Here is a 72,089-nt window from a genome sequence, read left to right on the forward strand (position 1 = left end):
CCATTGTAGTGTGTGGCTATGATTGTTTAGTTACTTAAATAAATAAATTGCAAGTCCCTAAACAAATTTACATTTAGATTGTCCCCTCTTGAAAAACAATAAAATATAAGAAAATAAATGTGAAGATAACTATGTGATGGCACACATGTCACTCGAAAAGGAGGTGATCATGATCGATGTGGTAAATGATTGAGATTATGTATCAACTATATTTGTTTCATGAAATGAAAAAAGTGGTAGTCATCCTCAAAATTGATTTCAAATTCGAATAGTATCTCGTTTTACTTACATATATTTATGATATTTTGATTTAATTCATAATAAAGGAAGAATATGCAAATCATTTATATTTTTGTTTTGTAGATATTGAGAGAGCAAACATTATATCTTAAATGGAATAACAAACTTATCAAAAACCTCTTTAAGTACTTATCTTTAATTTAATTTATTGATGATAAATCTTTTCAAGTATTTCCTCGTGATTTATGAATAATAAATGGAGTAAATTATCAACCCTAATTATAGAGCCTAATCAAAGAATCAAATTAATCACCTCCCCAATTTTAAACAACAAATCTTATGTTTAACTAATCACTTAATCCCACCCTTAAAATAAAATACAATTTTTTAAAAGGTATTAATAATTTGTAAATTCTTAAAATAAAATACATTTTTAAAATTTTTAAGACACAATAACTTGATCATAACTAATTCAATATCCCACCAAATTCTGAGTAAGATATGAAGTCATAAATAAAAATATTAGACATTTAAATACATAAATATAAATATAAATATCTTTACACTAAATTCATAAAGTTTTCTATCCCACCCAATTCTAAAATATGAAGTCTAACTAATTCAATATCCCACCAAATTCTGAATAAAATATAAAATCATAAATAAAAATATTAGACATTTAAATACATAAATATCTTTACACTAATTTCATAAAGTTTTCACTCTATATATAAACTAGTTAATGAAAAAGCCAACACCAATACTTTTAAGATTATTAACAAAATAAACTTCATTGTACATCTAAATAAAATCATAAACCTCTTTACACACGATTTCCATTTAACATTGTCTCTCTTAAGTAAAAGAAAGAAAAATCCATTTAGCATTGTGTTAATTATAATCCTGCATAACTTTAAGTGGTTTCAACAAAACCTTCTTACCATTTAACATTGTCTCTCTCAATTAAAAGGAAAAAAAAATCCATTTAGCATTGTGTTAATTATAATCCTGCATAACTTTAAGTGGTTTCAACAAAACCTTCTTACCATTTAACATTGTCTCTCTTAATTAAAAGAAAGGAAAATCCATTTAGCATTGTGTTAATTATAATCCTGCACAACAACTTTAAGTGGTTTCAACAAAACCTTCACACCAGTTTAAACTCTGGAGACACTGGTCGCCTTGGGAGATTCAAACTCATGGACGTGATAAACAAATGTAAAAATGCGTCGCCTGAGAGATTCGAACTCTCGCGGGGAAACCCCATGTACTTAGCAGGCACACGCCTTAACCACTCGGCCAAAGCGACAGATGTCTTTTCTACATCTACGTAAAATAATATATTCCCTTCTTGACCTAGTAAATAAATATTCAAACTTGCCATATTCGTCTGACTGCTATTGTCTGTTTACGCTATGTTTGGCTACGTAGCGGAAGCGGAAGATAGGATTTTCTAGTATTTTGGGGTTTGTTTCTGTATTTCCTCGTAGATTTCGCATCATCCTTTACAATACATTGATTTTCTATAGCATAATGGAAAATGCAAATATCAAAGCATGTGACCATCTCTATGTTTGGTGTTTGTTGGTAGTAATATTTTTTTCCATTTTAAAAGTTGCGTTATTGTTTTATATATATATATATATATATATTTTCAAATAGTGGGAAAATCGATAATAATTTAGTTGTCAAATCAACAATTGGGACATTTATCATTGGTTGCTATTTACTAATGTAAATTAATTATCGCTTTTATTTAATGAAAATCACACCATTTGTAATTACACATTGGTGGTCCATAAGGGGGCAGGTTTCGCTCTAGCTAGATGCCTCTGACTCTTGGGTCGTTAAATATTTTGTTACATCCGAGGCAGACAAACTCTTACTCACACACATGCAAAAACAATTTTAGGACATACTCCATACTTCGGTCACAAACTTTCTTGAAATTCACATGTATTTTTTGTGAGTGATAATATTTTTTCAATAAATATTCTCCCATCTTTTATATACATATAAATAATTTTTTTTTTTAAATCATCTAGAAAAAGTATTATAAATATTAAAAAAATGCATTAATATATCATCAAACATTGTAGGTTTCAAATCTTGTTTTATGAAAGTTAATCAAATTATTTTTTTCGAACTAATACAAGAGATTTCCATTAATATAAAAGATTGTACATTGATATCCAATATACAAGCCTTGCAAGAGATAGCAATTTCAAGCCTGCAGTGATCATCAACATGCAAGGCATCAAGCGTTGGCTCTTCCACAAACTAGAACATAATAACTTGAGTGTCGAACAAAACATAAGGCATACGTGTAAGTGAGAACCAAAAAGACCAACACCCCAAGTTAGTAATGCCAAAATTGAAACAACAAACTTGTAGACGAGAGCACCATGAATCCATCCACCAGACTTTACTTGAAACCAACAAAAATAATGGACAAAGCAATTTGTCAAAGTCGTTTCCCGTAACCAGCGAGTGTCGCGCAGTAGCCATGAATCTAAACCATTGTGAGGAGAGAGGTGATGAGAACCAATCAACTAAATCCATGAGCGAGAGTCATAATGGCCAAGGAGATATTGAAGACCAACCAAGTACTATCTCACAGTACCATCACTATATTTCTTGACCAGAAACATGAAGAATAATTGATACTATAGATACTCCTGGAGAGAAGACAAAAAAATTCAAAAGCATTCATCATCGTTAATATGAAGAGATAACTGTGAAATTTTTAGGATTATCAATAAGAGGATCAATAGTGCCTCCAGGAGGGTTCGACAGGTCCCATGAAGTTGAGTCTGACACCACATAACTTTCCACCCTACTTAGACGAACATCAATATCACCAAGTCAATAACAAATATTCCTTAGATGTCGTTTAATATCCTTCTCCCCGACAAATATTTTATAATTGTCCACTTGTTTGTCTCTTAAAAGCATGCGAAGAAGAACATCCAATTGCTGGTGAACCAAGAGAGAATGTAGAAAATACAATCTCCTCTTCCCGAACCTTCCTAAGTCTAGGAGCCATTGTAAACCATTGCCTCCAATTTCTGAAACGAAAAAGTAAGGGTTTTCTTCAAACTACTGCGATTCCAGTTGGAAAATTTCGTTTCGTATTTCCGGATGGACAAAATCAAAATATGATGCAATAGATTCCCAAGCGAAGAGTCTTTGATGTTGAGGACCAAAATGGATAGCTCCCCCTCTTCGACTTGCCTACCTTTGACGAGGAGGCATGGTACTTGAAGCTAGAGGGTAATTCCAACCACCCAAAATAGGGCCCAAGCCAACTAAAAAACATATAGATTACATACTAAATCAGGACTGACAAGGTAGAATACTAACAAGTCACCCCCCCAACACCCCTAACAAATTTAAATATCAAATGAAATGGAGACTTCACTACACAATAAGGGCATAACCCTGGTGACACTTTTAAAACCATACTCACAGTGCACCATGCTTAAAGTCCACTAACTGCACCTATCCAGTAACCAACACTCAAAGAAAATAACCAACAGAGGCGTTGAATCAGTATATCGAAATGAAGAAAAACAGAAGGAAATACCAATTGAGAGTGCAAAATCCCAATTCCCCAAAACAATAAATAACCTAGAATTGTAGAAGGGGACATAGCCTAATACATATAACTGATTGAACACCTCTATGTATAACTATAAACCGTCACACTAGTACCAAGATAGAGAAATTATGAGGATACCAACAACCACATACCAATACGAGACATGGAAATGAGATACCTGCAGAATCACGAACCTAGAGAGTTGAGCTGGAAAGAATCACCACCAGTTCAAAGAACGACTTGCATTCTGTAGTGTGGACGAATAAAACAAAGAAAATTGATTGAGCACAGTCAATAACATAACTAAAATTCTTGAAGAGGATACCCTTATAACACCAAAGCGTGAAATGCGACCATCAACCACAAAGCAAAGGTCAGTCACTCCCAATCCCTCGAGATTTACTCCACCAAAATCCCTGAAGCAACAATGACTTCTACCAACTATTAGCTTTACTATGCAGCGCTGAATTTCTAAGGTTAGAAGGAAGCACGACCGTTTGGCTGTGTCTAAAGGGGGCTCACATTTGGTCATTTTTTCCTTTCTTCCTTCACCTCGTTCACCTCTAAAACTTTCCCATTCCCTAAATAAACCATAAAACCCTACCCATATGCCCTCATGCGCTCATAAAACCCTCATCGCTTTCCCGCCGTTGATCATTCCCCAAAGATCTAACGGCCCACATCGCACTCGATAAAGTGACCCGTTCGACCATTTTCCACCGTCAGATGAATCTTCGCCCAATCTGATGGTCTTCACATCCATTGCGTCGTCAACTTGACTAAGTGATAGCACACGACGAGAGTGGTTTTTCTCTCTCATCCACCGCTACATGTCGATTATTGAATGGAATCGCTTGGCCCCGGGCATTTACCACTTAGCGTCTGAAAGAAGTGCGAAGAAAACCTTTACCGCCCTCGCCCGTTAAATGCCCATGCAACTCGTTTCACGATGACCGTCTGATCTGTCTGCTAAAGATCCAACGGCCCTAACACACCCCGCTCCCACCTTGGCCAATAACCTCCGTCAAGCCATCTCCACTGTTCATTTCCCCGATCTAACAGTCATACTTCTCCCTCATCCCAACTGTTTGTGTACTCATGCATCCCATGTCCTCGACCATTCTGTTGCTCGAAGAAGGAGATGACCAACTCTGCCAGGATCGGTTACAATAATATCCTCAACAACCATATTTAACATAAAGCATGGCCAAAGGAGAAAAGGACACAACATGACTCTGTAACTGAATTTATTGGTCATGGATTCCACCGGTACGAGCACTCCCACTGCTTAAAGGACAACACAACACCTGAACAGATCGGATTCACCCACCGAAACAAGCAACCTTGTTCAGAGACTCCATCGGGTGGTTAAATGCAGTTGGTGGTCAATTATGACCCTTCCATACCTAAACGGCCAAGTGCCATAGCATTGTAATCTTATAAATATCCAGAAGTAAGATGTAATCAGGGTTGGCATTTGATGTAAGGTTCAACTTCTGGAGACTGTAGACATTTTGTCACTTGCAGTGTCTCATCTTCATTTTCAGCAAATACAAACTTCTTTTGTTGTTAATTGCTCACTATCCATTTTCCTCTGTTTTAAGCTTGTGTCTGATATGTTCTGTTCTTGACCTCTTGAAGTTTAACACTAGATAGATGTCATCTTATGTCTGTGTTAGAATCTTGAATGCATCACTGAATAAGTTGCTCAGGTTTCTTTCTATCTAATGCAGGGGAGCTATCATCCTGTCTTTGCATTAATAGATTAGATTTACAGGTTTATTACTAGTTGCAGTCGGCCATCACATGGACTTCTGTATTTGTTGGTGTGGTTAGTATTTTCCATATTCACCTAATATCTAAAACTGTGAGCATTGGTGGTCTAAAGCCTTGTAGTCTGAGGGTGTTCATGCATGTCTGGAGTGAAACAAAGTAGAAGTGGTTATCTGGCTTGAACCAAACCATCATTCCTTCCATTAAACCTGCAACAATAGTTGAATTTATATGTTACCAGGCATCTTCGAGCTACAACCTAGGAGAGTTTCTTGGAATCCTAACATAATTGGCGCTGTTGCCAGGGAGAGGAGATTGAAGCTCAGCTTCCCTGGGAGAACGACACAGATCCAGCTTTGATGATAGACAAAGCTTGGACACATTTTTGGTTGTAATCATCTATCTGGCGACTCTACTAGAGGACTAACCTTTTGGTGACTCCACATCACAGTTCTGGCTCAGTTTGTGAGACATACTCAGAGAAATCCTCAGAAATCACCAGCTGACCCAGTACCTGACCCTGAGAAGATTGTCAAGTAGAGAAAGACATCACAAAAAGGAGCATCAAGATCAGGTAAGCCTAAACAATCTTATGTATCTCTGCAAGAAAGGCTTGTAACTGAGCATGCACATGTTGAAAATATAGAGCTTAGCACTATCAGTGAAGAAATACTCTCAGAGATTCATAAAGATCCTTGTTCAATAAGTTCCCCTTTGGATCTCAGTCCAAAGGAAACCACCCTTCCATCCACCCTAGTCATGGCAGGCCCACAAGCACCCACCAAAATGGAAAGAATCATAGCTACTAGGTATGGACCCCTGGTTTTGCCTATTCCTTTAAATGCCATGTCTGCAGGAGAATATCAGAAATACGTGCCAAAGTTCACTGGTACAGAGGGAGTAACAGCTGAAGAACACCTTGAGTCTTTTTATAGTTACGCTGATAACATAGATATCAGTGAAGATGATGTGTGGATGAGAGGATTTGTCCAAAGCCTTGATGGAGAGGCTAGAAAGTGGTTCAAAGAGCTAACCCCTAGGTCTATAGTAGACATTGAGGCCTTAGATGATGTGCTCCTAAAGCTTTGGGGGGATAAGAAAGATCTGCTTTACTATCATACTGAGTTTGGGAACTTACAGAGGGAAAATGGTGAGTTGTTGTCTGATTTCAATAAGAGATTTAACCACATGTACAGCAAGACACCAGCTGAAGTGAAACCCACCCCTAACTCTGCTAAGCTCACCTATGCCAATGCCTTTAATTCTTATTTCTGTCTGCTATTGAGGGAGAGAATATGTGCTTCTTTGGCTGATATGCAAGATGCAGCTCCAGAAGTAGAATAAAACATCATGGCTACAGAAAAGCTCAAAGGTAATGCTGATAGAAGAAGATAGAGGGGTGAGCCCTCATCATCTTCAGATCCCAAGATCAATAAAATGGCCAAGATGATAGAGTCATTAGCCTCTAAAGTTTTCAAATTAAAGATTGAGCAGCATTCTGGGAAAGCAAGGGTTCCTAATACCTTTGCTCTTCCAAATCCAAATCCATATAGAAGAGCAAATGAGCAGTTGCAGATTTTGCAAAGAAACAAAGATGCCAATGAAGACCAAAGGGCGAAGACCTCGTTCCAAAATGCAGTCATGGAAGAAGAGCATTTTGAGGAAGATGATGAGATCCATTGTATGGAAGACAAAGGTAGCGCCACCTTTTTAACCAATCTACCGATGATAAGTCATTATTCAATGACCAGATTAGCTAAGAATGGGATGGTGCAGCTGTTCTACAAATGGTAGATCAACACCAATATAATCTGAGGTCTATGATGAATAATGTCAAAGAAACTCATGTTCATAAAGCTATTGTTCCTATAGAACATCAAGCCAATAAGCAGAAGCAGCCAACAATTGATCCTATCATCCTCAAAGCTCCAGCCATAGAGGTAAGATGCCTTGACAAGTCCCCTTCTTCTTTCAGTTTTCAATTAGAAATTTATAAGCCAAGAATACCTATGCCTCTGATTGAACCAGTGAAGAATAAGTCCCTTAAGAAATCTATCCTTGAAGATCTTGAGCCTAAAACCATCCAAGCTTCCACTGACTATGTGAATTTGCAAAATGACCAACCAGCTGTTATTCTCAGCCCAGTGATAAAAAAATGTGAAGTCAGCTCCCCATCATCTTATGTTCCTCTGTCTGTTCAAGATAAAGTCCCTCATAATTTCTCCCTAGGCATTGAAGCCAGCCATAATTCAATGCCCAAGGTTGACATGGATAAGCTTAGTCTTGATATTATGAAGCCTGCCCAGTTGACCTCTACACAGCCTGAAAAGGTAGTTTGCCAGATCACAGAGGAAGAAGGCCCACAAATTTGGGACACCTTCTTGGATGGGGCTTGTTCTAAGAAAGCTACAAGATCAGGTGAAGTCTTTGTGTCCCCCACAATACATTGATTCATCATTTATATTAATTGTTCAGGCCACAAATGACACAACCGAGTACACAACAACCCTTATTATTCAGCAGGTGTACAAATTCTTCCATGAAAAACATCCAAGGATGAGAGCATACAGAGAGGGGGTGAAATATAAACCATCTCTACCTGATAAGGTCAAATGCCCCAAACTTTTTGAAGTAGGTGATCAAATCAACAGGCTTTTGCAAGACTTTGATGAATTGGCTGATGTGCACATTAACCAAGAGAAAGAAACCTTTCATAGAAAGGTAAAAAGGGTAAATTCTCAGTATGGTGACTTTTTCTCAAATGGGGTGCACTGAAGGAAAAGAAAGGTAGGGAAATCCTACAAAATTCGATGCTCTATAGACAGAATCATCTGTCATATCTCAGGTCCAGGAGAACAATACTTTCATGCTGCAAAGTCTGGAAGGAGAGATAGTTTTTGGTGGCCCAATCAATGGGTGATTTTTGAAAGTTTATTTTGTTTAAGGCTTTTAGGCCTTAGCATTGTAAATATGTTCTTTTTACAAGTTTTAGTGTAGGCTTAATTAGACTCCATGCCCAATGGAACACTAGGAAATACTGTTGATCTTATTTTTGTATGAAAGGCAGTGGCCTACGGTTCTTGAAACCTCACAGGGAGGCTTTCATCCCCAGAAGGAGCAAATGTTAGCTCTGCTATGCAGTGCTAACTTTCTAAGGTCAGAAGGAAGCACGGTCCGTTTGGTTGTGTCCAAAGGGGGCTCACATTTGGTCATTTTTCCCTTTCTTCCTTCACCCCGTTCACCTCTAAACCTTTCCCATTCCCTAAATAAACCATAAAACCCTACCCATATGCCCTCATGTGCTCATAAAACCCTCATCGCTTTCCCACTGTTGATCATTCCCCAAAGATCTAACGGCCCATATTGCACCCGATAAAGTGACCCATTCGACCATTTTCCACCGTCAGATGCATCTCCGCTCAATCCGACAACCTTCACATCCATTGTGCCGTCAACTTGACTAAGCGATAGCACACAATGAGAGTGGTTTTTCTCTCTCATCCGCCGCTACATGTCGATTATTGAATGGAATCACTTGGCCCCGGGCATTTACCACTTAGCGCCCGAAAGCAGTGTGAAGAAAACCTTTACTGCCCTCGCCCGTTAAATGCCCATGCAACTCCATTTCACGATGACTGTCCGATCTGTTTGCTAAAGATCCAACGGCCCTAACACACCCCGCTCCCACCTCGGCTGATAACCTCCGTCGAGCCATCTTCGCTGTTCATTTCCCCGATCCGACGGTCATCCTTCTCCCTGATCCCAACTGTTTTTGTACCCATGCATCCCACGCCCTTGACCATTATGTTGCCCAAAGAAGGAGATGACTAGCTCTGCAAGGGTCGGTTACAGTAATATCCCCAACAACCATATTTAACATAAAGCATGGCCAAAGGAGAAAAGAACATAGCACGGATCTGTAATTGAATTTATCGGTCATGGACTTCACCAGTACGATCACTCCCACTGCTTAAAGGACAACATAGCACCTGAACAGATCGGATTCACCCACTGAAACAAGCAACCTCGTTCAGAGACTCCATAGGGTGGTTAAATGCAGTTGGTGGTCAATTATGACCCTTCCATACCTAAACAGTCAAGTGTCATAGCATTGTAAACTTATAAATATCCATAAGTAAGATGTAATCAGGGTTGGCAATTGATGTAAGGTTCAACTTCTGGAGACTATAGACATTTTGTCACTTGCAGCGTCTCATCTTCATTTTCAACAAATACAAACTTCTTTTGTTGTTAACTGCTCATTGTCCATTTTCCTTTGTTCTAAGCTTGTGCCTGATATGATGTGTTCTTGATCTCTTGATGTTTAGCACTAGATAACTGTCATCTTATCTTTGTGTTAGAATCTCGAATGCGTCACTAAATAAGTTGCTTAGGTTTATTTCTATTTAATGTAGGAGAGTTGTCATCCTATTTTTGCATTAATAGATTAGATTTACAAGTTTCTTACTAGTTGCAGCCGACCATCACATGGTCTTGTGTATCTGCTGGTGTGGTTAGTATTCTCCATATTCACCTAATATCTAAAACTGTGAGCATTGGTGGTCTAAAGCCTTGTAGTCAGAGGGTGTTCATGCATGTCTGGAGTGAAACAAAGTAGAAGTGGTTATCTGGCTTGAACCAAACCATCATTACTTCCATTAAACCTGCAACAATAGTTGAATTTATATGTTACCAGGCACTTCTGAGCTACAACCTGGGAGAGTTTCTTGGAATCCTAACACCAACAATAAACATAAGAAGGGTTTTCACACCCAATCCCACTACACTCTCTACATCAAGAAACCAAAGGTAGCAAGGTGAGGAGGATTCGTCACCTCCACTGTGCTTCACCACGAAATTCCACCACCCTAGCTATGTTGCATTCATGTTTTTAAAGCAATAGGATGTAAGTTGATGAACCCGAGACTGTTTACCATTTTGTGCCACGCCATGTCCGGAAACAAACAAGTGGGAGCCCGTAAAGTTGTTCGTCATTGATGGCCATCAAAGATTACACCCCCATTGGGGTTAAGAAATGAGATAACATTTAAAATGAAATGATAAAACTATCAACAAATACAAAAAGTAGAAATAGACATTAACTATCATGTTTGCCTTTATGTGTTTGTCAAGGGCGGGGCAAACACATATATGTGCTGTTGTGAAATATGTGAAGTAAAGATTTTATTGTTGGGTTATTATGACGATAATTAACATCTATAAATATTAATTTTGGTTTATAGAATTTAAAATTAAAAAAGAAAAAAGAAAAATATATTGCTTTATTTTAATATTTTATTTTTATGTTCTAAAAGATTCGAGAAACGTTTTCTTACATTTCTATAGTTTTGATTAGTTAATGTGTTAGGAAGGTTGGTAGTGTTACAAGTATTTGAAATCGAGATTCATTGTAGGTATACACAACATTTTAAGAAATCATTTTTGATATTCCACCTTTTAGTATACAAAGATGTTAATTTTTTCACTTCAATGTGTTTTAGGAATTGTTTAACATCGTATTTCATTATGGAACTCATAAGAGTTCATTCTTTATTTAGCAATATTGATTTCATTTTTTAAGCTAGTTATACAGATATTGCCAATATTTATATTGGAGTTGATGATCTATTTGTAAGACCTTAATTATCTTGTCCTTGTGATTCATAAACTGTCATGGATATTCCACTGCAGAATTCATCACAACAGATATGATAATATTATATTAAATATCTGAGATTTACACTATTACAGTTTTATTAAACTTTAATATTTGTAGATTTAACTGTAATTATTGCATGCATGTGAATGGAAATTATGCAGAAAAGTATAGAATGAAAAAATAAGCTCTCACACACACATAAGACACAAGATATGCTCTCTGGGAAACCCTTTCGAGAGAAAACACAACTGGAAGGTGAGGTTGCTTCGCTATCTTTCTTTATCTGGAAATATAGCTGTAGGTACAAAGAAGTGATGTATGTGTCCTATGGGATGCTGCAATGCACATATCATCTCCGTGTGATCTACCTTCTATCTCTCCTGGCTACATAAACTCTTAACTAGAGTTAAATATATACTCTTATAAATTTGTTTACATCATAATCACGTGGCTAGCCCATTTTCCATGAATAATGGGGTTGGCGTGACATCCTCTCGAACTATAGGTGTGAAAACAGGAAGGTTAATTTTGAGTGGCATAACTTTTGCATACAAACTCCGATTGACACACTTCTTGTGCCGTTTGAAATATCTATGTGTGTATAATAATATGAAATGGTGCCACAATAAAGCGACAATTTTTTACCCCCAGAAAATGTCGTTTGATGCCTCAAAATGCTCCTGGAAGGTTTTAGACCCTAATTTGCCAAACTGGGTCCCATTGGTAAAAATGGTCCCATGAGCTAATTCCTCCACGTTTTGCACTCCAAATGCATCGAAATGGATTCCAAACAATATAATGATCTAATACATATCACACCTCCCCATTTTGGGAGGTTTTTGGTCCCCAGAATCTTCTACTGAATGAGGTGAGGAAATTTTTCCTCCACCTTCTCTCTAGTGTACCATTCAGATTTGCCTAGAAGTTTTCACTTCAACCCAACCTACCAAAGGCTATGCTACCCCTGTCTTGTACATCTGGACCTCTTCTATAAAACTATATCTTCTATCAACTCTATCCGAGCATTTGGTGCCAAATCCTCCACAGAAGGTAGAACTTGTTCCTCTTCCTGATCTAGCATGGAAGACTTATAGAGTTTCAAATTATCTACATTCACAACTGAGTAAATGCACATATATGGTGGTAATCTAACATTAGAGAAAATTTCAGCCTAAAAGTGTCCTCCTAAGGGAAAATAATAAAATCATAGTTAAAATAATAAAATAAGACTTATGAATTTTGGAGGGGGAAAAGAAGAAAACTACTTTTTTTTTTTTTTTAATTGTACTTTAACTTATCTCCTTATAGGTTTACTCAAATTTCAAGTGTAGACACTAGTTGGATGCAAAATTAAATTCCATATCCAACGAGTACCCTTTATGCATACTTTTGATAAGACCCACATTGATAAAAAAATTAAGATACATTAAAAAAGTGTGTTCAACGTTATTTTTAAATGTATCTTCATTTTTTTTATCAATGTGGGTCTTCTCAAAGTATGCATAATGGGTACTCATTGGATGTGGATTTTAATTCCACATCCAATGAGTGTCTACACTTGCAATTTGAGTAGAGCTATAAAGAGATAAGCCAAAAATACAATTAAAAAAAAATATTTTTTCTTCTTCTCCCTCCAAAATATTTAATTTACCTCTTTTTAAATTTAAATGATTTTGATTGGTTTACATATTATGACATGGAAATTACATGAAATTTCATGGGAAATTTTAGGCTAAAATTTCCTCTAATGGTTGATAAGCATTATCACCCACCTTTTCCAGTATCTCAAAGGGACCATAATTTAGAACCTTTAATTTCTTACCAAGTCTTTTTAGCCTCTCCTTATTCAAATATAACCATACTTTGTCTCCCACCTTGAATGACTTCTCTGTTATCTACTGATCATGCCTAGCCTTATACTTCTCTTGCGATTTTTGTAGTGTTTCTTGTACTTCTAGATGGATCTACCTGATATTCTCTATAGAATTTTCAGCCCTCAAAGCATCTCCTGTAAGATCTTCCCTCACTCCTATATGTTGCCCATATGCAATATCCAAAGGTGAAAGTGGAAAACATCCAAAACAAGTATCAAATGGGGACTTTCATGTAGAAGTGTGGACTGCTTTGTTGTAATAACATTGTATATATACCAAATTTTCATCATAGGTCTTCAGATGCTTCTGGTTGTATCCCCTTAGAAGATGCACCAAAGTCCTGTTGGCTACTTCTATCTGCCCATCTGTCTATGATGGAATGTTGTAGATCTCTTCAACTTCATGTCCATCTTCTCCCATATTGTAGTCCAGAATGCACTGAGAAATCTTGTATCCTTGTCTGAAATGATGGTCCTTGGTATCCCAAAGTGCATCCAAACCTATCTAAAGAAAAAGTTTGTTGCTTCTTGTCCGATCATGGTCATTTTACAAGGCATCAAAACAAACATCTTGTTGAACCTATCAACTACCACGAACAAGTAATCATGTCCCCTTATATTTGTTGGTAAACCGTCCCGCAAAGTCCATGGGAATGTTATCACAAGGACGAATAGGTACAGGTAAGGGATGATATAGACCTTGTTTCCTATTTCTAGGCTTGTTGATAAACAAATCATGCATCCTATTATGAGCCTAGCTACCTGCTCTTGCATCTTGGACCAATACACATACCTTCAGAAGTAAGCCATGGTATTTCCTACACCAAAGTGCCTTGGAACCTTAGAAGTGTGAGCCTCTCTAATCCGTTGTAATCACTCACCTTTAGGAACACATAACTTATCCAGCCTCTGGAGTAACCCATCCTGGAGATGGTAGCCAACCGTGCTATCGCCATCGTGCACATGACTGTAACTCTACAACTGTTGATACACTTCCTTGAAGTCCTCATCTTCTGAATATGCCTATCTGTATGCATCATGGGTGAATGAATCCAAGTGCATAAGAGTCCCCAAAGTTGTGATCTTTGATGTGGGTGGCCTTGCTTGTTTTTCCTTCCCTTCTTATACTTGATCCCCAAATGAAATAGTTGTAAAAACCCCATCCACTTGCAATGCATGGTCTATTGTAGCTTACTCTGGGCCTGCAAGTACTGTAACTGTTGGTGATCTATGTGGATTACTATCTTCTTTTCCATCAGATAGTGCTTCCACTTCTTCACAACTTTCACCATGGAATATAACTCCTTGTCGTAGGTAGGATAATTAAGAATTTCCCCATGAAATACTTCGTAATGGTAGCATACAGGCCTTCCTCTTCGCATCAAGACAACTCCCATAACATACCCACTCGCATTTGTCTCCACTTCAAAGGGTTGCTGCAAGATTAGTAATGCTAACATTGGTGCTTGGCTAATATTCTTCTTTAGCTCTTCGAAAGCCCTTTGCTGACCTCCCCACTGGAAACTCTTTCCACTTGTTGTTATGGTGTGGAGCAATACTACTACTGTTGAAAATTAGGCTATGAACTTCCTCAGGTAATGTGCTTCCCCAATGAAACTCCTGACCTCAAAAACATTAGTAGGCACTGACCATTTCATGATGGCCTCCATCTTAGAAGGACCTATCTTCAGTGCTCCTCCACCAATCACATACCCCAGATACACCAAAAACTGTTGCGAAAAATCACAATTCTTAAGATTTTCTAGTAGTTGGTGCCTCTTCAATGCTTCTAGCACCTACGTCAAATGTGACATATGCTCCTCCCAGGTAGCACTATATACCAGTATATCATCCAAACAGACAATAAAAAATGAATATATAAAGGGTGCAGTACATCATTCATTAATCTCATAAATGTAGCTGGTGCATTACATAGGATAAATGGCATGACTAACTACTCATATAAACCTTGCCTGGTTTTGAAGGCGGTCTTCCATGTATCTTCTTCTTTGGCTCGAACATGCTAATATATATAATTCAAGTCCAACTTGGTGAAGTAATTTTTTTGTTGCAACTGATCTAGTAGATCATATATCCTAGGCAGGGGTTATTTGTTCTTGAGCGTGATTTTGTTCAACACCCTGTAATATATACACATTCACCAAGTCTCATCCTTCTTCGGCACAATGATGATGGGTGACCCACATGGTGATGTACGTGGTCAAATGACACCTCGTTCTAGAAGCTACTGCAATTTTTTCTTCACCTCACTTGATTCTATAACAGACTACCTGTAAAACCCAATATTTGGCAATGGAGAGTCTGGCAATAGCTGGATCTCATGCTCCACTACTCTTTTAGGTGGTAACCCTTTAGGCTCTCAGAACACATCCTTGTATTCCTGTAACAACTCCTCCAATTGTTGTGTATGTTTCTTAGTACACCCGTCTATGGATGACTTGCCTCTTATTGACTCCTCTTCAAACTGTCTTTCTCTTAAAAACAATAAAACATATTTCTTTCTATAATTGATCAATCTCTTGGTTTGGGTGGTGCTTACTAGTGAAATTTTTTACTTTCCTTTGTGTGCGTTGATGATGAATGATTTTCCATCCTTGAAAAGACGATAATTGTTGTCTCTCCTTATGAATATTGCATCTCTCATGTACATGTATGGAGTCCCAAACACAACTCCACATACATCAAGGGGAGCCACAATTAGATCTACTTCATCAATAAAATGAACACTGATGGAAAATTTAATTTTGCATTGTTTAGTTACCTTCAACTCTGCATGCTTATTTACCCATCCCAATGGATATGGATTTGGATGATCATGAACTTCCAGCCCCAAATTTTTGACCAACTATGTTGCAATGAGATTCACCTGCGATCCTAAGTCAAACAGAGCATCAATCTTTGTCTTCTTGACCTATATCTTTATATGGAAAAGTTTGATCATTTATTTCTCTTCCTATTGCTGAGGGCTACTCAGATTCACCTCCTTCTTCACTAACATGCAAATGATCTTCTCATCCATGTCTGAGTTTCTTTCCACTTGGTTTCTCGAATCCGTAGCCATGAGATTCTTCTTCTTATTATATTTCTTCTTGTTCTTCAAGTTTAGCTTGTTGAAAAGTGTGCAACAAGAAATGCTTGTTGAGAACGCAACAAGATGATGGAGCTTAGTGGAAAGGAGTCGCCTTCACTAAGTGGGCCCACAAGAAAATTATGGCGCAAAGTCTATTTTTGGATCACAGCAGGAGTGATCAGAGTCTATTTTTAGACTGCTAGTCAAAAATAGAAAAGTCAAATATTATTGTCTCATAATAATATTTAGACTATAAACTTTATCTTATCCTCTTGGAGCACTTCAGTTTGAGCTACAGATGTGGCACATGCAGCTGTCAGAAGGAAATACGTTTTCTTATGAGTCAATTGAGCTATTGCATGCAGGACTTCAGTTAGAACTCAAGCAGTGAGTTCTGTGGAGTTAGATGAGCAGTTAATGGAGTTGTGTTCAGTTTGACTTAGTTGAACTAGTTGTATTTAGTCTAACTGATCAATAGACTAAGTGATGAGTTGTGTGAATTAGTTATTAATTAATTCACTAATTATTAACTCATAATGCAACTGAAGAATACATCAGTTAACTCAGTGCATGTACAGTTCAGTGGAGACAGGTATTAGAGGTTGAGATTGCTATCAGTTGTGCATGAGATTTTGCACATGCATGGATTGAGTAATGCCAATGATGACTGCATAGTGTGGGCCAATACCAAGTGAAATATAGCTTTTGCTCACGTGATTTATAGTGGGGGTGAATTTCACAAGGTAAAAACGAGTTTGGATCAGCCATTCTCATTCATTCTCAGTAGGTATTGTGCAGTGGAGGAGATTTGGAGATCAGATCTGAGCTGTATTCTGTGTAACGGGTGGAGATAGTGCTAGATACTTGTGAGGAGTATTGTACTATGTATTGTTACAAGTTCTCAATCAATATAATATACAGATAGTTGGAGTTTTTAGCGAGATGCTTTCCCCGGGAAAATACTGTGTTGATATGTGTGATTGATGCTTCTATGTGCGCATGTTATTGATTCTGCTTCTGTAAATTGATGATAAACATAGAGGAGGTTATGTATTATGCATGTTTTCCGCAATAGTGTATAATCAAGATAATCTCTGTTGAATAAGTGTTTATTATTCAAAATTTCTACATGGTATCAGAGCTGTTGATCATCAGATCTACTATTCAGAAAGTGTTTACATCTTATTTTTTCAGGAAGAGTCTGTAATCGGGCCAGGTAGCCTCTGGATTCATCCTTCCTTTGGAAGGTGAGATATCCTATGAATGCCCATACAATTGATCTCTGTACAAGAAATACTTTGTTCTCACGAATTCTAGATCAGAGGCGGTTGAGTTATTGAGCTGGTGGAATTCGAATTTGCAGCAGTGTTTTCTTGGTGTCAAAGTTGAAATGTCTTTCAACAGATTGCGATTGGAGTATGCCCTTAGGGCAGCTAAAACTATATTGCATGGAAGGATAGGATGGAGGCAGTATTGGATGATAACGGGTTGAAGGATTTCATAGAGACGGATGTCCCAAAGCCTACTAATGCTACTCAAGCTGATGCTTGGCAAAAGAAGACCGAAAAATGTCGAAGGATTCTGTTGGAGGGCGTGAAGGATCACATTGTGTCCAGCTTGCATGGAAAGACTTCTCCATATCTGACGTGGAAGGCTTTAATAGATCTATTCCAAAGCAAGAGTGATCAGAGGAAGCTGGCGCTCAAGGATAAACTCAGAAACATTAGGTGTGAGAATGGAGACAGTATGCCCCAATATCTCACGAAGTTCACCCAATGCCAGGATGAGCTGGGAAGTGTGGGGGTAACTGTTGAGGATGAGGATATGGCGAGTCTAGCACTCCTTGGCTTTCCTAAGAGTTGGCATAGCTACCAGGACTCGGTGAATGGAAGGGAGAAATTTCCAGGATGGGAGAGACTTTGGTCAGATCTTGTGCAAGAGGAGATTAGATGGCGCACCAGAGATAGTTCTTCATCTATGCATGATGAGGAGAACTGTGCCTTAGCGAGTAAGGTGAAGAAGGGGAAGGGGAAGGTTTCTCTTTCCGAATCCAGTTCTTCCAATGATGGGAAGAAGGTTGACAAGTTGAAGGTGCAATGCTTTCGTTGTCATGAGTTGGGTCATTATGCTACTAATTGCCCAAAGAAGAAGTCCAAGAAGGGATCCGAGGAAGGATCTGAAGGTGAGGCAGCCTCACTTGCTTCACAGTTTGAGTTGGACTTCACACTCTTCGCATGCATGGTTTCATCCATGGTGGGAAGTGGTTGGTTTCTTGACAGTGGAGCTTCTTTCCACATGACCGGTGACAAAAGTTTGTTCAGTACTTTGGAGGAGAAATATCTCTAGATACTCATAGGGATGGGTAATGATGAGAAGTATAGTGTCTCAAGTGTAGGCACGATTATTTTTCAGAGGGAGCATGGAGCTCGCCTTACCTTGACCGATGTCAAGTATGTACCAGGACTGAAGAGAAACTTGGTGTCGATCGCGATGCTGGAAGACAGAGGCTATGATGTAGTCTTCAGTAAGGGAAATGTTTTCCTTAGACACATCATCACTAGACAGGTGAAGCAGATTGGTTCACGGGTCAAGAACTTGTATGCTCTTGAGGTTCAAGATGCATGCAAAGCCTTGAGCAGCGAGGCAACTGATGGAGACTTGGTGGTTGAGAGGGAGCGTATATTACCTCTCAACATGCAAAGCCAGAAGAAGTCTTAGATGATTGTGGAGGAGCCATGATTGATGCAGCAACTTCAGGAGGTTATGGAGTAGCCACAACAAGGGAAGCTGAAATGAGATCGAGTAGAGACATCTACTAATGTAGAGACCTCCAGTAGGGGGAAACTTCGAGCCAGGTGGGCTGAGGGATCACATGCAGCCATACCTCCAGGTAGGAGGTGGGGTGATGTGGATTGATCGTTCCAAGGAGGAGGGGTAGGATCCTTGAGGTACCCAACCTCTTGGATGAGACCTTGCTACGGGAGCCCCAATGTGTAGTAGCAGGAACTGACTGATTGGGTAGAGACAGATGTGGATGGAGCGCCAGAGAGAGCGACAGTGCAGGGAATCCCAGGACAGCACATAGCATGCAGGTTGCAGCAATGCGAGAGGCACAAGTGTTTTGCATAGTGCTAGGTGGCACAGAGAGGTGTGCAATGGTGCGAGATGCATGGAGATGTTGCAGTAGTGCAGATGTCAGAGAGGGAGCACTTGTCAGTAGCAGGTAGAGCTTCAGCATCAGAGTATGTTCGTAGCCCAACAGAGTGGTCAGTTAGGAGTGTTTTTGTTCCAAGTGTTGTTGGAGCAAAGTGGACTGGGCAGATGTCTTGCATGCAAAACATTCCAGAGTTTCAGGATCGAGTTTGAGAGGAAGCCTTTCTTGTTGAGAGGGAGTGTTGAAAAGTGTGCAACAAGAAATGCTTGTTGAGAATACAACAAGATGATGGAGCTTAGTGGAAAGGAGTCGCCTTAACTAAGTGGGCCCATAGGAAAATTATGGTGCAAAGTCTATTTTTGGATCACAGCAGGAGTGATCAGAGTCTATTTTTAGACTGCTAGTCAAAAATAGAAAAGTCAAATATTATTGTCTCATAATAATATTTAGACTATAAACTTTATCTTATCCTCTTGGAGCACTTCAGTTTGAGCTACAGATGTGGCACATGCAGCTGTCAGAAGGAAATACATTTTCTTATGAGTCAGTTGATCTATTGCATGCAGGACTTCAGTTAGAACTCAAGCAGTGAGTTATGTGGAGTTAGATGAGCAGTTAATGGAGTTGTGTTCAGTTTGACTTAGTTGAACTAGTTGTATTTAGTCTAACTGATCAATAGACTAAGTGATGAGTTGTGTGAATTAGTTATTGATTAATTCACTAATTATTAACTCATAATGCAACTGAAGAATACATCAGTTAACTCAGTGCATGTACAGTTCAATGGAGACAGGTATTAGAGGTTGAGATTGCTATCAGTTGTGCATGAGATTTTGCACATGCATGGATTGAGTAATGCCAATGAAGACTGTGTAGTGTGGGCCAATACCAAGTGAAATATAGCTTGTGCTCACGTGATTTACAGTGTGGGTGATTTTCACAAGGTAAAAACGAGTTTGGATAAGCCATTCTCATTCATTCTCAGCAGGTATTGTGCAGTGGAGGCAGGCAAGCAGCGGAGGAGATTTGGAGATCAGATCTGAGCTGTATTGTGTGTAACAGGTGGAGATAGTGTTGGATACTTGTGAGGAGTATTGTACTATGTATTGTTACAAGTTCTCAATCAATATAATATACAGATAGTTGGGGTTTTTAGCAAGATGCTTTCCCCGGTAAAATACTGTGTTGATATGTGTGATTGATGCTTCTATGTGCGCATGTTATTGATTCTGCTTCTGTAAATTGATGATCAACGTAGAGGAGGTTATGTATTATGCATGTTTTCTGCAATAGTGTATAATCAGGATAATCTCTGTTGAATAAGTGTTTGTTATTCAAAATTTCTACATAGCTCTGGATGCAATATGGCCATCAATGTTGTAGTGGTTGCTAAGATCTTTGCACTGGTGTGTTGCTACCATCGCCTTTTTATATTTTCCCCCTTTTTCTTATTCTTCCCCTCCTTAGAAGCTTCTTGTTTCTCCTTTTGCTTCGATCCACTTGATTGTGCTCTTTTTAGGCCTATGTTTTCTAGGTATTCTGACTGCACACAAGCCTCATCCACCAATTTCGGCTTGAACAACATCACTTGCTCATGCAGATGGAAATGTAGACCCCAAAATACTTCAGGAGTACATATGGGTTCTTTGGAGAGATGCCCAACATTATAGCCATATTTCTGAATTCTATGGTGTACTCTTGCATGCTTTGGCTTGACTTTCACTTGAAGTAATGCCATCATATCCACTGGTCCTCCACGTACCCAATAGGATAAAACTATGACTTAATGAGGGTTTTGAAATCTTGCCACTTAGTCACTGTAGGTTCTCCCTCCAACCTCAGGGTTTCAGTGTGGCTCTCCCACCAAGTTAGTGGATGACCCTCTAATTTCAGCAGCGTGAATGATATCTTTTGCCCTTTCTTGATCTGATAGATGCTGAAATAAACTTCTAATTGCTACAACTAGTGGTTCAGCTTCAGAGAGTAAATATCATTATGGTACGACTTGATATCGACTTTTGCTTCCATTTTAAACAGGTATTGTTTCATGACACTCAAACTGGGTTGATCTTTTCTGGGTTCTTTCTTTGGCTGGTTCTTCTTGTCTTCCCAATATCTCGATCCCCCTTCTTAATATTCCTCTACATTCAAATTCCCATCTTCTCCAAATATCCCTAGCTTATTGCTTATGGCCGCCATGAGGAGGTTTATATTGTGCTTTATATCCATGACTTATTGTTCGAGCCATGAAAACCTCACCTGATCTGCAGGATCATGAGGTTTTGCTAACTTCTTGCATCTTCCGTTCATTCTCGGAACCACTAATAAGATCGCCTGCATTCTGAGTAAGAATAAGGTGCATACTTCCTTTAAGCCCCTCAACACTATCTGGAGATCCCTTAAGTCAGTTAAGGATCATGTTGACCCTAAAGATATGAAATGTGTTTACTTAGTCCCTTGCTCATTTGGAACACCCTATATTGGAGAAATGGGTTGTTCCATCAAGAAAAGCATCCAAGAGCATGCGACAGATATTAGGCATAACAGGTCTCACTCATTTTCCTTAGCTGAACATGCATCTAATACTAAACACCACATATGTATTGAAGATTCTTGGGTTTTAGCCAAAATTGATCACTTCCATCATAGGAAGTTCAGAGAGGCTTTAGAAATTGAGAAGCATGGTAACAATCTGAATAGGGATGAAGGTTGGAAAATTAGCAGCAATTGGATCCCTGCTCTTCATTCCTAGTTTTTATTTATACTATGATCTTCTCTTTTTATCTGTATTTTGTTTTTTTTTTGTTAGGATTCCCTTGAATTTTATTATAACTAGTCTCTTTTGATTTTCTATCATTTTTTTGGATCCCATATTTTTTTTTGATGATGTTGAAAATTGTATAATTCTTAATTCTTAATATCTCTCTCTCTCTCTCTCTCTCTCTCTCTCTCTATATATATATATATATATATATATATATATATATATATATTCCCCTGGAAAAATCCGTAACTTTTCATTAAGTAAGAAAAATTACATATTGTAGATGTTGTTGCATATGCTATAACTATGTCACTATGGACAATGAACAAAATAACAATTAGTTTAGTTTAGTATATTAATTAATATTAATTAGTTTACTATATTAATTAATTTATATAGCAATTAATTAATATATTAATTATTATTATTATTAATATAATTTCAAATAAAAATTTTAAATAAAAAAATAAATAATTTTAAATATTAATACAATATACTTATTTTTCTATTCTTTAAATACTAATATATATTAAAAATAAATAAACATTTCTCATTCAAAATAAAATAAATAATATTAAATTAACTTATATTAAATATTTAATGATTATTATTACCATTAAGGTTATGAATTTTAATAATTTAAATTAATATATTAACTCATCAGTAAAAGTTAATATATAAAACTCAACAGTAAAAATAAAAATAATTTATTCAAAAATAAATAAAAATAAATAAATAAATAAATAAATAAATAAATAATAATGATAATAAAATAAATAAATAAATAAATTAATTAATTAATTAATAAAAATAAATATTCAAGCCGACATTCCACTGATCCTTAAATTTATTATCCTCATTATTATTTATTTCCTTCTAATAAGCTCTTCTTTTATCATCATTCATAAGTCCTCATGATGGATCCAAGTTGGGATTTGAAACGTTGACATAAAAATGGTTCGTACTTTGGATTCTCTGGTAACTAAGTCAAAAGATACAAACCACAGATCTCTTAAATCCAGAATCTTGTCCCTATACGGAGGGGATGCTTGGAGTGAAATCATTTTACTCGAAATATTTAGAGTGAGGATAGCAAGAAGAGTTGCGGACCTTCATTTTCTTAAAAACTGTCGGGACAATAATCTTATTCCACCATTTGCACAAATTAAACATAGATTACATAACAGATATAATAGCAAGGCATTTTTTCAACTAAGCTTCTCTCTAATTCGGACAGAAATTAAGAGGGTTAGGGCTTCTCTGGATAATCTTGGTCGCTTAGCACTCTCAACACACCTTGAACTAGCTAACAACATCAACAAAAATCTCTGGTCTATTATTGATGCCAAGACTGCTCTAAAAGCTGATAATGAAGGACAAATTGCTCAAGCAAGGCAGCGCAAGAAATTGTCCAATCTATTAAGCAGATCACATTATAAAACACTGAACCCCGCCATTGAAGACTCAAAAGTTTTAGGCTCAATATCGGTTAGCGCAAGTGATAACAATTTGAGTCATAGCTTTTTGCTAGACAAAGGTTTCTCGGCAAAATTAACACCAATAAACTTATAGGAGACCGATAGCGTTGATAATTCGCATAACGCAGGCATGAACAACGTTTGCAGTGATATTACACACAACGTCATTTTAAACAGCTGGATTAACAGCGTTAAGGATAACACAGGCATCAACAGCGGGCTGGACAAGGCGCAGAACCACGTTCTAAGGAATGGCAGCGTGAATCATAATTCGATGTCCAAAGTGAATGCGTTTAACACTCACGACAATGGTAAGAGTTTAAACAATACACAGATCAATATGCATGACGTATTATGCAACATGGATTCGCATAACGCAGGCATTAACAGCGTAATGGTCAGCGTTTGCAGTGATATTACACACAATGTCGTTTTAAACAGCTGGAATAACAGCGTTAAGGATAACGCAGGCATCAACAACGGGCTGGATAGAGCGCAGAACCACGTTCTAAGGGATGGCAGCGTGAATCATAATTTGATGTCCAAAGTGAATGCGTTTAACACTCACGACAATGGTAATAGTTTAAACAATACGCAGATCAATATGCATGACGGATTATACAACATGGATAATCATTCGCAGAATTTTGTTTTAAACAACGAAAATACACTTGATCATAATTCAAGAAATTCGCATAGCGCAGATGACAATGGCAATCAGGGTTTAGATAATACAAGGGTTGATTCTAACAAAAACCCTGATAATAAGCATAGCACAGGCTCCTCTGAAAACAATCAAGTCAGCGGTTTCAATGTTGGTATGCAAAATCATGTTTTAGACAGCGGAAGGGGCAACATTAATCATTATTTAGTGGTCAAAGATAATGCGCTTAGCACTGGCAACTATGGAAATTGTTTCGACAACGATTGCATCAATAATATCACAGATGACATCAGAAATCAAGGTACGCATAATCAGTATTCAGGTAATACCAAAGATGGAACTGGAATTAATAATAGCAATCAAGGTTTAGACAAAAGTTTCCAGAATGAAAAAGGCCAGTCTTCAGCAAACACCTTTGAGACAAAATTAAAAAGAAAAGTGGTCAATATGTCTTCCTAGGAGTTAGATCCTGAAGTCATTAATGTCCTTAGCAAAGGTTTGGGGTTTGCGGTTGCTCCTAAAAACCTTCCTATTGAGAAGATGATATGTAGCATAGAGGATGGGATTAATAACCTTCCTTTGGAAGATAAAGAAACATTAAGACAAGAATTTTCTCTCATTATGAGAAAAGCCAAAACTCCCAAAAGCAACTTGAGTAAAGAAGAACAAAGAGCCTTCAAATCCTTGCGGAACAATGACAAGATTGTGGTTCTTAAGGCGGATAAAGGAGGAGCAGCGGTCATCTTGGATAAAGAAGACTATGTATGCAAAATGAATGAACACCTAAAATGTGGCAGTTATAAGAAGCTGAGCAGTAATCCCATCCCCAAAATTATGAAGGATGTAAAAAAGATCATCTCAGATTCCAACCTTGACGATAAATTAAAGAAGAAATTAATCCCTTCTTGTGAAACTATCCCAAGAATTTATGGATTACCCAAGATCCATAAAGAAGGGGTTCCTCTTAGACCAATAGTTAATACTATTGGTTCCCCAACCTATGAACTTGCTAAGTATGTTGCTAAAATTCTTAAGCCCCTTGTCGGAAATACTGATTCCTTCATCAAAGACTCCCATGACTTTGTGAATCTTATTAAAAATGAGAGGATAGAGCGTGATGACATCCTTGTTAGCTTTGACGTAGTATCCTTATTCACCAAGATTCTCTTGATGAAGCCATTCGGGTTATAAAAGATGTTACTGATCCAGAGACTGCAAAATTGGTTGAAATATGCTTGAGGTCAACTGTGTTCACCTTCCAAGGAATATTTTATGAGCATACATCTGGTGTGGCAATGGGATCACCCCTTTCGCCAATCGTGGCCAACCTATACATGGAATACTTTGAAAAGAAAGCCCTTGAATCATAGCCTTTAAAACTAGCCTGGTGGAAGCGATTTGTCGATGATACCAATATAAAATGGACTCATGGTAAAACAAAACTTGACAAGTTTTTTATTCACCTAAATTCTATCTCTCCAGAAATAAAATTTACTATGGAACTTGAAGAAAACATGAGCATCCCATTTTTAGACGTTCTCATCATCAGAAAAGAGGATGGCTCTTTAGGGCATAAGGTTTTCAGGAAGTCAACCCACACAGAAAGTTACCTCCATGCTGATTCCCACCATCACCCAGCCCAGAAGTTTGGTGTTCTAAACACTCTTGCTATCAGAGCCCTTCGAATTTCTGACTCTGAGCATCTGAATGAAGAAAAGAAGCATTTAGTTTCAACCTTTAAGAGTATAGGCTACAAAGAACAAGAGATTAAAAGAGCCATAGAGAAAGTTGAAAGAAGGTTGTTATCTCATGAACCTAAGGCTCAAGACCAACCTCAGTGTGGTAGGGTTTTTCTACCTTATATCCATGGAGTTACAGACAAAATTGCGAAAATCATAAGGAAGAAAAACATAATCACGCAATTCTCAGCACCTGGAACTATTAGGCAAGGTATGAGGTCTGTAAAATATGATATTGGTAAACATCAACTTAAAGGAGTCTATAAAATAGATTGTTCATGTGGAAAAAGCTACATTGGTGAAACAGGTCGCTCCCTACAGACAAGACTCAAGGAACATGGCGCTGATATTAGGAATGAAAGATCTCGTACTTCAGCCTTGGCAGAGCACTCCTCAAAAACTAAACACCATATCCGCTTGGAAAGCGCCTCAATTATCGCAAGGGAAGAGCAGCATCATAGACGAAAGATCAGAAAAGCACTTGAAATTATCAAACATCCTCATAATCTAAACAGAGACAATGGTATGGAGATTAGTGACAGAAATCAAGATCGCCAACACGTCCCGTATAGCATTTAGTAGGTAAGGTATCCCTCTCCTTTCTAATTTTTAAGAGTTAGTAACCGTATTTTAATAATAATAATTAACATTTAAATACAATAATTACAGTAATATCTATTACCATTATCATTAACTACTATTAAAAAAAATTATTCTGAACTATTAAAATAATAATAATAATTATATATATATATATATATATATATATATATATATATATATATCATAATAAAGGGTACTATTTTAATTATTAATATTAATTATTAATTATGATGTCGTAATATTAATTAATATTAATTATCAAGTATTAATATTAACTACTATTTATTCATTTTTTTTTTTTGTAAGCTTCGGTAGGACCCAATTACATCATTTTCCAATTTTTTACAACCTCGCAGGATTCGAACTTGGGTGGGGGGTGTGAAAGCCATCCGCCCCAGCCATTACATCATGCACGTCATGTGCTATTTATTCATTATTAAGTGATTATCTATTAACATTAATAATATTAATTTATTAACATTTATTAATATTAATTAGTTTAATATATTAATTAATTTATATAGCAATTAATTAATATATTAATTATTACTAATATTAATTACTGTTAATTAATTATTAAGTGATTGTTAATTAAGTATTATTAATATTTTTAACACTATTAATATCTATTAATATTGATTTATTAACATTATTAACTTTTATTAATATTAATTAGTTTAGTATATTAATTAATTTATATAGCAGTTAATTAATATATTAATTATTATTAATATTAATATAATTTCAAATAAAAATTTTAATTACATTTTTTTTAAATAATTTTAAATATTAATACAATATACTTATTTTTCTATTCTTTAAATACTAATATATATTAAAAATAAATAAACATTTCTCATTCAAAATAAAATAAATAATATTAAATTAACATATATTAAATATTTAATGATTATTATTACCATTAAGGTTATGAATTTTAATAATTTAAATTAATAATTAACTCATGATTAAAAATTAATATATAAAACTCAACAATAAAAATAAAAATAATTTATTCAAAAAAAAATAAAAATAAATAAATAAATAATAATAATAATAAAATTAATTAATAAATAAATAAATTAATAAAAATAAATATTCAAGCCGACATTCCGCTGATCCTTAAATTTATTATCCTCATTATTATTTATTTCCTTCTAATCAGCTCTTCTTTTATCATCATTCATAAGTCCTGATGATGGATCCCAGTTGGGATTTGAAACGTTGACATAAAAATGGTTCATACTGTGGATTCTCCGGTAACTAAGTCAAAAGATACAAACCACAGATCTCTTAAATCCAGAATCTTGTCCCTATACGGAGGGGATGCTTGGAGTGAAATCATTTTACTCGAAAAATTTAGAGTGAGGATAGCAAGAAGAGCTGCAGACCTTCATTTTCTTAAAAACTGTCGGGACAATAATCTCATTCCACCATTTGCACAAATTAAACATAAATTACATAACAGATATAATAGCAAGGCGTTTTTTCAACTAAGCTTCTCTCTAATTCGGACAGAAATTAAGAGGGTTAGGGCTTCTCTGGATAATCTTGGACACTTAGCACTCTCTACACACCTTAAACTAGCTAACAACATCAACAAAAATCTCTGGTCTATTATTAATGCCAGGACTGCTCTGAAAGCTGATAATGAAGGACAAATTGCTCAAGCAAGGCAGCGCAAGAAATTGTCCAATCTATTAAGCAGATCACATTATAAAGTCGAAACACTGAACCCCGCCATTGAAGACTCAAAAGTTTCAGGCTCAATATCGGTTAGCGCAAGTGATAACAATTTGAGTCATAACTTTTTGCCAGACAAAGGTTTCTCGGCAGAATTAACACCAATAAAATTACAGGAGACTGATAGCGTTGATAATTCACATAACGCAGGCATGAACAACATAATGAACAACGTTTGCAGTGATTTTACACACAATTTCATTTTAAACAGCTGGATTAACAACGTTAAGGATAACACAGGCATCAACAGTGGGCTAGACAAGGCATAGAACCACGTTCTAAGGAATGGCAACGTGAATCATAATTTGATGTCCAAAGTGAATGCGTTTAACACTCACGGCAATGGTAACAGTTTAAACAATACGCAGATCAATATGCATGACGTATTATGAAGCATGGATTCGCATAACGCAGGCATTAACAACATAATGGTCAACATTTGCAGTGATATTACACACAATGTCGTTTTAAACAGCTGGAATAACAGCGTTAAGGATAACGCAGGCATCAACAGCGGGCTGGATAAGGCGCAGAACCACGTTCTAAGGGATGGCAGCGTGAATAATAATTTGATGTCCAAAGTGAATGCGTTTAACACACGGCAATGGAAACCGTTTAAAAAATACGCAGATCAATATGCATGACGGATTATGCAGCATGGATAATCATTCGCAGAATTTTGTTTTAAACCGCGAAAATACACTTGATCATAATTTAGGTAATTCGCATAGTGCAGATGACAACAACAATCAGGGTTTAGATAATACAAGGGTTGATTCTAGCAAAAACCCTGATAATACGCATAGCACAGGCTCCTCTGAAAACAATCAAGTCAGCGGTTTCAATGATGGTACGCAGAATCATGTTTTAGACAGCGGAAGGGGCAGCATTAATCATTATTTAGTGGTCAAAGGTAATGCACTTAGCACTGGCGACTATGGAAATTGTTTAGACAACGATTGCATCAATAATATCGCAGATGACAACAGCAATCAAGGTACGCATAATCAGTATTCAGGTAATACCAAAGATGGCACTGGAATTAACAATAGCAATCAAGGTTTAGACAAAAGTTTCCAGAATGAAAAAAGTCAGTCTTCAGCAAACACCTTTGAGACAAAATTAAAAAGAAAAGTGGTCAATCTGTCTTCCCAGGAGTTAGATCCTGAAGTCATTAATGTCCTTAGCAAAGGTTTGGGGTTTGCAGTTGCTCCTAAAAACCTTCCTATTGAGAAGATGATATGTAGCATAGAGGATGGGATTAATAACCTTCCTTTGGAAGATAAAGAAACATTAAGACAAGAATTTTCTCTCATTATGAGAAAAGCCAAAACTCCCAAAAGCAACTTGAGTAAAGAAGAACAAAGAGCCTTCAAATCCTTGCGGAACAATGACAAGATTGTGGTTCTTAAGGCAGATAAAGGAGGAGCAGCGCTTGGATAAAGAAGACTATGTATGCAAAATGAATGAACACCTAAAATGTGGCAGTTATAAGAAGCTGAGCAGTAATCCTATCCCCAAAATTATGAAGGATGTCAAAAATAGCATCTCAGAGTCCAACCTTGACGATAAATTAAAGAAGAAATTAATCCCTTCTTGTGAAACTATCCCAAGAATTTATGGATTACCCAAGATCCATAAAGAAGGGGTTCCTCTTAGACCAATAGTTAATACTATTGGTTCCCCAACCTATGAACTTGCTAAGTATGTTGCTAAAATTCTTAAGCCCCTTGTCGGAAATACTGATTCCTTCATCAAAGACTCCCATGACTTTGTGAATCTTATTAAAAATGAGAGGATAGAGCGTGATGACATCCTTGTTAGCTTTGACGTAGTATCCTTATTCACCAAGATTCCTCTTGATGAAGCCATTCAGGTTATAAAAGATGTTACTGATCCAGGGACTGCAAAATTGGCTGAAATCTGCTTGAGGTCAACTGTGTTCACCTTCCAAGGAATATTTTATGAGCAGACATCTGGTGTGGCAATGGGATCACCCCTTTCGCCAATCGTGGCCAACTTATACACGGAATACTTTGAAAAGAAAGCCCTTGAATCATAGCCTTTAAAACTAGTCTGGTGGAAGCGATTTGTCAATGATACCAATATAAAATGGACTCATGGTAAAACAGAACTTGACAAGTTTTTTATTCACCTAAATTCTATCTCTCCAGAAATAAAATTTACTATGGAACTTGAAGAAAACATGAGCATCCCATTTTTAAACGTTCTCATCATCAGAAAAGAGGATGGCTCTTTAGGGCATAAGGTTTTCAGGAAGTCAATCCACACAGAAAGTTACCTCCATGCTGATTCCCACCATCACCCGACCCAGAAGTTTGGTGTTCTAAACACTCTTGCTATCAGAGCCCTTCGAATTTCTGACTTTGAGCATCTGAATGAAGAAAAGAAGCATTTAGTTTCAACCTTTAAGAGTATAGGCTACAAAGAACAAGAGATTAAAAGAGCCATAGAGAAAGTTGAAAGAAGGTTGTTATCTCATGAACCTAAGGCTCAAGACCAACCTCAGTGTGGTAGGGTTTTTCTACCTTATAACCATGGAGTTACAGACAAAATTGTGAAAATCCTAAGGAAGAAAAACATAATCACGCAATTCTCAGCACCTGGAACTATTAGGCATGGTATGAGGTCTGTAAAAGATGATATTGATAAACATCAGCTTAAAGGAGTCTATAAAATAGATTGTTCATGTGGAAAAAGCTACATTGGTGAAACAGGTCGCTCCCTACAGACAAGACTCAAGGAACATGGCGCTGATATTAGGAATGAAAGATCTCGTACTTCAGCCTTGGCAGAGCACTCCTCAAAAACTAAACACCATATCCGCTTGGAAAGCGCCTCAATTGTCGCAAGGGAAGAGCAACATCATAGACGAAAGATCAGAGAAGCACTTGAAATTATCAAACATCCTCATAATCTGAACAGAGACAATGGTATGGAGATTAGCGGGAGCTGGCTTCCCTTGATCAGAGAAATCAAGATCGCCAACACGTCCCAGGTATAGCATTTAGTAGGTAAGGTATCCCTCTCCTATTCTAATATTTAAGAGTTAGTAACCGTATTTTAATAATAATAATAACAATAATAATAATTAACATTTAAATACAATAATTACAGTAATATCTACTACCATTATCATTAACTACTATTAAAAAAATTTATTCTGAACTTAAAAAATAAAAATATATTAATAATAATAATAATAATAATAAATATATATATATATAATAAATAAATAAATAATAAATCATAATAAAGGGTACTATTTTAATTATTAATATTAATTATTAATTATGATGTCGTAATATTAATTAATATTAATTATCAAGTATTAATATTAACTACTGTTTATTAATTATTAAGTGATATTAATTAAGTATTATTAATATTTATTAACGCTATTAATATCTATTAACATTAATAATATTAATTTATTAACATTATTAACATTTATTAATATTAATTAGTTTAATATATTAATTAATTTATATAGCAATTAATTAATATATTAATTATTATTAATATTAATTACTATTAATTAATTATTAAGTGATTATTAATTAAGTATTATTAATATTTTTTTTTTTTCCGGGGAAAAAAGCACAACTTTTTATTATGATTTTAAAAAGTTTACATACAATTGTTCTTAAGCCATGCTGGGCTCATTAGTACATTCACAGCTCAACCCTCAGGGAGCTTTTCTGCTGATTGAAACCTGTAGTAGTCTTCCTCCCGGGAGGAGGATTAAAATCCATAAATCAAAATAGCAAGTGTAAACCGGAGTCTCCTTCAGAGAAAGAAAAAACAACCCCGTACAGTCAAAAAAGTATGTCCACCAGCAATAGTAATGTTCCAAAAATATTAAAAAGAGGTCTGAATACTATGATCTATTTGCCGAATGATAAAACTACTAAGGAAAAATATATACAAAATATGTAACAGTATATAGAGAAACTGTAAATGGTGCCGTCAAAAATGGAGCTGATCATATTCTGAAATTACTGTTGCTGATCATATGGAGGCTGGTCTGTTCTGTAAGACTGCCCCTGATGTATCTCTTCTATCGCCCAGCTGCCCGGATCCTGTTGTAGACCAGCCTTAGATAGTTGATCTGCTTCTTCGTTCCTTTCCCTGTAGATATGGCATAATGAGAACCTGTTAAAGAATGTCTTCAGATATAAAATCTCTTCAACAATTGTCATCAAAATTTGATTTTGACAAGCAGCTAAACCATTGATCCAATTTATAACATTAAGAGAATCCCCAAATATCTGAATAGAGTTGATGTTTTTGTGTTGTAGCCAGCATAATAGGAGACGTAAGGAAGAAAGTTCTGCAAAATTATTTGTTCCTGTACCCAACCCAACCGAGGCTTTTAGAGTATGTTCTGAATTGATATGTATGCACATGCCTGCACCAGCCCTATTGTTTTGTGAGGCTCCATCAAAGAAACCACAAGGGATATCCTCCTGTATAATGATGTTATTTTGGTTTGTTCTGGATTTTTTTTCCTCAGGAGGAGGCAGAGCAGAATAAATGGCTGTGATATTAGAGGCAATAACAGAAGTCGGTGTGTTTTGATCTTGGAACAGACTCTTATTTCTCGCAAGCCACACACCCCAGCAGAAGATAATAGGCAAGTTCCTCATATTCCCTTCCGAATAAGTTTGCCACCATTTTCTCCAAGTATCGCCCAGCGGATCATTTCCCCACTGTGCATTTACCTTGAGAAAACCAGTGACCTCCTCCCATATCTTCCTCGAGAAAGAACAGGTGGTAAAAAGATGATTTGTAGTTTCCTCATCAGATTTGCACAAAGGACATCGCCCTGGACCAGCTAAAAACCTAGATTGTAGAGTTTCCCATGTTGGAGCCTTCCTTTTTAAAATACACCAGAGAAAGAGCTTGGATTTGGCAGGGCTTTTGAGTTTCCATAAATCTTTGGACCACCATTCCGGAACTCCCCATCCTTTCTTTCCCAATAGAAAAGAATATCCCTCTTTTGGAGAATACCCCCCAGATTTGCTGTGAGCCCACATTAACCTGTCAGGTTCCTCTCTTATCCTAACATTGGATCGTTTTAGTTCTTTGATGAAGCCTGTCCATTCATTCTTCCATCTAGCATTTAGCCCTAACTCTTCATCGTCCTTCCAAGCCTGTCCCCAAATAGTAGACTGCCCAACTCTTTCCACCTGATTTATTGAGGTGATACCTTTGGACTCAAGATGTCGAAGAAGCCCTGGCGATAAGGCATAAGCTTCATTACACCCAACCCAAGGGTCTCTGCCAATCCTGATTTGTCTGCCATCTCCCACTTTCCATGCTAACCCTTGCTCAATCACTGAGAATGCATCCACCGTGGCCTTCCAAATTACAGAAGAGTTTTTTGCCTTCTTATTCTGACTCCGAATCCAATCTTCCAAAGGCATTGGATCTATATACTTCCTTTTAACCACCCTTGTCCACAGGTTTTCTATAGTTATAAGCCTCCAACCTAACTTTGCTGCTAACGAAGTGCTGAACTCAGGGAGTCTTTTAATCCCCCAACCTCCCCACTCTTTTGGTCTGGCCACTTTGTCCCATGCCACCCATGGTAAACCGGAGGATTCCTTAGAGCCTGCCCATAAAAATCTACAACAAATTCTTCTGATTTTCTCCATTACACCTTTAGGAATCCAAGTTAGGGCAGCCCAGTAAATTGGGATGGCTAACAAGACTGATTTAATAAGAGTCAACCTACCTGCTCTGGACAACCATCTATAGCTCCAATGTGAAATTCTGGATTCAATTTTTGCTATGATCCAGTTCCAGTCTTCTTTTCTGTAAGCAGCTGGTTTTAACCAAAAACCCAGGTATTTGAAGGGAACATCCAGAGATTGGCTAGGAAAAGGAAAAAGATCGGCCAAATGATTTCTTTCCCTTCTATCCACATCTGCCAAACAAACTTGTGATTTCACAGAATTTATCTGCATTCCAGTTGCTTTTAGAAAAAGATCAAAAATGCATTTTATCTCCTTTAATTCGCTGTAATTACCATTAGTAAAAATCAATATATCATCAACGAAAAGAAGATGGGTGATGTAGAGATTTATTGCTACCTCAATACCTTTTACCTTATCCTCTCTTCTGGCTTTATGTATCAGTCTACTAAGCCCTTCAGCCACAAGGAGAAACAGGAGAGGGGATAAAGGACACCCTTGTCTGAGGCCTCTCTGGCTAGTAAAAAAGGAAGAGGCAGCTCCATTGACCAAAACTGCAAAGCTGACATTTGTAATGCACCCCATGATCCAGCTGACAAATGGATAGCTGAATCCCACATGAGTTAGAAGCATTCGTAGATAGAGCTAGCTTATCCTATCATATGCTTTGGAAAGGTCAATTTTGAGAACAACACCCTTCTTTTTCTTCATTTTGACACTATGGATTACCTCCTGAGCGACCCCTATAGCTTCATGGATTTGTCTGTCATCCAGGAACCCAAATTGTTCCATAGATATGTTCCTTGACAAGATTGGAGCTAATCTGAGGGCTATAACCTTTGAAATAATCTTGTAAATGCAGTTACACAATGAAATTGGTCTGAAATCTTCAAAACTTTCCGGCTCATCCTTCTTTGGTATGAGAGCAATAAATGTTGAATTAAATGGTCTATAGATGTCTCCTTTCAGTCTTGACTCTTCAACTACTTCAGTTATCTCGTCTCCAATTTGATCAAAAAAATGGAGAAACAATTCTATTGTCCAGCCATCAGGGCCTGGGCTTTTGTCTTTTCCCATAAGCTTCATAGCTGCTTCAATCTCCGCCTTAGTGACCGGAATTGTAAGATCTTCAGATTCGTCTTCCTCAATGAATCTGGGAAAACATTGCACAGTTTTAAAGACTTCTGCAATAGTAGCCTCTCCTGGATCAGCAAAAATGTTTTGAAAATGTCTTTTCCCTAAACCAGAAAGCTCTGGAAAGGACCTGACATCTCTTCCTTCTTCATCTTTAAGGTGCCATATAGTGTTTATTGATTTCCTTCCTTTTGCAAAATTATGAAAAAATTTAGTGTTTTCATCCCCAAACTTTAGCCAAATTGCCCTGCTCTTTATTCTCCATTCTTCTTCCCTTTCCAAAAGAATTTTGGTTTGCTGCTTCTCCAAAAGAAGGATTCTATCCTTAGATTCTTGAGATGAGTATCCGTCTGAATCCAAACCCTCCATCTGTTTCAGCTCCTCCCTTATACAGATCAGCTCCTCATTTTGTTTCAATTTCCTATCCTTTGCCCAGGAAATTGTAGCTGATTTCAATCTTTTTAAATTTTCCATGAACAAAAAGCTTTTCTCCTCGCCTGCATTGTGTTCAGGGTGAATCCAAGTTTTTTTAAACAGATTGCTGAACGTTGGATCTTGTAGCCAAGCAGGATTAAATTTGTAAGGGGCGGGGGGTTTGTGAGGAGGAGTAGATATGTCTAAGAAAATCGGGAAGTGATCCGAATTCCCTATTTCCTCAACCCACTGTCTGATCAAAGGAGCTTTGGAGGATAAAGAGTCCGACAGCAGGAATCGATCTAATCTTTTGGCAATCCTGTCTGCTCCTATCCTTCGATTCCTCCAAGTAGGCTTTAGCTTGATCGGGAGAGGGTCAATAAAGTTATTCTCTGTGATGAGATTATGGAAAAAATCTGTAAGAGGATCTTCTCTCGCCGATGGTCCCCAAGCTTCAGCTCTACCCAAAGTAAAATTTAAATCACCTCCCATAATCATCACAGGTGCTTTCAAAACAGATTTTGTCATCAATTCATCCCAGAAAAATTCCCTGCCTTGACATGGCCCATAGATATTTACTATGGTGATGGGGAAAAGGAAATCAGGGGATATTATCTCCATTCCCATAACATTCTTCATCCCCCAGTTATTGAGAACTTTTACCCTCCCTTCTTTGTACCCAATTGCAATTCCCCCCGAATGTCCAAAGACATCCATAGCACTGAAAGTCCACCCAGGCAGAAGGGAATTAAGCATAGGTTCAATCTCATAAGCCTTCCCCAGGGTTTCTTGCAGAAAAATAACATCTGCTTTTGAGTTGAAAATCCATTCTTTCAAGGCCAGTTTTTTAGGTTTGCTGGCCAAACCTCTGCAATTCCAGGATGTCAGGATCATTTGATTACTCCCTCAGGGGGATGTGCTGCTCTAAGAACCCCCGGGATGGAATATTGTTTACCATCTGCAACATCCATCTTTGCTTTAAGTTTCGCCTTGGACAGATCAGATTTCCGTCCACGTTTGTTTTTGGATTTGTTCTGTGAATGTATCATTCCCAGCCCACCTAAAGACCCCTGAGTCACTTGGTTCCCACCCAAAGATCTCAGATTGTATGGGCAAGGAGTCCGGGTCACAGGGAGAGAGAGAGGAGGCCATTTGTCTTCACAATTTATATCCAGAAGCGGTAAGGTTTCAGTTAATGTTTCCACATCCGGATTTAACATTAAATGATCCATATTATCAACATTATAATTTTCTTGCTCTTTATATGACGAAGAAGCAATATTATGATTTACAAAAGGATGCTGAGGAGAGATAAAAGAGGAGATAGGAGTCCCTGAGCACTTACCCTTCTCCGATTCGTCGGATTGGTCTTGATTTGTTTCCTCGACGAACCCTTTCACAGCTTCCTGGTCTTTAGCTATTTCCTCGACGACCCCTTCCACAGCTTCCTGATCTTTGCCATTTTCCACCGCCATCTCCTTAGATTGTTCGCATTCATCCGCTGGCCCTTTCTCTGTCTCCTCTGCCTCCAGATTCATTGGGTCTTGCGGCTCCGGCAAGTCCTGCTCCATCGTCATCTGAACATCGTCTTGAACATTTACTCTGTGAGCAGTTGTCCTACGAAAATGTCTCCTTCTTCTCTTATGTGGACAATCTTTTGCCATATGCCCATACTCGTGGCACCAATGGCATCTAAAAGGCAAGTATTCGTAGTCTAAAATCTGCTCATATACATATTCATGGAATTGTAGATTAATCTTTTGTGCCAGGCCCCTGCTCGGTTTGAGCATGACTAGAATGCGCGCAATTGCCCTATTTTTCGTTGTCAAGAAAGACATATCCGCATCCATGTATGCCCCCAACCTATTACCGATGGTTTTGAATACTTCCTCAGTCCATAGGAAGGAGGGTAAACCCGGAGCACGCACCCAAACAGGAAATACATCCGTGCGCTCCTTGATAGCATCAAACAAAGGAGACCATTTTTTTAACAGAACAGGTATGTTATCAATATGCCATATACGCTGCAGGACCCAATCCGCCGATTCTCTGTCAGCAAATCTGAACTTGAACCAACCTTTTGCTAATACTAGGGCTTCGAAATGTACAGGTCTCTCTGACGTGAAACTTCTTTCACCCCATTCTTGAAGAAAATCAGATGTATATAGCTTACCTCTGACTCTGCCTACCAAAGTGCAGTCTGCAACCGCTAGAGCTTCTATCATGGACACCTCCATCCCCAGTACCAGATTGTCTGCTATCACCTGTGTTCCAATGGGTCTTTTCTGTTTCCTTGTCGCTCCTTTTTGCCTTAAGCTTTCCATCGCCGGTCTTCTTCCTTCACGATCCTCGTTATTATCTGGGGTTATCTGTGCTGAGCCCAATAGGGTTTCTGATTCCCACAAAGGCGGGATCTGTCCTGAAAGTCCCAAATCGTCATTCCCAGAGAACAAGTTATCCGCATCCAAACCATCATTACCTTCCTGCCCACCTGCTAAAGAAACGCCGAGCTCGCTTGTTTGAGTCTCAAGTTGGCCTTGGGGTTCTCTTGGAAGGGAAATCCTCGTTATCGAGGTTGAAACTCCTGGAAATCTAGGTTGCTCGAAGCCTGCTGGAAACCCTAAATGGGTTATTTCTTCGAGCCCCTTAGGGTTTGTAAACCGAGTTTTTAGTGATTTGCCCTTTGGGTCCGTGGGCAAACTGGTCGCATTCACCCCTCTCGATTCAGACCCTTTCTCTGGTTGTATAGGGCCGACCTCTGAACCATCATTCTGAACCACTCTGTCTGGCCCCTTGCCTTGGGATAAAACCTGAGGGGTCTCCGCCTGAGATACAGACTCCAGTCTAGGAATTTCTACAGACCCAAAATAGTAATCCACATTCTGAGAATTGATTTCCTTCCCCCACATGGAGAGAATATCTTCAACATCTGGGTCCAGTGCTAAAAACTTTGCGGGTTTAACCATGGTTGAAACTTTCCAAGGTAAAAAGACTACCGACAGACCAAAGTGAACGGAAACAGCAGACAGTTGACAATAATAATGTTTTACATTACCGACCAAAAGAAAATGTCAAAACACGGTTTAACCTCCATCTGCCAGTTGCAATAGCTGAAAGGAAAGCTCCTACGTCGGCAGCTGTGCAGGGCGTCAGGTCTCGACTGCCTACCCAAACCCTGTTCGAGGTTCAGTTCTCTGACCAAGACTCAAAACTCTCCCCTGCTCCATTCCCGCCTCCTAAGTATTATTAATATTTTTAACACTATTAATATCTATTAACATTATTAATATTGATTTATTAACATTATTAACTTTTATTAATATTAATTAGTTTAGTATATTAATTAATTTATATAGCAATTAATTAATATATTAATTATTATTAATATTAATATAATTTCAAATTAAAAAAATTAAATAATTTTAAATATTAATACAATATACTTATTTTTCTATTCTTTAAATACTAATATATATTAAAAATAAATAAACATTTCTCATTCAAAATAAAATAAATAATATTAAATTAACATATATTAAATATTTAATGATTATTATTACCATTAAGGTTATGAATTTTAATAATTTAAATTAATATATTAACTCATCAGTAAAAATTAATATATAAAACTCAACAGTAAAAATAAAAATAATTTATTCAAAATAAATAAATAAATAAATAATAATAATAATAATAAAATAAATAAATAAATTAATTAATTAATAAAAATAAATATTCAAGCCGACATTCCGCTGATCCTTAAATTTATTATCCTCATTATTATTTATTTCCTTCTAATCAGCTCTTCTTTTATCATCATTCATAAGTCCTGATGATGGATCCCAGTTGGGATTTGAAACGTTGACATAAAAATGGTTCGTACTATGGATTCTCCGGTAACTAAGTCAAAAGATACTATGAACTGTTCCAGAAACACCACGCAGGGCGATCTGCTATAGTTAGCTGTGAATAAATATAAACTGTAGTATGCTTGTTTAGGCCTGTACATAAGCCACGCAGGGCCCTTTCAAAAAATTCCCAAAATTTGTCAAAAATTTTGTGTTGTTCCAGAATTTACAAAACCAAAAAGCTTGGTCAAGGACCAAGGTCCCTCTGATAGTGTGGATCTATATATGGCCGGTGGTAATACTGATATTCATTTGTCCCTCTCTGCTCAGTTATCACCCATTCACCTCTGGGCAATAACACGGCCTCCTTGGATAATTTGTCAGCATTGCCGTTATGCTCCCTGTAGATATGAGAGCAAGAGATATTGTTAAATTCTGCCTTGAAAATATTTACCTCGTTTAAAATGTTGCTGAGTGTGTGAATGTGACAAGCAGAAATGCCATTGAACCAATTTATAATAATCTTTGAGTCCCCAAATATATTTAAATTGTTGCACTGGTGTCCCAAGGAGAAATGCAATAAGTGGCGCAAGGTAATGAGCTCAGCATAATTATTGGTTCCAGCTCCCAATCCCATCTTGACTTTATAGAGGTGATGTTCACTGATATACAAAATGAAACCACCACCACAGCCTTGTTGGTTTGCAGCACCGTCAAAGAAAGCCCAGGGAGTATTTTTGTCTATACAAGGAGGAGGATGAGGACGACGCTCTCTAGGAGGCGGAGGATCTGGCAGTTCCCTGAAAGCAGAAATTATCCCAGCCTCAATGTGAGGCCAATGCGCTGGTCTGTTATCGAAGATGAGACGGTTTTGGGCTTTCCATATATACCAACTGACAAGCAAGGGTAGGTTCTGAAGATTTGATCCCTTGTGTCTATTTGACCAATCGTCCCAAGCGCTGCCCAGATCAATTCCATCCCATTGCCCAGTATATCGGATAGAGGTGGATAAGGCACGCCAAAGAGAAAGTATGACGCTACAGTGCAAAAAAAGGTGGTCTGTAGATTCAGATGCACATTTGCACAGAATGCACCAGGTGGGCCCTTGAAAAGCTCTGTGAGTTAGGTGTTCCCCCGTAGGCACCTTGTCTCTCAGAATGCACCAGAAGAATAATTTGGTTCGCGGCGGAGCAGTGAGTTTCCAAATGCTTCTCCACCAGTTTGTAATCGATTCTGGTCTCTTATGAAGATTTAAAGAAATGTATCCTGATTTTGGAGAATATTTGCCATTCTCGGCCTGGCACCATACTAATTCATCAGGTCCCTCTTTAATCCTGATGTGAGATTCAGATAGCGCTGATATATACTCTTGCCATTCCTGGTGCCATCTAGGAGGTAGATCAAGTTGGCGAGCCGATTTCCATGCTTGTGCAAATATCCCTGTGTTCTGTTGATCTGCAATATGTGAGAATACCCTGATCTCATGGGAGTGGAGATACATGATGAGGTCTTGTGAGAGTAAGTGCCTACCTCCACCTTGTTGGCATTATGATTCAGGTTTGGCACTATGGCATAGGTGTTGTACTTGATGGCAACTCACTCAAGTGGCAAATCTCTGTTCAGGCTCTCAAAATGATAGAAAATAAGGGGTTCGTAGGTACACTGTTCAAAAGGTGCGGGCCCGCAGGCACGCCATTCACAAAGTGCGGTCATGTCCGCAGGTTATCCGAACAGAAGGTGCGGACCCCCAGTACACGCACTTTCATGCAGAGAAAAGTGCACGCACGTGGGAAATCCTATGGTGGTCCATGGTATTTAGTCCGACGTATATGATCATATGGTTTTGGTCCGTGGTATAGCATCTAAATTATTGAACCCCGGTTTTGGGTCCCTTGTATTGGTTTTCTATGGTTTTGATCCATGGTTTGAGTAAGGGCTTGCCTATAAAAAGGAAAGGAGATCATTTGGCTAGTCACTTGTGAAATTTGAATATCTTAAGATCTGAAATGTTGGGTGATCGGTTTGAAAAGCTAGATCTAAATCAAGGTAAAATCTATAAATTGTAAGGCGGATCTATTGATAGGTCGTGATCTCTCTGGCGCATGATCAGATTTGTGGATTTGACTGTCTGTGGCACATTGGAGGACTGTTAATTTGGCTCTATTCAGAGGTCCGCAGGCGATCCACGGTGCAGGTGCGGGGGTCTGAAACTAGACTCATCATCAGGACAAAATGTGAGGAGAAAAGAAGGAAATTTTAGGTATAAATATGCAAAACCCAGGATGAAAACCCAGGAAATCTCCCCCTATTTCCTTCTTTTCTCCTCACATTTTGTCCTGATGATGAGTCTAGTTTCAGACTCGAAACGTCGACTACAAAACATGAACACTGTGGAAAATCCGAACTCCATTCAAAAATCACACCACAGTAATCTGCAAACTAAAATAGCCATTTCCTTTAAGGTGCAATTTTTCCTTTCAGCTACACCATTTTGTTGTGGAGTGTATGGAACAGTATGTTGCATTTGAATTCCATTTTCGGTGCAAAAGTTGATGAATGTGTTTTTAACATATTCTCCGCCATTATCAGTTCTTATCTTAAGAATTTGATGTCCATATTGTTTTTCAACAAAGGCTTTGAAGGCCAAAAATGTGTTAAATACTTCGCTCTTGAGTTTTAAGAAGTATACCGAAGTGCGTCTGGAGAAATCATCAATGAAAGTTAAGAAATACTTGCAGCCAGAGAACGAAGCAACATGAAGTGGACCACATAAATCAGTGTGCACAAGCTGTAAAGGGGCTGAGGCGTGCCAAGAGGCACATTTTTCAAAACTGTCCCGATGATGTTTTCCAAGTACACATCCGAAACAAACACCATCTCTGCAAGATACCATAGGAAGACCTGTCACCATATTTTCTTTACATAGATGCTGAAGGGAGCGATAGTTTAAGTGACCAAATCGCTCATGCCAAAGTTTGCTCACTTCATCATTATGAGCAACAAATACTGAGGGAAGATTTGATGACCCAAAGTTGTGAAACTTATACAACCTTGTGGAATCATCAGCAATACCAGTAGCTAGAATCTGTTTAGGATATCTTAAATCCTTGATTGCAACATCATGAGGTGAAAATTCAACAATTTTACCTTCACCTGAATGAGTTATCTGATATACAGATAGAAGGTTGCAGGATAAGGTTGGAACACATAATACATCATTAAACTGACCATTGTCTAGATGAACAGTTCCAGTCCCTACAACATTAAGAGATCTATCATCACCAACATATATATTTTTGGTGTTACACTCATTTAATGAAGAAAACATGGCTTTGTTTTTGGCCATGTGATAAGAGGCTCCAGAATCAATGAGCCACTCATGAGAATGAGAAGAAGAAGATACATTTAATGCATAACCAGACTGAGATGATTGACAACGACATGCAGAAAGTGCCATTCCTGAAGATGAAGTTGAAGTTGAAGTTGAAGAATGCTCCACATGGATGTTATGTTTCTTCATTGCGGCTTCCAAGGCTTCCATCTTCTTAAAGCATTTAGATTCTAAGTGGCCATCTCGATTACAAAAGTTACAATGTCTATCAGTCTTCTTCCATTTGTTTTTATTGGTCTTATCATTTTGCTGAAATGATCTTTCATTTTGAGGGTGAGTTTACTTAGGACCCTTGTTTGGTTTAGGACCATTCTTTTTAGGATATGACTTCTTAGGATTCTTTGAATTTGGTTGCTGCTGGGCGGCTAACGCTTTCTTGGAAGAGTTTCCAAGATTAAGAAGACCAAGGTGTAAGAGTTTTTCTTGTTCTCTTATTAAAGAATCACAAAAAGAGTCAAAGGAAGGGGCCTTGTAGTCTTTTCCTTGACAAATGAAAGCTTCCCTTGTAGAATGGAAGGTGGAAACAAATACAGAGTAGGCTGGTCCCAACTTAGTAAGGATGGAATAAATAAGGTTACTATCTTCTTTCTTAACCTTAACACCTTCCAAGAGATATCTAAGGGTCTTGAATTTGGACAAGAAATCTTCAATGCAAGAAAAATTATTAGGATCCAATGTAAGCAACTCATTTTCATGTTGATGGGCTCTAATTTCATTTTTAATCCCAAAAACTTTAGTGATTTGTTCTAATGCTTCATGAGGAGTATCAAGTTCTGTAATATGGAATCTAAGATCAGGAGAAATAGACATCCCTATCAAACCACGTGCTTGATCTTGTCTATTTTCCCATTTTGCAGCCTTGTCTTCATCTTTTGGTTTCTTCTCTTGGCCTGTGGCTAGAGACCTTTACTTCTAAGTAAATCTTCCATGTAGGATATCCATTGGAAGTAGTTAGTGCTGTCAAGAATGACTTGGCATGGAATTTCCATTTTAAAAAAAACTGAAGCTGAAGATGCTGAAAGTAAGTGTTCCAATGGATAGATCTCGAAAAATTAGGCTGTTTTAAAAAAAAACGGCTCTGAAAAAGGCTTCCGGATGAAGAAATTATGGCTTTTTGAAAAAAAATTGTTGAAGTTGCCGGCAAAGTGCGCGAATGTGCGGGAATGAAAAAAAACGCCCCCACAAAATGGAGATTTGAACCCAAGACCTCTACTCTCTTAAAATAGCTTTGAACCAATTGAGCTATACAAAAAATTTGAGAGAGAGAGAGAGAGAGAGAGAGAGAGGGGGGGGGGCCTTGGGTTGCGTGCTTGCCTTGAGAAAGCTCTTTTTTTCCTACAAAACAAAAACACAAAACCCAACACGAATATGCAAAGAAAAACGAACCTTACGGCTTGAAGTTAGCTTTAGCCGGAAACTAAATATTTTTCTCAATGTTTCTGATTTTCCAAGATCACACTAAGGTGCAGGGAAAAGAGCATACGCATGAGAAAAAAAACTTCCTTTCTGTTTCTGATTTGCCCAGATCGCACAGAGTCGCAGGGCAAAGAGCATACGCAGAAATGAAAGGTATAGATCCGGTAATTAAAAAAATCTAAATAAACAGAAACCAAAATAACCAGAGAGAAAATAATAGTAAACTGCAGATAAACACTGTATACCTCCAGATCTTAAAAATGACGCAGATAGGGCTACCGGAAACCTTTTCGCGTGAAACGAAAGGGGTTCCTCACTGGAACAGATGCTCCGAACACAACAGAGCAGTCCTCTCAGCCCGAAAGCAGTCAAAAACAGTAGATCTAGGAAACGACAGCCGCATGCAGTTCTACCGGCGTCAGATTTGGATCACCAACGGACGCGGCCCTCAAATAGCTCTGATACCATGTAGGAATTTATAGGGTAAGTTCCTCAGAAAGAACACCAAAAGGACACCGCTCACAACCAGATCACAGATCAATACACCAGTATTTTTGACGTGGTTAAAACCCTCAAAGAGGGAAACAGTCCACGGCCTGAGCCAACGTGGCCACTTCAGGCAATTTATTAATCAAAGAATGAAAATTTACATAAGCTTTCTCTCATAGATGGATTGCCCGAATAATGACCCTCCACGTGCTTTAAATAGAACTCATGGACCAATCGAGTGTCAAGTGACGGATCAAGTGTCGGCAATACCGAGGAGAGAGTGAACTGTCGGATCACTACATATCGTGACCGTCGGATTGTAAGTTACAAAATGTACAACGGTAAAGAAACACACTTTACCTAACTCTATACCTAACTCTATACTAGACCAAGTTGAACTTAACTATTTCCTATGTGTCGGAATATCCTAACATAAATCTGGAAGATATATTGAAAAGAATTTGATAATACTAATTCACCCCCCCTCTCAGTATTATTTCCAACACACCTCCAATCCACGGATCTAGTCCAATCTGTGCCAGGGAGCCATCATTTATCCTCCACACCAGATTGTCTCTTATATGGGGCAGGGAGTGAATCAAAGCCTTCCACACTAATGAGATACCTGTCCTCGGCCAACTAGGCAGTCTGACCCAATCCATCAAGTGTTGTGGCCAGATGTATTTATGATATGAGATATGAGTCCATAGGTTCTGACTAGTCAACAGGGTCCAACCCATTTTTGCAGCAAGGGCTTGTGCAAATAGGGGGAGATTTTTTAATCCCCATCCCCTCAATTTCTTTGGCAGCACAATCTTTTGCCAGCTGATCCAGGCGAATATTTTTTGTCTTGATTTATAGCCCAAAGGTATTTGTTGCATAGTTGTTGTAAGCGAGAAAGGATATTCCTAGGTATCCATGCAAGTGCCATCCAGAAAACTGGGGTGGCTTCCAGGACCGATTTGATAAGAACCAACCTTCCCGCCCTGGATAAGTATCTGTGACTCCAACTGGACAGTCTTTTCTCCAATTTTGAGACAAGCCAAACCCAATCTGCTATCCTCTGACTGGTGGGTTTTAACCAAAAACCCAGATATTTGAGTCCTCTATCCATTGGGTGGATACTGTATGGAAAAACCTGATGAGCATAATGTGATTCATGGACAGAAGTGCGAGCAAAAGTGATAGTAGATTTGGATTGGTTGACAAGCATCCCAGAGGCTGACGAGAAAAGGTGAAGGATCCTGGAGAAAGAAAGGGAATCCCGGATGCTGCCATCCAGCAGGATAAGCACGTCATCCACAAATAGTAGATGGGTAAGAAAGCAGTCATCCGAGATCTTGAGGCCACAAAGGTCTCCTTCCCTCTTGGCCGATGCAATTAAACGACTTAGGCCTTCCATGACAATAAGGAAGAGGAGGGGAGATAAAGGAAAACCTTGCCTAAGCCCCCTTTCAGAGTGGAAGAAATGGGAAGCCGAGCCATTTATAAGAACACTGAAAGTGGGAGTGGTAATGCAGGCCATGATCCAAGTAATGAAATTATGAGGGAAACCCAGATGGATGAGAAGCATCTTGATGTAGAGCCAGCTGACTCGATCGAAAGCTTTCGACAGGTCGATCTTGAGAATGATACTTTTAAGATGTCTGGACCAGATAGAGTGTAGGGCTTCTTGAGCCGATCCTATGGCTTCATGAATCTGTCTGGCTTCAAGGAAGGAAAATTGTTGAGGAGCAATATGCCGGGAGAGAATAGGTCTGAGACGGTTGGCAATAATCTTGGAAATGATCTTGTAAAGACAGTTGCACAAAGATATGGGTCTGTAATCATCGAAAGAGGATGGAGAATCAGACTTTGGGATGAGAGCAATAAAAGTCGAATTGATGGCATGATATAGAGATCCAGTAGCTCTGCTTTCCTCCACTACCTTCAGTAGGTCTGGCCCCAATATCTCATAGAAGGCAAGATAGAACTCAATAGTCCAGCCATCCGGGCCTGGACTCTTATCCTTTTTGAACCATTTTAATGTGCCTTCCAGTTCCCCAGAGGTTACCGGTGCAAAGAGCTCTTCTGCATCTTCCTCATTGACAAATCTAGGGAAATGACCTGCCACATTTATGATATCAGCCAGATTTGCATCTGGAGGACTCTTATAGAGGTTCCTGAAGTGAGTAGTACCTAGATGGGAGAGCTTGTTGAAAGAGTCAGCTAGGCCTCCCTCAGGTAGAGGGAGATTCCAGATAGTATTAGCAACCCTTCGACCCTTTGCATAATTTTGAAAGAACCTAGTATTGTCGTCACCAGCTTTCAGCCAAATGGCTCTGCTCCTCAGCCTTTGGGATTCCTCCCTCACTTTTAGAATATGGGCCTTTTGATTTTCCAGCTCGATCAAATGCACCTTATCATCCGCTGAGATGAATCCCAGACTTCAATCATCTAATAAGGAGCTCAGTTCAGCTTCAATGTGAGTGAGCTGTGCATTTTCCCGAATAAGCTTTTCCTTAGCCCAATTGATAGAGAGGTGTTTGAGCTTGGATAGGTTATTGCAGAACCCCTTTGCCAATGATTCATCTCTGTTGATAGGGTTGGCAGTCCAGAAGTCAGAGACCAATTTAATGAAATCAGGGTCCTGCAACCAGACGTGATTGAATTTAAAGGGGGCTTTCGGCTTTTGGTGAGGTCCTTGGATTTCCAGATATATAGGGGAATGATCTGAAATACCCCCTGAGCCTACCCATTGCTTGTAGTGATGCAGTTGTTGTATAAGCGGACCCTTCATCAAAAATCTGTCTAGTCTTCGAGCCAAAGCTGCTTCACCCACTCTCCTGTTTCTCCAAGTGGGGAGTGGTTTGTGCATGGGGACATCTACAAAATTGGTCTGATCCAGAAGATTTGTCATGTGCCCTGTGATAGCATCAACCTGAGCCGAAGACCCCCAGGATTCGCTGAACCCCAAGGAAAAGTTTAGGTCCCCTCCGATGATAATGTGATCCGAGGCCAGAATCGAGAGATTTAGGAGATGGTGCCAGAAATGTTCTCTCTGATGACAGGGTCCATATACATTCACGATCCGAAGATTTTTACTGAGTTCAGCAGAGAAAATATCGATGCCCATGAATCCCGATCCCCCCCAAGATGCATCAACCCTAATGGATCTAGGGTTATATCCTATTTCCAGTCCCCCCGATCTCCCTACAGCATCTATAGCCACAAAATTCCAGCTCGGGACCAGAGATTGCAGAGAACGGGTAATGTACTCGGCCGGACCGAGGGTTTCTTGAAGCAGAATAATGTCAATCGGTTCAACTTCAAAGAGTCTCTGCAAGGCTAGTTTCTTGGAGGCACTAGCCATGCCCCTGCAATTAAAGGACAGGAATTTCATGGGGGAACACCTCTCGGGGTATAATTTTCTCTAAGGACCCTTCGAGAGTGGATTGACGGCCAGAGGCTACCTCCGCCCTTGCTCGCAAAATGGCTTTGGAGAGATCAGACTTCCTCCCTCTGGAAGTCAAAGGACCAGAGCCTGGTAAAGAGAGCCCTAATCCGGCCTGACGAGTCAGAATATCCTTGGAGTGGGATCTGGAGTGGAGGAAATAATGGTGTGTAGGTGAGACCCCAGAGGATGTCGACAAGATGGAGGAATTAGAAGGAGAAAGCAGAGATGGGGCAGAGGAGGCGATTAGGGGAGGGGCCGACATGTTACAGTGTGCCATGGAAATCTGAGCCGATGAAACAACAACAGATGAGATATTTTCAAATGATGAGGGGGAAGGGTTCAGAGAAATACCCGAGACTTGTGCGGCTTCAGCGACAGCATGAGCTCTGGTCATCGGCGGCGAAGATGGTCCATGCCCAGCCACCCCTGTCTTGAGAAGAGGAGAGATTGCCGATGAGGTAGGACCCGAGGGGGGAGGGCGAGAGACTGCCAGTGAGTTGACCCTGGATGGAATAGGAGTTACCTTTGGAGAGTCCTCTGATTTCCTGTTGAGTGGGAAATCTTTGTAGAGATGTCCCACCTTATGACACCATCTGCAGCGAAACGGAACCCCTTCATAATCCAAGATCTGGATCCTGTTGTACTTCCCCCACTGTAGAGTTATCTTTTCCTCCAGTCCCTCACGAGTGTCCAAATGGACCAGAACACGGGCAAGGGTTCGGTTTTTTGATTCAACAAAAGTGCGGTCGTGGTCCAAATATGTTCCTAGGGCATTTCCAATTCTGATAAAAACTTCCTCACACCAGTACTGTAATGGGAGCCCTGGCAATCGTACCCAGAGTGGTCCAGCCCCAATTTGTTCTCGTTCAGGGTCGAATAATGGGCTCCACCGCTTGAGAAGGACCGGAGCCATCTCGATGTGCCAGTACCTGGCAAGTACCAGATCCGTGTAAACTTCCTTTGCAAAGTGTAAGGAGAACCACCCTCGGGGCAGGACGTGAACTTCAGGCAGTTCCTTCAACAAAGCACCCCAAATCTCCTTGACCCATTGTGTCAGCCTGTTGGCCGAGTATGCTCGACCACGCACATGTCCAACCAGCACTGTGCACGCCATGACCGCAGCTTCCCCTATGGCCGAGGTCTTGCCAAATCTGATAGTAATATCTTTAGTGGTCGCCTTTATGCACTTAGTCTTCCTTTTTTTGGTGCGAGGAGCCGAAGGGTGATCCACCAAAGGGTTTGGGACACCTTCTGGGGAAATATATTTTGCTAGTTTTACTTTCACCACTAGGGTCTCAAAACAGCCTGAAGGCTGGGGACCCGAGGCAGAAGGGTTTGCTGCTGCAGATACGGGGATGTCCACCGGGGGCACGGTGAGGAAAGTTGAGAGGGGCAGATGGGGGTCAAAAGAAGGCGAGGGAGGCGTATATGTAGAAAGAAAATGTAGGGTGCCCAGAGATAGAGGAGGGGCTTCGAGACCTGGTGAGTCAACAGGAAGCGGCTCAGAGAGAGATGGCGCAGAGCAATACCCCGGTAAGGTGACGACAGGCGAAGCAGATGGCGGAGTCGGGGCAGATAATAGGATAGGGTTCGTAGCCGTTGAAGAGAAACATGGGTTTCCAAAAATTACCCGATCTGGAAAGGGTTCCTCGGAGTAATCCACTTCTTCCACCTCCATATTATCCCCCATATTCCAGCCAGTAGTCGGTAGCCGAAAGCGACGGGTGTGAAGATGGTAACGGCAACAGCAAGAGGCAGCAAGCGGCGACAGTATAGGGTTGTAGTCTTCAGTAATTGCAGTAAAACCCTAGGGTATTACCCTAATCCCGCACGGATGACTTTCATTTTCCTCCTCCCGACGTCTTTCTGAAGTCATTGATAAAAGTATTTGTTACCATGCGATGAAGGTTATATACCAAAGAACAACGATGAAAATATTCAATAAACAATGTTATGGAGATTCCATATCAATGCTATGATGGATATATATGAAGCCATGCAATAATATAATATGGTCATGTGTTGTATGTAGGGTTTAGCAATGTGCTACAATGACAAGGAAAAAGAATGAATTAGAGAAGAAGAAACTTGAAGAACATATGATAACATGAAAGATGGGAATTACCGAAGACCTCTCCGCTACTCAACTCAAACTATAGAGAAGAAACTAGTTGATCCCATCATATATATATATATATATATTATTTATTATTTATTTATTTTGAAAATTTTGTATAATTCTTAATTCTTCATTTTTAATACTTCTTTTTAATTTTTATTTTTAGTATTATTATTTATTATTTTATTTATATAGTATATATATATATATATATATATTATATATATATATATGTATATTAATCTATTTTACTCATTAATTCTGTTTCACGTTTATATTTTTATATTCCAATTTTATTTCAATTTATGGGAATGTTTTTGAACGTTTGTAATTATTATTTTCATTTTCATTTTACTTTGACTTTATAACGTTTCAATAAAAAAAAATTAATTTTAATTTTTGACTTTCTAACGGATCAATTTATTTTTCCTTGGTTTCTCTAAAGCCTCTCCACAGATATATATATATATATATATATATATATATATATATATATATATATATATATATATATATATATTGTTAATGTTAGATCAAATACTCCACCTTTGCCCTGATGATGAACCACAGTGGAGGGTTTGAAACGTTGGCTCCAGGAAAATATTCGATGTGATTTCTCCAAAAAAATTCTCTCTAATCATGAGGTTCATTTACAAATTCGTCTGCCATGATAAGGGTTTTATAATTCTCGACCTTGTTGAACTATATCTCTTGCAAATATCCACAAATACCCAAAGAAACCTGGCTATGATACCAAATTATCCTTAAACTACCGTGGATATTCCACTGGACAGTTTGTAACAAAAAATTTGATAATATTATATTTAAAATCTGAGATTTTACACTATTACGATTTTATTAAACTTTAAAATATGTAGATTTATCTGTAATTAGTGCATGCATGCGAATGGAAATTATGTAGAAAAGTATATAATGACCAAATAAGCTCACACACACACACATAAGACACAATATATGATCTCTATAAAACCCTTTTAGGATAAACCCGAGTTGGAAGGTGAGGTCGCTTCACTTTCTTTCTATGTCTAGAAATATGGTTGCAAGTATAAAGAAGTAATGCATGTGGCCCATGGGCTGCTACAGTGCACAAATACTCTCTGCGTGCTCTACCTCCTATCTCTCTTGGCTATATTTTCTCAACTATGGAACAAAATTCTCTCGAAATAATGGAATGCCTCTTCCTCTTAGTGGCTTGGTTATAACACATCCCAATAGCCTACTAGTGCACTTCCCAAGCCAATCATCAGACCTTGGGAAGAGCTTGTGAGAAACAAACACAAAACCAGTCTTGGATATGAAAAGGATGTTTCCTTTCATTTCCATAATACTCTAATACCATTCAGTTTAAAAGTGTTGGGGTTCTTCATGAAAATTCATATTTAACTCTTCAAGACCCTGCTCCTCTTCGACAACAACAAAAAATTGTCAAATTCGAACACTATAATCGAGTTGGCCATGTGAAAGATCATTGTTTTGATCTTCATCCATGTGAGAATTGTAGTAAGAATACTAATCATTCAAATAGATACTTTAGAAACAAGCCTCCTACAAGAAGGAATACTCACTTTAGATGGATCACTTCTTGGCGACGGGCTTCAACAACCAAGAAAATATTCTGGTCATGCCACAGAAATATTATCAAGTATTGAAACATCTTGTAGTTGAGATTTCTTCATCTTCTCACCTTTTATTTTATAAGGGGGAATTGATGGTCATCTACAAGCTTCAAAGATACATCGAACAAACTGGAGCCACAACTTGAGCTTGTCAACTGAGCCTACAACCAAATGTTGAAAATAGTAACAAGAAATGATAAAAATAGAATTCAGAAATTCCAATTTTAATTTGTCCTTGAATTAAAATCGAATTTAGTCTCACCAGCTGCTTGGAAATAATTATTTAATTCATCATGGATTAATTAGTTGGATAAATTCAAGTTAGAAGTCTTTCTGAAGTCATGCAACAATTATCCCTTCAATTAAGGATATTATCCCCTAATTAAGGAGATAAGATTGAGTTATATTTGAATTGTAATAATTTAGCTTAGTTTACTAAGTTAATTCCAGTTAAATTAGTTCCAAACTATTTGAGGAACTAATAGAGAGTTATCAGTCAGTTGATGCATGCATGCACTCAACCACTGTACTCCAGATAACTGAAGATTCCCTTATCAAAAACTCATGCATTTTTATTCTGAGAAAGACCCAGTTGAGCTAAATGTCAAGGACAATGTACTATCAGTTGCATGTGTTTTCCTATAAAGGAAACTCATGCACGCAGTCAAGGTAAGTTTCCTTGGAGGATTGCACAGTTTTGACAATGTGTTAGAGCAGTGTTCCACTTGGTGAGGTGAGAATCATCCACTAGGAACATGGCAAGGAAATAGGAGCTTGGAGGGAAGAGGAGAAGGCTTGTGAGAAGCCAAGATTGCCTGTGAGAATCTGTGAGGATTGTACTGAGAGCTGGCTAGCTGTGAGAGCTAAGGCTTTGTATAATTCCTATATATTTCCACCTTGTATGATAATAAAAATAGCAGGGTTTTTAGCTTAGGCTTTCCCCAAAGTATTTTCATGTGTCTTGAATGATTGGTTCTTCTTCTTCTAGTTATATGTGTTCAGCTCGATCTTTCTCTATCTTTAGGCTTCCGAAAATTGATAGTAGAAGTAGGTTATAATATTTTGCTTGGGTATATTGCATTATCAGGTTAATCTATAGTCAGATTTTCTACAGAGATCTCAGAGGTAGATTTGTAGAGAATTTGAAGAATTTCTACACCAAAGTCATCCATACCTAGATTCAGAGTTGTAGTCGAAGACAGAGAAATGCCCCATGAGCGTGCATTTGTTGGTGGCCTTCCTTAAACCACCATAGGTTAATACCTCAATGGTCTCATTTTTTAGAACACTTCCTCTAGGAAAACACTTCAACTTCTAGACATATTTGGAATGTTCAAGGAACTGCCTCAAGCATTCTAGGTTTAGACCTTAATGGTTTCCCCTTTTAGAAAAATAGGGTGCACTTCCTCTAGTAGAAGAATTCAACTTGTAGCCAGATTTGGAATTGTTCCAAGAACTACACTAATAATTCCAATGGTTGGTGGCCATCCTTAAACCACTATCATTTGATACCTCGAGTTCTCCCACCTTATACCATCAATTTAGAGAGCACAACCATCCAATTGTTGCCATGTATTCTTGAGTTTTTGTATTTCTTCTCTCTTCTTGGACTCAATATACCCCTTTGGATTAAGGGGGGGAATGTTGGACACCTAATCCACTAAGGGTTATGGTGTGGAATGTGAACAATCATTGGAGTCTAAGATACCACTTGGAATATGAAAACCAAGGTTCACTATACATTGTATAAATATGTAAATCTTGTGAATAAAATGTATCTCACAATTTATCTTATCTATTGTCTATCATTTGTGAGTGTTTTAACAACTTCAATTTGTAGGATAAGATATGGTATATTGATTTTAATTTTAAGATTATATATTATAAAACACTTCTAGATTTACATTTTCATTCACAACTTTTTAGAGATGCTACAAACCCAAACTTCATATCGACATAAAATAGCATGAGTGAAAAGAGTCTCAAGAAGGGTTATTTTTTTCTTAGAACTAAATATTTGTTGATTTATAGGTATTCTCAAAATCAAAATAGCGAATTTCTAATCTCTATTAATCCTTTTATCTATGTTATGGTTCCTATAAAGTTTTTGAAGAAAGGTAGAATCTAAGATAGTTATATAAATTAACTCCCTCTATGTTATTATTTTCATGCACAATATTAACATAAATGATTGTTTTGGCTTTCTTATTATAATCTTTGTTTTGTTAGTTCTCATTGGCATTCTTGTGCTAGAAAAAAACCCTTGAGAATTCTTAGTTGCTTGTCGAGATTAAATGGAAACATTTATATAAGAACAATATGTTAGATCCCTATAATACTAGTGTAGCCTCCCCCATATTGTTATTTTTGTGCTCCATCGAAGCTCACTATTTTTATTATTGTTTCATATTATTATTTTTATGTAGGCCCTAGTTATATTGTGACCTCTTAGACTCCTATATGTACCAAGGAGGTCTTGTCATTTGAATCATCAAGGAATTATTCATTTATGTGATGTAAAAGGACGTTTCCCCCTCAAAGAGGCTTATTTTCAAGTTGTCGATCTATCTTTTATTCTATTTTTTGATATAGTTACATAAGATTTGGTATCAAAACTCTGGATCCTAGGTTTTCACTATTTCAAACAGGTCATCTTGGAATTTTCGCTATAAAAAAATTTCTACGGTGTTTCAGAAGCTAAGATTTCTACCACATGGAGTTGAAAACTTGGTAAACTTCGTGTAAAAATTTCAGATCATGTTTCACTATATTTTCTAATATATGGTCTAAATAAGTTAGGGTTGATGCATGCTCCATAATTCATTCTCAAACATGTGACATATGGACAATCATCATAACTTTCACTTTGAGAATCAGATTTGAATTCTCTAAAACAATTTTGAAAGTGCACAAATTTTAGTTTCATGAGGACAAATTTTAGGGTCGAAGGTCGAAACAAGTACACATGGAAGTCTATACACGTTAGTTATACTAAACCAGTCCATAATCAATTGATCATGGGAGATTTGGTATAATTTTATCTTGAAGAATCCAAATTCGGTCTAACTTTTGGGGTTGGAGAGAGGACATAAAAATCCACCTCAAGACAAAATTTCAAACCTTGGGAGGCTGAAATTACAAATATACAATAGTTTCAAGATTGATATCCTAAAAGCAAGAAAAATTAATCCAACAAAAATTTCTTCTATAACACATGAAGAAGAGGAAGAAATGCAACATGATATATCAAAATTACGAGACCAAGTGCAAAAAATATTCTCTTGCAAAGTGTAACGAAAAATGATTTGGAATCAATGATGAAAGTTAATATGGATGGTTTAAAAGGGGACATGGATGGTTTAGAAGCAAAAATGAAAAGGGACATAGAAGGTTTGAAGGATGGTTTAAAAGCATAAATGGAAGGTTTGATAAATTTGTTACAATAAATGATTCCTAATGGCGACAAGGTATTCCATGAAAGTCATGATGAAAACAAAGGAATGTGAATCATTATTTTAGAGACTCTAACTTTAGGTTTAATACCAACCACATTCCAAATATCAATATGAGGAAGTTTGACGACAGGGATCCAGTAACATGGATACTGTAGGATGGAGCAATTCTTTGATCTACACAATGCGAAACACACAAAAAAGGTACACATTTCATATTTATATTTAGAACCTAATCAATTTGTATGGTATCGATGGATTTGTTCTCATAAATAACTAGTCACTTGAACAATTTTTAGGGAGGAATTGCGAGTACATTATGAGGATAAAGAGAAATACCTTCTTCATCCAAACGATAAATCTCAAACAAAAGGGTTCAATTGGGGAGAACGTTGAGGACTTAAAAAGATTGAATATCAAGGTAACTGATATTCCAACAGAACATTTGATTGATGTCTTCTTAGGGAGTTTAAAGGATAACATCCAACATGAGGTTAGTCTTTGGGAACCTTATTCATTAGAGAATGCATTCAAGGTGGCAAGAAAAGTTGAAAGCAAAATTATGGCAACAAGGAGGTCTACCAATCAAAACTATAAAGATGGAAATATTGTTGTTCCTATCTTCCCACAACCTATAAGGTTGAAACCACAACAACTGGAGGAAAAAAAGAGAAAAAGGGTTTGTTACATTTGTGATAGAAAATATACTAAAGATCATAAGTGTGATGAGAATAAATTATTTTACATAGGTTGTGAAGAGGAGGAAGAAATGGAACAAGAAACATAAAAAGAAGAAGATATACACTAGGAACCAACCCCAATGGATGAAAAATAAGAACATAATCCAACCATATCTTGTAATTCATTGGTGGGAATTACCACTCTTCAAACTCTCAAGATAGAAGGGTATATCAAGAAGAAAAAGGTAGTAATGCCGATTGATTAAGGTAGTATTCATAATTTTATTCATTGTAAGATAGCGAAGGATTCGAATTGGTTTCTATATCTAGCACCATAGTTTCAAGTGATAGTTGCAAATGGGGGAACTATATATCACTCAGGGAAGTGCCATAATATCAATCTGACCATGGGGGAATATGAATTGAATAGTGCAATGTTTTCCATTCCAATGGGTGGTGCATATGTTATTAGGAGTCCAATGGTACAATATATGGGGACAATAGCTTTTAATTTTCAAGAAATTTTCTTGAAATTTTTCCCAGAAGGAAAAGAAATTGAATTAAGGGGTATCAAAGGGAAACCTAGCAAGATAATAATTTGTAATGGAATGAAAAAGATTTTGAAGAAGGAATAAAAAGGGGTAATTGCAAAATTATGTTTGCTAGATGTTCAAACATCTAAGTCGTCCATTTCTCCATATCTCCAAAGAATCCTTGAAAATAATTCCAAGGTATTTGAGACTCCCAAAGGTCTCCCACCTATTCGCAATCACGATCATGTTATTCACTTGATTCTAGGAAGTGTTCCTCCAAACATTAGACCTTAAAGATATCCCTATACCAAAAATAATGAAATTAAATCTATGGTTGCATAAATGCTAGAGGCAATTCAACCTAGCCAAAGTTATTTTTCTTCTCCATTTGTAGAAATTAGGCTTTAGATTTGCAATTTCTCATGAAGTTTTAATCAAAATCGTAAGACACATATCTACACTAATGCTCTGCGAACATTAATTCACAATTTAGAACAAAAATTTCACACATGAAAGAAGGAATAACACACATGCAGCAAGTATTTTTCTCCAAGGAAAGGAATCTGCTAAAAAACCCAATGTCTCTTGCATTAATCAAATGAAATAGAGATGTATTACAATTGATTTTCTCAACTGAGCTCACCTTGCAAGTGCACAACCTATCTCTCTGCTCACTTAAGGCCTCTAACCCATAATTAGTAAAATTTTGCCTTGGCTTGAGCTCCTATTTCCTTTTGTTGTTCCTTGAGGAATTATCCCCTATTATTTAGGAAATTCCATCAATTAAATTTTTCAATTCCTTTAGACTAATCATCTGACAGCATGCAACACATGTACGCTCAAGACTAGTCTACAACTGATGTTACACTGCCTTGGAATCTCCACCTTAATTGGGTAACTCAAATTCTTTGCATGCACTAGCTATTTTGGGTTGATTGATCAGTTAAATGAATGATCACTGAGTTTGAATGAAGTCCCACTTCTTGACTAGCCTTCCACCAGTTCCTCCAAAAGTTGGAACTAGTTTAACTGAAAACAACTTGAGATAACTAGCCTTGATTGCTAGAAATTAAAAATCACACACGCATAACTAAACTCTAACTCCTCCAACTCAAATTTACTGAGTAAACTAGGTGACATAAGGCATGTCACAGAATTTAATATCATCCAAGTTCTTTGTTGATGTGGAAATTCATTTTTTTTCCAATTTATCAAGGCAAAATCAAATTGAGAATTTCTTGCTACATTTGTCAACTCTCCTTCTCAGCAAGAAAGGAATTATCAACAACCCCTATCCTTCACCTATGGAAGTCAAACGTCCCTCTTGACAAGGACTTTCTCAAAATATCAGCATCTTGTTCCTCTGTCGACATGTACTCCAACAACATTATTCGCCTTTACACACAATCAAGTAAATGGTGATAGCAAATATCTTTATGCTTGGATCGATCGTGAAAAAACATGATTTTCATGAAGCCCTATGCAACTCTGATTATCACAGTAGATCACAGTTGGATCCATCATCTGATCAAACAATCCAGCACGTATCTTTCTCATCCAGATCTTCTCACATGTTTCTTGACTAGAAACCATGTATTTTTCTTCTGCCGAGCTAAGTGCCACAAATCTTTGCTTCATGATGTACCAAGAAACCATTGTGGACCCAACACTGAAAATTTCACCTGATTTTCTCTTTCGATCTGATGGAATCCCTACCAAATATGCATATGTGAAGCCACATAGCTTCATTCCCTCTGTCCATCTGTACCATTGTCCAAACTGGGTAGTGCCTTTGAGGTACCGTAGAACATGCTTAGTTTCCCTCCAAAATAATTTGGTTGGCCTAACTATAGCTTGGATAAAATGTTTCACTGCATAGCACATATATGGTCGTGTGTTCACAAGATACGTTAGTGAACCCACCAACTTTCAGTAAACAATAGAATCCACGTCCTCACCTGAAGTGGCATCCTATTTCCTCTAGTTTATCACTAGAGGCGTCTCCATGGGTTTGAAATTTTCTATGCAGAACCTCTGAAGTATCTCGTTGGCATACTTGCCCCAAGAGACAATCAATTCCCCATCACCTTGTGATACCTCCCATCTGAGGAAGTAGTGTATAACACCCATGTCCTTCATTTCAAACTCTCTTTCAAGGTCCTACTTGGAAGATCTGATCAGTTGCTCATCACCAGTTAAAATCAAATCATAAACATATAAGACAATAATCAATAATTTACCTTCTACCAAGATATGCATAACAACCTTGGTGAAAAGTTCATGTAATAAAAATTAATAAAGTTGAAATAAGACCACGAGTAAGGGACACGTATTCCAAGTTGAATGTTGGGCAAAGATATCCAAGTGGGAATCATTGGATCTGTGTTCTTGGCTAAGGAAAATTGGCAAAGGCTAAGGCATTAAAATGCAAAAAGGCATTTTCAGCATGTTTATTTATGAAAATAAAGGAAATTAGGAGAAAAGTAAGGTGAAAGGTCACGACTTGCATGTGAGGAAGAAATTGAAGAAAAATAATGGAAAATGAAGAAATTAGAGGCCTCATGCATAAAAAGGCTTCTGAGGATCAGTTCATGGCTTTTTTCAAGTTCAAGTTTGGAGCTCTCTCATTATTTTCTCTCTCTCTCACTCTCTTGGTCACTTAGAGTTTTCTTGGATCACTCTAGTTGGAGCAAGGAAAGGAAAAGCAAGCAAAGGAAAGGGAAAGAAAGAAAGGATAAAGGAAAGGAAAGCATGATCAAGCAACTTTAGCAGGAATACTTGCAGGTAACCTTTTTCATGTGTGATTTCCTAGATGGTTTGGACATGCATGGCTTTGCGTGTTGGTGTATGGTTCTCCTGTTGCTTATGGCATGGTTTTTCCGAGTTATGATAATGGATTTCAGCCTAGACTAGCCTTTTCTGGATGCCATGGTGTGTTAGGATGTTGTTCTCATTTTTTGATTGTGGGATGGATATCAGAATTTGGGCGGAGGTGGTCTCAATATTCCTTCCCAAAGGCCTAGGAATCCCTTGACCTGTTTTGGTGGGATACATGGAAAATCATGAGGGAGAAGTCTCAGTTTAGGGCCTAGTGATCCAGGCTTGGATTGCAGTAAAGCATGAGAGACAAGGAGACGAGAAATTCCTCAAGGATAGTGATGGATTTCGGATGGCATTCTAAGTTTTGTTTCATTGTAATCGGAGAATAGGTTTTGGTGTGATCACGCTTTGATGAGGGTGTAGGTGGTTAAACGTTTGGATTCCCTTGGTTGTTCTTGGATTGGTTGTTCTATGAGATCCCAAATTCATGCTTAGAATATGGCACAGGGGTGACTGGCTGAAAGAGAGATTTGTTTCAGTTATGTCCGTGGTTGGGTGGTATGTAGAAGTCCCGAACTTGGTCGGATTGCCTATGATTAATAAAAGATAAGTTCTCTTACTTTTGAACTGATCTATATGTGGATTTAATGGCTATCATAACTCTAATATTTATATGGTTGAATGAATGGTTCATGTCATGGTTATTTTATATATTTACTTGTAATTGTTAAGTGGATGGATGCAAAACCTAATTGATATGTAGTAGTTGAATGGAGAAGGAAGTGATCCTTCTGGTTATGTTTCATAAGTTGTTTCAGTCATTTATGCTTTGTCTTGTATCCTAGACCTATAGGTTGCATTGATGCCAAGTGTTTGAAAGAATGTTAGTCCTAGTTGGGGATGCTCAGGCCTAGTCTTGAGGGTGATTTTTGATTGAGCAACATAGTTATCATGTTTTTAGTAGATTCTGGAAATTACAATAAGTTATGGGCAAAAGCCAGGATTCTGGGCTAGAAAAGTGGCTTAGATCTTAAGGTCGCTGGCACAAAACTAGAAATTTTGGTCCACAATCGCTGGCAAATAGGCCTGTGAGAGCGAGTTTGGGTTGTTGGTTGCTACCTTTCCCATAACATGAGAGAGACTATGGCCTAAGAGCTGCAGAATAGTAGTGGGACCCAGGGACAAGTTGTCTGAGTGGCTGAATTGTCTGTTACGGGTTCTATTGATGATGTTGGATTATTGTATGTGATGTTCTGTCGATTCCACTTCCTTAAGGTGACATAGGAGGTTGAATCTGACTATAGTAACATCTCTCCGCATGTTTACGCTGGTTGGCATGGTTACTTTAGGTAGACTTGGGAGGGGGTGTTACAAATTGGTATCAGAGCATGGTTGCATTCTCTTTGGGTCATATATGGTGCTACATATATTGGTGAATGTGTTGTTCATGCATGCATGTCAATTGCGTGTGTGGCTCTTACACTTGTGTTCCATGTGCTTGTTGCACTACATCATATTGATCATGGTAGTAGTAAGGTTATCATGAGGAACTTGATGTCGATTTTATGGAATGCATCATCATGGGTATATGACTGGTTATAATATTATATGTAGCTTGATTACATCCTTTTACGTTGGGTTGCATTCTTCGTTATTTGATTACATGCATCAGTATTGTAGGTTGATTACAAGAATTGATCGCTTATGCTTGAATACATGCAACTATGCGTATGTGTAGTTGAATAGGCATTGCTTATGCTAGTGGATAGTTGTTGGGATCCGCACTTATACTAGTAGATCTGCTGCGATGGCCAGCTCTAGGACACATCTACAAGTGTCATCTACCATCTGCACCAACTGTTGATTGTGCGACACCAATTCATCACGTTGCAAGCTGAGTTATTCTATGTTTATTTTCTGCTCGCTAAGAACTTGGATCGCACGGTTCTCCCTGGCCCCCAGCTCTGCCGTTATCCCATCTTGTAACTAATATAGTGTTTCTAGGGGAAGGGAAGCTAGATTAAGGCCAAGGCCTTTCATCATGCTAATCAAAAACCAATCCATCGCATTGGATGACACTACATCTCCCTCTGGAAACACTATTGTATTTGCCATCCTTGCACACAACATCTGCTCTGTTGCTGAAGTTCCTGCTACGACATGTGTTGATAGGGTACCTTCCTGAGGGGGGCCACACCTGTAACTCCTACAGCTGTGCCCTGAGGGCCCCCAACATAGTCTGATGCTCTTGCATGAATTCCTGAAGTGCTTCATTTATGACATCATGTACCGTCTCGCGGATGTTATGGAGATCACCTTCGATTAAGCTGATCAGGTCAATGGCCAACTTCGAGGCCTTGACCTTCTTCCTTGGGCCCGATCTCTCTGCGATGCGCGGGCGCTTTAACTGTGTGGACGTGGCCCCTGGGTCCGTGCTCCCTTCTGTTGTTTCTGTTTCCTCTGCCTCCTGCCCTGAGGATGTTGCTTGGCCCTCGTCTGCCTGTGTTGTTGTTGCCCGCGCTCTTGCTAATGCTTCTACAACCTTCTTCTACTCCACGTATATCTGTGCCACTTCTCGCGCTGCCCCTAACTCAACTGTTTCCTTTTCCTTTCTCCTTTTCTCTGCCAATTGGGTGATGTGTAGCTTGGCATCATCCTTTTTCTTCTGTGGTACCGCCTTCTCTAGTTCTGCCAAATCTGGGGCATGCCATTCGAGAGGCCATGTCTCCAAGATAGTAAAAATCACGTCGTCAATGGCTACAACTGGTAGCTTTATCCACTGCTTCGCCAAATCCTTTCGTGCCCAGATATAAATGTTGTGCATATCAGCTTTGAAGTCTGCAAAACTCAGTAGACTATTTTGCATCGTAGATGACCAACGCAGCCTTTAATTGATCCACATCCAGATGCTCGCCTCCATGAGCACCCAGAAAATTTTGGTGTTGTGAATCCGTTTCACGTCCTTTGTGGTCGAGAGTGAAGTGTAATTTGCAGCCTATGGTAACTCTTTGTCAATGTTGGGGAATTGAATGTCCTCCGGCAGTTCTTCTGCTACTAGCAATATGGATAATATCAACCACACGTAGTGGAAGGTTTTACCCTGCTCTTGGGCTTCATGACAATTTGTCAAAAATTCCTTGCAAAGGAATTCAGACCAGTTGAACTAGACCCCCTCCCCTCACTGCTCGGTAGCACGACCACCGGCATTGGTACCTCATCGGCACGGAACTTCCTCATAACTTTGCTAGCCAGGAGTTGGGTTGCTACGCGCACCCCTTTGTCCTTGATGTTGGAGATGGCGTAACCCCTCTTCTTCTTCTCCAGCTTATATTTTGCCTTCATGGCTTCTGCAAGAGCCAAATCACTACCTTTTCTGGCTATAGTCACAGGGTCTTTTCCTTTACAAGGGAGCCCAGAGATGCGGTGAATGAGATCTACCATGATGGGAATAGGCTCCTCCAGCCATAGATACCCATCATGCACTAGGCAGAGTAGCTGCTTTATGATGAAAATGGTGATGGGCACACAATGGAAATGTGGTATCCATAATAAGTGCATCAACCCGGCCTTTTCCACACGACGCAGCCACTTCCGCGGCTCTAATGTTATTACCGCCCCCACAGTATTTTGTTTCATTAGGTTCCCGGTCTCTAGGTGCGGGAACTTCTCACATTCTACGAGGTCCCAATCTTCAAATTTCATGGTTGGCACGTAGCCTAGGTGCATGCCCTCAAATGCAATGCCATCAAGGAGGAGTGGGGTCTAGAGTGCACTCTTTGTTTCGTCCAGGTCCTTCATCACTTTGGTTTTCCCTTTCCACAGAGGGACATATGTGGGTAGTTTTGTTGCAGAGCGCAACGGTTGGATATCTTCCTCCATGTCTTCTTCTTCTTCTTCTTCTTCTTCTGCGATCAGGTCTTGCAAGTCTTCTTCTTCCTCATCTATTTCTATTGTAACTGTTTTCCCCTTCTCTGCCATGGATAGTTTGCTATGCCACAGCTTCCTCGGGGACATGCGTACTGTACCCATTGCCTGTTTATCCTTCTTGGGCCTCAGTGTTTGCGGTGATTTGGGGATTTCTGTCACCACCCCGGTGCCTTCTAGAACATCCTCCATCATTTGGGTCTGCATGGTCTCACCGGCGGTTACCTCTTCAATTCCCAACCCATCCTTAGTGGTCGTCATCATATTTGGGCTGTATTTTGTCACTTGCAAACTTAGGGGCTTAATTATCCCTCGGCTCTCAATGCTCAGTGCTCTGCTCAAGCACTCAATTCTCAAATAACCAAGTGTTTTTTGCTAGCTAGCCCTTTGAGTTTTATAGCACCTTTCAAATTTGAATTCAATCATTCCCCCCAATTTCAGGCGAATAATGCTTTCTTGGCGGCAGATTTTCCCAAATCTTTCCCATAATTCGCATCTTAAATGCCCGTCTCCTGCTCCATTTGGCGTCAAATCGCACATCCCATCGTGAATAGTGACCTCAACAGTCAATTCCTAGCCAACCCATGTGACAACGCAGCCCTCCGTGTGTGGTCGCGAACCTTGTGAAGTTCTGATTCTGCGCACATCTCCAATATCACACAACTCTAATCCGAATTGGATCCATGAAGAATAATCAAAGCACCATGACTATATCAAATCAAGACAAAACTTTGAATTCAAGAGCACAGAGCGATCAGAAAAACCTCTGAACAGTGGCAGTTGGCAGCCAACATGGAATGACAAGGACCTTGGTCAAAGCGCGTTGACTGAGGCCCATGGAGACTGTGAACGAGGCAAAACTGGCACTTGGGAAGCCCAGATCGGGAAAAGGACGCAGTTTCTGATGCACGATTAGCGCTTAGCGATTAGCACTAATCATGCATCGCTGGGAAAAACCTCTCAAAAATGAAAGGCCCCGAAGTGCTCGGTCGCATGGAATCCGGGAAAACTGTGGGGAAAGCGCTAAGGCGAAAGGCGAGACCCGCGCTCCGAAACCAGCATTATATCGGGGGCACCCTTGGGCAGTAAGTGGATTTGGCTGAAACCTAGTGATTCCATTCAGTGCCCGATGCATGGCAGGTGGAGGAGAGAGAAAAATATCGCTCATCGCACGCTAACGGTCGAGCAAGTCAACCGCGCGAAATGAGCGATTGATGTTGGATCTGGGGGCTCCAAATCTAACGGCTGAGAACATGCCCGATGAAAGAACCAGATTTTATAGGGGATTAAGCCGAGATCTATAAGGATTTGAGGTCCAATTTGACCATCGAGTTGGTGGATGACTCATTCCACAATGTAACAGGAAAACCGAACCGACGAGGAAAAGCTGGCGCAGTTCGAAGGAGGACAAGTGGCCACTCCCTGTGAGCCGATGACCATGATGCAAAAACAGGGAATTCCAAGCGAACAACAGCAGGTGATCCGACAGAGGTGGAAATGGAATCAAACAGTCATGAGATTGACTGGCTTTAAAGCCATGAACAAAGAGCAGAAAACATGAAGAGAGGGCACCGAGAGGAAAAACCATAGAGAAGAAGATAAAGACAGAGAAAAGAAGAGACAGTGAAGCAAAAAGCAGAAAGACAAAGGGTTGAGCTGACCATAGGTAGCGTTGGGCACCAAAGAGCTTGAGAGGTTCAAGCCATCCCTGAGAGGATCTATCGGGAACTGAGCACCACATTGGGCTCCTCCCATTAAAGACCAGAGAGGTCAAGTTCTGGTAAGGAAAAGAGCCTATGTACTTTAGTGGCTTGGGGGATCCAAGAACCACCCTACCAAAGATTGTTCTGTTTCAGGAGACTCAATTTGAGCTCCTCATTGTAATTCTCTGCTTAAAGACACAATAAAAGAAGGCCACCAATGAAAGCTCGACTAGAGATGTAGCCCTGGAGGATAGGGTGAACTCCTTATTAATTTGTTGTGTTCTTGTATTTTCTTACTGTGTTTCTCCACTATTTTCCATTTTCCAGTGTCTATGTATTTTGCAATCTGATCGATCTGTTGCCTAAAATAACATAGACACACACCAACACATGAGTCTGTAATACCTTCATTCAATAATTCTTTAACTGAGATCACTCAAGGGTGATTTTCAGATCAAGTGGTATCAAAGCTTTAGGCTGTTAAGGTTAGACAAGCTTGTGTTGGTTTAGCTGTGAATGCTCACTAGATCAAAGCTCAAATTAGGAGAAGGAGAGTTGGTTGAAACTAATCCTGAAATTGGGAGAGTTTATCCTCGGAAGACAATGTTAGAGGAAGGTCCTATGGGTCCAGACCCTCAATTCATAAAAATTTTCCCAGCCATAAAGTCCATGGTAGAAGAAATGTATAAGGACTTTAGAAAACACAAGGATGAAGATTCATCAGGCTCTAAACAAGACAAAGGAGAAGATGAATCACATTTCCATGACCACTCAAAAGGAAAAGGGAAAGAGGAAAGCTTTCTCACACCTCCTAATAGCCCTGTACATAACAAGAAAGCATATTTGATCAAGCTAGATGTTAAATTTGATTTGCCTATATATGATGGAGAGTTAAATGTAGAAAAGTTGGACAATTGGATTAGACAAATTGATGTGTATTGCAGAGTGCAGAACATCGACTCAGACAAGAGCAAGATTCAACTAGCAAGCCTACACCTTGGAGGCACTGCCTTGGTTTGGTGGGAAGGAAGAACCCAAGCTGACATGAAAAGACATGGTAAGACCATATCTGTCTGGAGTGAATTTGTGTTTGCAATAAAAACACAGTTCTATCCATTGGCCTACATGCAACAAGCCATGATGAGTTGGAAAACTCTTCGACATCTGAAAGGTAAAAGTGTGCAAGGGTGCACTCAAGAATTTAGAAAGAGAGCATTAATTCTAGGAATCTCATTAGACTCACCAGAGACTTTGTTGAAGTACATTGGTGGTCTACACAACTACATGAGGCACACCATCCTCATGTTTAATCCCACTAGTATAGATGAGGTATTTGTACAAGCTACTCGTCTAGAAGCAAGAGGAAAGAATGGAAATCCAGAAGTTGGGGGACCATCCCAACCCACTGCAAGCAAGAGCAAGGAGAAAAGAAAGCAGAAGTGGAAAGCAAGGAAGGCTAATACTGCACAGAAAAGCAAGGCTTCATGCACTCATTGTAAAAAGGATGGGCATGATGATGAGCATTGTTGGATTCTGCATCCAGATCTGAGACGTAAGAAGTTTGAGGGCAACAAAAAGAAGACTGCAACAGCTATTCAGAAAGATTTGGGGTCAGACTCGGGAGATGAAACAACCATTGCAGCCACAGGTATAAAAGGTAAGAATTCTGAAGCATCTACTAGTAATTCTACACAATCTATTACTGATGAAGAAAATGAGAGAAAAAGACATGAGCTTTTCCATATTGGATTTATTTCCAAACATCAAAAGATTGATACTTTGTTTGATAGTGGCTCACAAGTAAATTTAATTTCTGAAGCAATTGTAAAGAAATTGGGATTAGCAACTACACCTCACAAGAAACCATACCCATTAGGATGGTTGAATGATAAAGCACAACTACAAGTGACTAGACAGTGCAAACTCAAGTTTTATTTTGGGTCAGCATTTGTAGATGAGGTTGAGTTAGACACAATTCCTTTGGATATATGTGGAATTATTTTAGGAAGTCCTTGTATGATAGAAAAGCTTTTTTCTATAGAGTTGAGAACAAGTATCCACTTGTCAAAGATGGAATCGAATACTTTGTAAGAGCTCATAAGCTCAAGAATAATTATACTCTCATAAACTCAGGGCAGATGAAAAGAATGATAAATTCATGCAAACAATTCTTACTGATGGTTGTAAAGGAAAAGAAACCTGATAAAACCAATGTATTTGAGGGTTGTAATGCTAAACAACAAGCTGATTTAGAAAAGGTTGTTTCAGAGTATGATATCTTGTTTCAAGAACCTAAAGATCTGCCACCCAAAAAGGAAATAGTACATGATATTATTTTGCAGCAAGATGCTCCTTTGCCTAACATTGGAATGTATAGGTTGTCTGCTTTAGAGAATGTTGAAATCAAGAAGCAGGTGAAGGAGTTGCTTGAGAAGGGGTTCATTAGGCCTAACAAATCACCATGTGGGTCACCAATAGTTTTGGTGAGAAAGAAAGATGGCTCATGGAGAATGTGCATTGATTACCGAGCACTCAATAAGATAACAATAAAAAATCGTTATCCCCTTCCTCTCATAGATGTTATTTTATATCAATTGAAAGAAGCTATCTATTTCACCAAGCTGGACTTGCACAATGGATACCATCAGGTCAGAGTTGCAGAACAAGATGCATGGAAGACTGCTTTCAAAACAAAGCAGGGATTGTATGAGTGGCTGGTTATGCCTTTTGGCTTAACTAATGCCCCTACTACTTTCATGAGATTAATGAATGATGTACTCAGACCTTTTCTTGATAATTTTGTTATGGTGTATTAGGATGACATTCTGATTTTTAGTAAAACGTGGGAAGAACACTTAAAGCATGTTAAGCAGACATTAGATGTTTTGAGAAGAGAAAAACTTTATGTTAAACTCTCAAAATGTGAATTTGGCAAAACATCTCTAAATTATTTGGGTCATATAGTAGGGGGTGGTGAATTGAAGATAGATCCCTCTAAGGTGGCAATCATTGTGAACTGGCCTAAACCCAATTCTACTACAGAAGTGAGAATCTTCTTAGGGTAGCACAATATTGGAGGAAGTTCATTTCTAACTTTTCCTCAATTGCAGCTCCCTTACATGCTTTAACAGGATTGAACAAGGTGTTTCAGTGGGGAGGCAAACATCAGAAAGCCTTCGACACCTTAAAAGAAAATATTAGTACAACACCTGTACTAGCACTACCTGATCTACAAAGACCATTTGAGATCCAAACAGATGCCAGTGACTATGCCATGGGAGCAATGTTGACACAACATGAAAAACCCATATGTTATCATTATGAGACTTTTAACCTTGTAGTAGTTAACTACCCTACATATGATAAAGAATTGTATGCATTAGTTTAGAGTGTGAAAAAGTGGAAACATTACTTAATGGGAAAAGAGACAGTAATACATACTGATCATCAACCACTTCAATATCTACACTCCAAAACTAAGTTGCAATAATCAAGACACTATATATGGATGGGTTTTCTACAATAGTTTCATTTAGTCATCAGATATAAAAAGGGCATACATAATAAAGTCGCAGACATGTTATCTAGACCCATTATAAATGCATCTACTATATTTAAGCATAATTCTATGCTACATGAAAGCTACATTGAACAATACGCTCAAGATATAGACTTTAAATATGTATATGAAACTTTGAGTCAAGGCAAACGGGTACAAGAATTGGATTATCATGTAAAACACTGACTCTTATACCATTGTGGGAAGTTATGCATTCCACAAACTAAGAGAGTAAAGATAATTAGAGAAGCACACACCTCTCTAATATCAGGTCACTTTGGGTAAGTAAAACAGTGGCACAGTTGCAAAGATTTTGTTATTGGCCAAAAATGAATGCGATAGTCTATAGATATGTAAGAGGGTGTACTATGTGTGCTAAAAGCAAGCCTAGCAACAAAAAACTAGGCTCGTACACTCCATTACCAGTTCCTTCTCAACCTTGGGAAAGTGTTTCCATGGATTTTGTTGGAGGACTGCCTAAATCTTAGGAAAGGTCATAATTATCTATATGTTGTTGTGGATAGGTTCAACAAAATGTGTATTTTGATACCTTGTAATAAGCAGACTATAGTTGAACAAATTGCAAAACTGTTCTTTCAACATGTATGGGTTCATTTTGGATTACCCACTTCCATTGTATCTGATCGAGACACCCGGTTTGTGGGGAAGTTTTGGTCATGTCTATGGGAACTAATGGACACCAAACTGAAGAAAAGCATAGCTTTTCATCCACAAATTGATGGCCAGACAGAAGTAGTTAACAGGATAGTGATCTAGTTACTCAGAGGATATTGCAGCAAACATCCTAAGCTTTGGGATGAACATTTGTGTTATGTGCAACATGCTTACAACAGAGAAAAACATTCTTCTACTTAGAGATCTCCTTTTGAGACCTGTTTTGGTTTCACCCCAAGATCTCCTTTGGATTTTGTCTTTGGTAAAGATATCACGGTTGAGGGACACACTGATGTGGACAGGGCAACTAGGTTCATTGAACAAATCCAGGAGATCCACCAGGCAGTACAAGAACAACTGGAAAAGAGCCAAGCCAAATACAAGACAAGGCATGACAAGCATCAGATGGAGCATAGTTTACAAGTTGGTTACCAAATCTGGCTATATATCAGCAAGGACAGGATGCAAGGTGAAGGTAAAAAGCTAAAGCCTATCATGTATGGACCTTTAAAAATACTTGAGAAGATTGGTGAAAATGATTTTCACCTTGATCTACCAGCTTATATGCACATCTACTCAATCATAAATGCAAATTGCTTGAGATTGTTTGAACCCTCTCTAATTGAGGATCCCGAAGAGTAGAGTCAATTGCCTTCTATTGATGACCTGCTACCTAAATATCTTAATGAATTGTAGGAAGACAAAGTTCTGGACAGGAAGGTGAGGACGACGTGCAGAGGAGATGTTGAGTACCTCAGAGTAGGGCTCAAGGGTTCAAAGCCGAGTAGTGCAAAGTGGATCGAGATTGGACAAGTGAGAAAACAATACCCTTAGTCGATGCTTGAAAACCAACTTTTGGTGGTCCAAAAGCTTTTTCAGTGGGAAGGTCGTGATCCGAATTGGATCCATGAAGAATAATCAAAGCACCATGATTGTATCAAATTAGGACAAAACTTTGAATTCAAGAGCACAGAGCGATCAGAAAAACCTCTAAACAGTGGCAGTTGGCAGCCAGCATGGAATGATGAGGAACTCAGTCAAAGTGTGTTGACCGAGGCCCATGGAGACTGTGCATGAGGCAAAACTGTCACCTGGGAAGCCCGGATCAGGATGCTTGATTAGCGCTTTAGCGCTAGCGCTAATCGCGCATCACTGGTAAAAACCCCTCGAAAAGGAAAGGCCCCGAAGCACTCGGTCGCATAGAAGCCGGGAAAACCGTGGGGAAAGCGCTAAGGCAAAAGGCGAGACCTGTGCTCCAAAACCAGCAGTATATCGGGGGCACCCTTGGGTGGTAAGCGGATTTTGCTGAAACCTAGTGATTCCATTCAGCACCCAACGCGTGGCAAGCATAGGAGAGAGAACCGCCGCTCATCGCATGCTAACGGTCGAGCAAGTCAACCGTGTGAAATGAGCGAATGATGTTGAATATGGGGGCTCCAGATCTAATGGCTGAGAACATGCCCAATGAAAGAACCGGATTTGATAGGGGATTAAGCTGAGATCTATAAGGATTTGAGGTCCAATTTGACTGCCAAGTTGGTGGATGACTCATTCCACAATGTAACGGGGAAACCGAACTGACGAGGAAAAGCTGGCGTAGTTCGAAGGAGGACAAGTGGCCACTCCCTGTGAGCTGATGACCATGATGCAAAAACAGGGAATTCCAAGCGAACAACAGTAGGTGATCCAACAGAGGTGGAAAGGGAATCAAACAATCATGAGATCGATTGGCTTTAAAACCATGAACAGAGAATAGAAAACACAAAGAGAGGACACCGAGAGGAAAAACCAGAGAGAAGAAGACGAAGACAAAGAAAAGAAGAGACAGTGAAGCAAAAAGCAAAAAGACAGAGGGCCGAGCTGACCACAGGCAGCGTCAAGCACCAGAGAGCTTGAGAGGTTCAAGCCATCCCTGAGAGGATCTGTCGGGAACTGAGTACCACATTGGGCTCCTCCCATTAAAGACCAGAGAGGTCAAGTTCTGGTAAGGAAAAGAGCATGCGTACTCTAGTGGCTTGGGGGATCCAAGAATCACCCTACCAAACATTGTTCTATTTCACGAGACTCAATTTGAGATCCTCATTATAATTCTCTACTTAAAGACACAATAAAAGAAGGCCACCACTGAAAGCTGGATTGGAGACATAGCCCTGGAGGATAGGGTGAACTCCTTATTAATTTATTGTGTTCTTTTATTTGCTTACTATGTTTCTCTATTGTTTTCCATTTTCCAGTGTCTATGTATTTTGCAATCTAATCGGTCCATTGCCTAAAATAACATATACACACACCAACACGTGAGTCTGTAATACCTTCATTAAATAATTATTTAACTAAGATCACTCAAGGGTGATTTTCATATCAAACTCCTAGGAAAAATATTTTATAGTCTCGTGCTCCCTTTCAACTGTATGGCACGCTAAGACTATTCTTCCTATGCGTAGTCAAGTGGTAGCACCACCCATGCGAGGCTCCATCCTGTCCTCCAGTATGATTCGTGAACAATCCTCATCTTCCATTGTGGTGATCGGCATCGTGCACTCTACTATTTGCAATGTGCTACCCTGGTCACTACATTTGGCGATATGCAGTCCAAGCCAAGGCAACATACTAACCAGTTCACGACGATAGTTTTCTAATTTGTCAGTATGATTGTACGCATTTTTCCTTTCCATCCTTGGTTTTTCAATGAGAATTGCTTCCTTTATCTTGTTTTCCAGCTTATGGACCTCTATGTTCATTAAAGTGCTTTTCACC

The 72,089-nt window shown here is 38.6% G+C and overlaps 1 protein-coding gene and 1 non-coding gene across 2 annotated transcripts; both read right to left on the reverse strand.

Moving 5' to 3' along the window:
- Positions 1-1,467: 1,467 nt before the first annotated feature.
- Positions 1,468-1,549, reverse strand: TRNAS-GCU (transfer RNA serine (anticodon GCU)). The gene has a single exon. It is a non-coding gene; the product is annotated as a tRNA-Ser (tRNA).
- Positions 1,550-32,401: 30,852 nt separating this feature from the next.
- On the reverse strand, positions 32,402-36,544 carry LOC149233831 (uncharacterized). Its single transcript, XM_089382307.1, has 3 exons — positions 34,940-36,544; positions 34,144-34,369; positions 32,402-33,906 (listed from the first exon to the last, which is right to left on the reverse strand). Exons 1-3 carry the CDS (start codon positions 36,542-36,544, stop codon positions 32,402-32,404), a joined length of 3,336 nt encoding a protein of 1,111 aa, XP_089238433.1.
- Positions 36,545-72,089: the final 35,545 nt, after the last annotated feature.

Source organism: Pinus tabuliformis, chromosome J (assembly GCF_031772625.1).
Source record: "Pinus tabuliformis cultivar Carrire ecotype Pingquan chromosome J, CPIR1, whole genome shotgun sequence".
Classification (NCBI taxonomy): Eukaryota; Viridiplantae; Streptophyta; class Pinopsida; order Pinales; family Pinaceae; genus Pinus; species Pinus tabuliformis.

Bases quoted from the DNA above. Each gene is read 5' to 3' on its own strand.
- LOC149233831 (XM_089382307.1), bottom strand. From the start codon at position 36,544: ATGATCCTGACATCCTGGAATTGCAGAGGTTTGGCCAGCAAACCTAAA. The intron at 34,370-34,939 runs GTTATAGCCCTC...ACTGGAATGCAG, and splicing joins TTTACAAGATTATTTCAAAG to ATAAATTCTGTGAAATCACA. The intron at 33,907-34,143 runs GTAGGTTGACTC...CTTCGTTAGCAG, and splicing joins TAGATGGTTGTCCAGAGCAG to CAAAGTTAGGTTGGAGGCTT.